General features: G+C 39.8%; 1 long non-coding RNA gene and 1 pseudogene across 1 annotated transcript; both read left to right on the forward strand.

The window, feature by feature from the left end:
* The first annotated feature begins 3,636 nt into the window (after positions 1–3,636).
* Positions 3,637–35,320, forward strand: LOC141548316 (uncharacterized). The gene is made up of 3 exons (XR_012483894.1): positions 3,637–3,905; positions 4,871–5,021; positions 35,149–35,320. It is a non-coding gene; the product is annotated as an uncharacterized LOC141548316 (long non-coding RNA).
* Positions 18,385–20,833, forward strand: LOC141548700 (E3 ubiquitin-protein ligase RNF170 pseudogene; annotated as a pseudogene).
* Positions 35,321–72,089: the final 36,769 nt, after the last annotated feature.

The raw sequence follows: 72,089 nt of genomic DNA on the forward strand, positions 1-72,089 counted from the left end.
GGTATCTAGTCCAACCTCTGCTTGAATAAAAATCTTCTCTAAAACACCTTGGACAAGTAAAGCAGTCATTTGGTCTCTAATTGAAGGCTACCAGTAAGGGCAAACCCATCATTTTCCATAAAAGTCCATTTCACTTTTAGACATCTCTAACTTTTTAGGAGGCAGCTAGATGGTCCAGAGGAAAGAGTGCTAGGCCTGGAGTCAGGAAGACCTGAGTTCAGATCCATTCTCAAGATACTTCCTGCCTGTGTGTCTTGGCTAGTCATTTCACCCTGTTGCCTCAGTTTTCTCATCTGTAAAAATGAGCTGGAGAAGGAAATGACAAACCACTCCTGTATCTTTGCCAAGAAAATCCCATGGACAGTACTGGCATGCAATGGTCCATGAGCTCACACAGTTGAACATGACTGAATGACTGAATAATAACCATTCTTCAATGATTCTTCCTGTTATCAACACACAGTATTTATTAAATGGTGACCATGTACTAGACAGATAGTATTCCCATTTTGCTGAAGGCAGGGAACATAAATACAAGCAAAAAGAAAAGCAGCTCCTGCCTTCAATGAGCTTACATTCTAATGGGGGAAGAAACACAAAAAGGAGCCAAAATTAGGCTAGGAAGGAAAGTCCCTACAAGGGTCATGATAGAGAAGATTATATTAATGTCTGGTGCAAAATAAAGAATTTGCCATCATGCCTCCACGCTGTCCCCCTTTTCAGTTTTCTTGTATGTGTTGCCTTCCTCCATTGACGTTCTTTATATCTGTATCCCCAATGTATTCTTTATATCTTTCTTTGTATTCCCAATACTTAGCATGGTGCCTAGCACATAATAAAGTACATAAACAAACAAATGTTTGTTGACTGACAGACGGTTCGCAACCTTCCATTCAGCTGAAGCTGAAAAAGTGTTCCTATTTCTCCATTAAGCCTTCTCTTGCCCCCACAATCATTTGAAAACAATCCTTTTGGCTTTTTTCTTCATTTATTATAAACCCAAATTCCTTCAGAGTTCCAGCTACCATTTTTACAGGCCCAAGTTTCTCTTTGGCACATCATCTCAGTTACTTGCCCTTGTGTCCATGTGTATCTTCAAAAAAATCCTATTACTTTCTCCATTACTTCCCTACTTTGTTCTCTTTATCTAGTTTTCCATTTTTTCTCTTCAATCAAAATAATTTCTTTTAAAAAATCACTTATTCATTTAAAACTAAATACAAAACAAGAAAAAGCCAAACAGAAAAACAAAAGGAAAACAAAACAAAATATTGTCATGTGCCCAAACAGAACAAACTTCAGGGAGAATTCAAAATATATAAATTTTCATTTCAAGAAAGCATATATAATAATAGAAGGGATTATATTAATGATTGTCCCCTTTTTTTTTGCTCTCTTGCAGGTTATTCTTTTATTTTCTGCTGTGCACTTTTTACTTTATTCTTTTCTTGCTCTTTCATCCCACCACTCCCCACAAGCAGGCTACAGTTAAGTACAGATATATTTATGTGTACATATATGCATACAGAAATATATACACATACATATATCCATATACATACATATATACACTTACATGTATACCTACACACACATAGACATAGATATGCATCTAAAATAATATGGCTGACAATTTTGATTTTTGTTTTGACTGCATCTTTGTTTGACTTTTTCTAACATCAATGATTACTAGCCCTACTCTTTTTTTTCCCTAATTAATTCTACTCCTGATCCTTGTTATAGTACTTATGTATATGTCTTATTTCCTATCTCTGCTAACTCTTCTACTTTAATTCTGCTCTTTAACTTGCTTTGCTATTATTTAACCTCCTTCCACACCTGGATCCCTCACTTACCTTCTCCCCTTGCCCTTTCTCTTCCTATTTAATCTCATTCCCATTAATCTACACACCTTGTCTGTCCCCTCCTTATTTCTCTGTAGATTTTGAAGGGTGCTATATCCTTCGTGTGTGTGTGTGTGTATGTATTGTTCCCTATTAAAGCCATTCCAGATGTGAATAAGTTTCCACACTACTAACCCCCCTTCCTCCTCTAATGCCTCTGTTTTGATTCTTTGCACTTCATTTGTATAGGATAATTACTATTTTTACTTTTTCCTAGGCAGTTTTGCTTTTTAGAATCAGATCATACTCATCTCTATGCCAATCTGTTCTTTTGGACTACCCAGTTACTACTGTCAATGTTAGACATATGGTTTACATTTCCACATATAAAACATGAACAGTTTGTCCTTAAAGTGCCTTGAAGTTAGTCTTTGACCTTGGCTTTTACATGTTAAATTTTCTTTTGAGTTCAGGTTTGAGTGAGACAAAATCCTTAAAATTTGTGATTTCATTGAAAGACCATTTTTTTTTTCCATTCAATATTATGCTTAATTTTGCTGGATATAATATTTTTGCCCACAGGCCTAGTTATTTTGATTGTTAATATATAATATTCCAGGACCTGCAGTCTTTTATTGTAGCTGCTGATAAATCTTGTACAATTCTAATTGTAGCTCCATCATATTTGAATTATTTTTTGTTTCTTGTAAAATTTTTCCTTTGATCTGGAGGTTTTAAAATTATGTGGTTTTTTTTGTTTGTTTTTGTAAAATGTCTTTGAGGTGGTGATTGGAGCAATTTTTTGTTTTTTTTTCCTCTACTTTCTCCTTTTGTTTTATCACATCCAGACAGTTTTTTAAATTATTTCTTATATTACTGTGTCAAGGTTCTTTCTTGACAGGTAGTCATTTAATGATATTCCTTGGGGACAGAAGAAGCTTTTTTTTTTTTTACTTCAGTATCCTCCTCTGAAGACCTTCCCTATTCCCACAGTAAGTTTCTATGGCTGGATTCTTCTTTACCGGCTCATTTGCTTTAATGAGAACTATTAGTTTAAGGTCTCTAATTGGGGAGGGGGGTGCCTCTGACTTCCCTTCAGCTCTCCTCTCTGACCTGTAACAGCAAACCAAGACCTCCCCCTTCCTGCAAGTGCCGTCGGCCAGCAAAGTCCCTGCTCCCTTCCCCTTCACTCCTCATACACTCACCAGCTGGGCCTGCTCCTTCCCGCGCAGGGCCTCAGCTCTGTAGCGGTCGGGGCCTGGCGTTCCTGATCAGTCAAGGCTTCCTCTGTCTGCCATCAGTTTGCCCAGACTCAGACCCAAGCCCCCCACTTTCTGTGGGTCAGACTGAGGCTCTGTGGGACTCAGGCCCAAAGCCCCCACTTCCTGTGGGTCAGAGGATCCATCAGTCTGCCCGGACTGAAAACTCCCCTTCCTGTGGGTCAGACTGAGGCTCCCTCAGTCTGTGCACGACGCAGACTCAACCGCCCACTTCCTGTGGATCAGAGTGAGGCTCCCTCAGTCTGCGCGCGACTCAGACTCAAGCCCCCCACTTCCTGTGGGTCAGAGCGAGGCTCCCTCAGTCTGTGTGCGACTCAGACTCAATCCCCCCACTTCCTGTGGGTCAGACTGAGGCTCCCTCAGTCTGTGCGCGACTCACACTCAACCGCCCACTTCCCGTGGATCAGAGAGAGGCTCCCTCAGTCTGCGCGCGACTCAGACTCAAGCCCCCCACTTCCTGTGTGTCAGAGCGAGGCTCCCTCAATCTGCCCGGGCTCAGACTCAACCCCCCCACTTCCTGTGGGTCAGACTGAGGCTCCCTCAGTCTGCGCGCGACTCAGACTCAATCCCCCCACTTCCTGTGTGTCAGAGCAAGGCTCCCTCAGTCTGCGCGCGACTCAGACTCAACCCCCCCCCTTCCTGTGTGTCAGAGCGAGGCTCCCTCAATCTGCCCGGGCTCAGACTTAAAACCCCCAACTTCCTGTGAGTTAGATTGAGGCTGCCTTAGACCTCAGCTTGCCCCAGGGCTCCCAGCTAGCTGTCTCAGCCCAGCCAGCCGAAGGTATTTACACTTCCCTGTACTAGGGTCTTTTTTTTCCCCCAGGAGGACTCCCATTCTGCCCCAAGTCTTGTTTTCCACTAGTCTCTGTTCACCTTGAGGCTCAGTTTTGTTTTGTTTGTGGGGGAAATGTGGAAAGCTTGAAATTTTTTGACTTACTGCACCATCTTCCCAGAATCCTACCCCAAATAATTTTTCTTTGTGTCTTCTGACTAATTCTTGAGAGCTTTCCATTGTTCCTAGGTTAACTTTTCCCAATGAAAATGTTTCATTTTGGATGATGTTTTTTTTCTGGACACTGAAACTTAGGCTACTTTTAAAAATAAGCTGAAAGAAAATAAATTTATATTATATTTAACTAACTTGCTCCTATGCTCTCTTAATGTCTTCTGTTTTTATATTGCAATTCTCCTAACGTCCCTTCACTTCTCATCCCTATCCTCTAGGGATCTCCCGTATAACAAGGAATATGGTGGTGGTTTTGTTGTTTGTTTTCTTTAGGAATGCTTTTAAAGAAAATATATTAAGTCTCTACTACGCTCTCATTTTAAATCTGGCATTGTCTTCCTGTGTTTCTATAAGCACTATACATTGATGTGAATTGAAAAGGACCCTAATGATCAATCCGATCCCTCATTTATTTTACTTTTTAAAGTTTTTATTTTAATAGTAATTATTTTTCTAATTACATATAAAGATGGTGTTCAACATTCATTTTTGTAAGATTTTGAGTTCCTTTTTTGCTCCCTGCTTCCCTTACTTCCCCCCTCTCCAATACAGCAAGCAACCTGATATGGGTTATACATGCACAATCATGTTCAACATACTTCCATATGAGTCATGTTAGGAAAGAAAACTCAGAACAAAAGGGGAAAACATGAGAAAGAAAAAAAAAGCAGAAACAAAAAAGATGAAACTAGTGTGGTTCAATCCTCATTATGTCTCCATCATTCTTTCTCTGGATACAGATGGCGTTTTCCATCCAAAATCTGTTGGAATTGTCCTGGATCACGACATTCCTGGGAAGAGATAAGTCTGTCAAAGTTGATCATTGCACAGTCTGTGTTACTCTGTATGGTGTACTCCTGATTCTGCTCACTTCATTCAGCATCAATTCATGTAAGTCTTTCCAGGCTTTTTAGCTGCTCATCATTTCTTATAGAACAATAGTATTCCATTACATTCATATACCGTAACTTATTTAGCCATTCCAGAATTGGTGGAATCTTGGTGTGTTGTACTGAGACAGAGCCCTCCAATTGGAAAGGGAAATGGGGCTGATGATCAAGCAGTCATAAATGAATGTGAGGATAGTTGTGGAAAGTCAAAGGAGAAGGGAGCATAATTGAGCAAACCAGTATAGCAATTGATCTTAATTAAAGAAATGTAGTTTTGGCATTCAGGGGAAAATTTTCAGAAAGCTATCAGAGAGAGGAAAGCCAACCACAATGGCTGCAGAGATTAAGAATGTTTTACCAAAATTTTCATCCAGTAAACTATTAGCATTGCTGAATTCTCATAGTCCCTGCCTAGTTTTGAAATTTTGATTTTTTTATGTACTATAATCCACATCATCTAGATTTTGTATCCTATTTCCATAATCAGGCTTGCTTGATAGTTCTAGTTGGGCAGCTCCTAGGAGACCTTTTAAAAACAGCATTTTATTTTTTTCCAATTACATGTAAAGACAGTCTTCAACAGTCATTTTTATAAAATTTTGAGTTCCAAATTCCCTTCTACCTCCCCTCCATACTCTCCTTTCACTTTCCCAAGATGACAAGCAATTTGATATAGGTTGTACGTATATAATTATATAAAATATATTTCTGTATCAATCATGTTATGAAAAAAGAATAAGAACAAAAGGAAAAAAAAACACAGGAAAGAAAAAAAAAGACAACGAAGTGAAAATCACATGCTTGGATCTGCATTCAGTGTCCATAGACCTTTCTTTGGATGTGGATAGCATTTTCCAACATGAGTATTTTGGAATAGGAAACCATTCTGGGCTGCTGTTTTCTGAGCCAACAAGAACTTGTCCTATGGAGGGAGAAAATTTAGCCAAATGATGAACCCCAAAATGCTTTTTGAGCCAAAACCCCATCATTTCTGAAACCAAAGCACAAATTTATTTCTTGATTTTCAAAGGAATTGATCAGTGTGTGTGTGTGTGTGTGTGTGTGTGTGTGTGTGTGTGTGTGTGTGTGTTTGGGGGGGCGAGCATATATAGAGTGGAAGTCCCAAACACATACCGTATTTATTACCCCATGCTGAGCAGGAAACCAAGCTATTTTCTATAGCCATTGTACTTGAGATTTTTACATGGCTTTCAAATAAGGGTAACAAATATAATCTGGATAACAATCCAAAGGGGTTTACAATGATGAAGATGATAGAAGTCTAACATGGTCCTCCTTTGTATCCCTATAATCAAATACAGTGGTTGAGTATGAAATTGGTCACAGATTCCTAGTGTCTTTGTGTCTTTTATTTTTTGGCAGAGAAGACAGAGGACAAAGAATACTTAGTGCTAATTATAGAAGTGACAACCTCAATCATTCTGCAAAGCATACAAAAGACCCTCTCTGAAAGGGTTGTTTCTGATAGCAAGGGTGATATGAATGTCATTCTGATTCGAATCTGAGTGGAAAACCTCTGGTTTTTCAGATACAAACAGGCCATAGGGTTGAAGTAGACCAAGAACGACATCAGAGGCAACCTAACTAGTCAAACCCCCTTCGATGGAGTAATCAGGTTGGCAATGGCAATCATTTCATAAAAATAAATATAAATTTTAAAGATGAAGATTCCTTTTCCTAGGCCACTATGGAAGAAAAAAAGAGCCTGCTGTATGTTTTCCTTTTTCCTTTCAGGAAAGTATATTTTTATGTCACTTATACAATACAATATTGCCATCTAGTGAAAGGGACATAAGTAATTATTAAAAAGCAAAAACAGAGAGAGCCACCAAGAAGTGTTTCTGTGTTTTACATCCATTTTCTGCCATTGCTTAGTGATTTCAGGTATTAGCGTAGCCTACAAGGAAACTCAAGCGCAGTGGAGTTCACGTCAAAAATAAACCATTAGTCTATCTAGAATAACAATATATGGCTTACTCTCCCTTAGGCTTGACAAAGTGCTTTAGACACATACATTATCTCAGTCTCAGAAATCTGTGACAGCATGTGCTCATGCTCCAGATAAGAAAAATGAAGAGGTCAGAGACTTCAAAGAAAGTCTCATCTGCAATCACATGAACATCCCAAAATCCAAAGAACTATTGGCATGCTTAACTATACTGGCAAATTTCTCGAGTTTTGAACAGTGAACTTTCTCTCCCATTTGATGATTGTTGAATTCACAATAAGGAACAATCTAAAGAATTAAAGTTGCTTAAAAGAAAGAAAACAGGGCTCAAAGAGAGGAGAGTGAATGCAATGGCCAGGAACAATCACATGTGTAGTCAGTAAGTCAGCAGCAGAGAGCAAACCCAATTGGACTCTTTTACCACTAACTTGTGGCAGTACTGAGACAAATCAGAGGAGAAACCTTTAAACCCCAGTCCAGTTCTATTTTCTGTGGTGATGGTTACTTTTTTGTCAGAGGAAGAATATTTCTGCCTCTGGTCAGAATCCCTGAGGGTCTTCTCTTCTCAGATTGGACTTTTTTTGGGGGGGCGGGGCGCTAGGTACTAGGTAAAAGAGGCAATTCTCTGCCTCAATTCTTACCTAGCCGTAATAACTGAATGGCAGTTGTCTCAGTCAAAGTGAGGCCTGTTAAAGACCTTAGCTTAAAAAGACCAAGATGTCCCACTGCATCCAGGGCTCTAGTCATCCTGAACTACATATCTGGTACCTGGACCCAGCTGGCTCTGGAGGGGAAAGTGAGGCAGGTGACCTTGCACAGCCTTCCCTCACTTACAATTCACTTACAACTCATGGCATCACCTCCCTGATATTTTGGTCCTCTTTGAGAAGGAAGGACAAACAGCAACAACAACAATAATGATCCTCAGCAGAATTTCCTTGTCATCCAGCCATTGGTCATGATTAGCAGGAGTGGAAAGGAGAGAGGAGGAAGCAGGTCATTGGATGTTGCAGTGTGTGTGTTGTAATCATTACTGGTCCAGAAGAGAAGCAAACTAAGGTGGAGGCCACCTAAATAAAGGGAGGGTGTAATGTTCTGTTGTCTCCAGAAACTGCCGATCACTCTCTGGGAGGAGATCTGCTGTCTCAACTCAATCTCCTGGCCAGACTCTGTCCTAGAGTCCTCTTCCTCCAGATGAGCCATCCCAACTCTGGCCTAGAGTAGACTCTCTCCTTGCTCAATGGTGTCTTCTTTTATCCTCCCAGAGAATGGGCGTGAGAGAACGCAAGGGCTTGTGGGAAAATTACTTCTACCAATGAACTTGCTCCTTTTAAACATGTAAGTTCCTCCCCAGAAGTTCAAAGGGATAAAACTCCCCTTAAAGGCAGGAACCAAAAGGTGTGGACTAGAGAATTGTTAGGTACCGACTTAGCACTTAGTAAGAACCTAACAGGAGGGCAGATCCAAAAGATGGTGATAATAGTAGAATCTGTCTGGGCAATTGGATATGGAGAAGGAGATAAGAGAGATAAGAGGAGATGGAAGATTAATGACTGATGCTACAAATATAAGTTACTAGTGGATAAAGGCTTCAGGAGGGTGCTACTCTCAGAAGGGACTAGACATCCCATATTTAAAAGCCTTTGGCTCTATCAGTGAATCTTGCCAGAAAAAAAGTTGCATAGAGTCCTGGGAATTTTTCTGAACTTAATTCAGATCTTCCCAACATAATAACTGTGTGCTTGAAACAAACATCAGGATGATGCTGATTTGGAGGAAGCTACTCCAGAGAAGGAAATTTAGCATCTTCCTTCTTTGTGCCAAATTACAATATACAGACCTCACTAAATCAGACTAAATGAGAAGAGTTCAGTCACAATGATAGCAGACCAATTTCATATGGCAATTTTATTTTATTCATGTTAGGAAGACAGCCTGAAACGTATTGAAGAAGCATAGTTGTGGCTGAGAGGACTTGAATGCAAATTCCAGTTCTACCTTATGAGCTTTTCTGTGATCTTGGAGGAAAAAAAAAATAAATCAGTCTGAATTCCCTTATTGGAGATAAAATAGCAACTCTATAAAATGAAATTAATCTTTGTAAAGAGCTTTGGAAAAAAAATTTAAGTGAGCTATTTTTATGCTGGTCAATTAGAAAAAACAAGCATTTTTAAACTAGGTCTATAATTTAATAAATAGATAAGAATGATTTGACATTGAGTAACTGAGTTTTAGAAGACTCCAAACTCCAAGTTTTTCTCTCTCGTCAAAAAAAAATCTTGCTTAGTTGCTCTTATTCTGTAGTCCCAATGCTTGGAGCATGTAAGTGAAGAGGAGGAGGAAGAGAAAGAGGAGAGCCAGGAAGCCAACTCCGCCTAATCTTTTGATAATTCTATCAAGAGGTTACCTAATCCCCAAAAGTTGTGGAGGGAAAAGAGAAAAAATGGGGAAAAATCTGAAAAAAGAGAGAGGATGCTATTGATAAGCAGTTTATCAAGCTACTGAGACCCTAAATTTATACCCTCCCTCCATTCAAATCTAGGAAGGCACCAAGGTAATTGTCACCATCAGGGTGAGCCCAGCAGCCCATAGCAAACAGCAGAAAGCACCCAGATCTGTGTAGAACAGAAGGGTTTTCCCCCTACTTCCACCCCCCCACCAAAAATCCCTTGGGAATCCCAGGTCTTCACTAGCAACAAGAGCTATGGCACCAACCTGATTGTGCTCAGTAACCAGCTGACAGAACTGCCTCCTCCACTATTCACATACCTGAATAGAAAAATGAGTCATAAGTTGGGGGCGGCTTTTTTTTAAAACAAATCGTGACACAATAAACATACAAGCTACAAAGGCTAAATCTTCATCAGAAATACAGGGAATCAGTCAGTCTTGCTGGATCCGAGATAGAAAGGTGGAAGAGACCTACAAAGGAGGGGGGAAGACTCTTCAAATCCAGATCAAGAGACAAAATGGAAGAAATATCAAAGGATGAATGAAACTGAACCATAAATATTTAAAATATAATACATATGTTATGAGGATAAAAGACTTCATTCTCCAGTTTTTTAAAAGCATTAAGGAAATACATCATTTGATATTATAATATAATAAATATACCAAAATGATATAAATAAATTTCAGTTTAGTTTTTTTCTATAAAACAGGTTCATCAGGGAGATTATAAAGTGACTAATTATCCAGGAAAATATCACAGCAAAGATGAAGAGATAATAAAAATACAATTGAACAAGTCAGAAGATGACATTTTTGAAAGTACCAAAAAGAATGTTGTTGTTCAGTCATTTGCAGTCATGTCTTATTCTTCAGGACCCCATCTGAGGTTTTCTTTCTAGAGTAGCTTACCATTTCTTTCTTGAGCTCATTTTACAGATGAAGAAAGTGAGGCAGACAGGATGAAGTGGTTTGTCCAGGGTCACACAGCTAGTAATGAATCTGAGAATACTTAGGACCAAACACATTTGAAACATGGAGAAACAATTGATTCTGCTTTCAGAAGACATCCAAAAATGCAAAATCTAGATCTCAGAACATTTGAGGCCCTAGAAAACTTCCCAAATGGACAAAATCAGGCAGTGCTACACAATTAGAGGGCAGGATCCCCGCACTGGAATTTCCTCCTGAGATGGAAAATTAGAGCCTGAGGGTCACTCCCCTGCTCAAGAATCTTCAATGTTCACTTTCTGTTTCTAAAAAAAATAAATTCTTCAGTTAATATTTAGAGTACTTATCAGAACTATTTATACTTATTTTACATTTATCAGAGACAAATTGATAACCCCAAGCATCTAAAAGAGAAAAGGGGGAAGAAAACAAATGAAAGCTACATTAAGACACTAATTAGAAAGGGGACCAATTACCTTCACCCAGTGAGAGCCGAGAAAGCCAAAAAGTACTCAGATATAAAACTAGAGCATCTTTTTGTTGTTGTTGCCATAGTCCCAACCTGAAAAGCTACTGGGAAATGATACAATGGTATTAGAAAGAAAAACAACTTTGAAAGACTTCAGAACTTTGATCAACTCTCTCAGTAGAGAGATGGTAAACTTTAAATATAGAATCAGACGTATGTTTTTAGACTTGGCCCACGTGGGAATTTGTTTTGTAGGACTATGGATATTTGTTTATGAGGGTTTTCATTTTGAAAAATTGCACAATTGGGATGGAGGGACAGTGGAAGGAAAAGATAGTAACTACTTTTAAAAAGTAATTATTTTAAATTTAAAAGGGAACAAAGCTAAAGTGCAACAGATTTAAAATTAAAATTAATTTAAAATTAAAAATTAAAATTTAAAAAGAGAGAGAAATTATAGAACTAAAAGCTAACAGCTTGTGCTAACAAAATTTATACAACAGAAAAATAATGTTTAAAATAAATGATTTGTAGGCCACTCCTCTCTTTTACAGAGGAGAAAGAGAGAGCCAGTAAATTCTTCAAAGTTACAAGAATAACAGAGTTCAGAGGCACAGAGGTCTGAATTCAGGGTGTCTGTACTCCCAAGAGTCATCTGTACTGTATACTTATAGATATGGCAATAATTTATTTTTATAGTGATGCTGTATTCTAGTAGCTGAATTATTTAGGATTTAATTGTCTATGGTTTTTATATTATATCATATTATCTTTATTAAATATTATATTATATTTTCATATATTATTTCTATTACATTATTTTTATCATAAGTATACTATTTGAACTTATGTAAAGATGGTTTTATTTCATATTCCCAGGATTCGATTATATTTGTCTAATAAAAAACAATATACTTAGATAGGAGAAAACTTTAAAGCAGCTTCCCCCAGAAATGCAGAATCTAAAGTCAAGTCAAAATAAAACTCTTAATTAACATAATATAACTATACCATCAACAAAACTTACATGGTGACAAGTTATAATGACCACATGAGCCCAGGGTTAGTGCTGAACTGCTTCACCCACAAGGCTAAGTGGAGCAAGCTGCAGGGGGGTAGGGGGGAGGAAGCACACATCAGTGGGATGTGTGGTGTGTGTAGTGTGTGTATTGTGGGGGTGTGGTATGTATATAAGTATGTGGGGATGGATATGTATGTGTTTTTATGTATCTTGTGTGTATACATGGGGTACTTATATGCATTGTATATCTGTGTATTGGGGGATACTGGGAACCCAGAGGGCCCTCAAGGGCTGTGACACAACCAGGGAAGGAGAGAGAAGCAGTCCAGGATTTCTAGTACAAGTGCACAACACCTCCCATCCAGATCCATGTTCCCACAGTCACAGATTCTGCCCCCAACAAAAACCACCACTCAGACCACAAACAGTACACACCTCACAAATACACACTATATTTCCACACCATACTATGTTCCACATATACACACAATCTAATAACATGCCTAGGGCATACACCTCACAGAAATCCTCATGTAACTACAAACACACTACACACCCAATACATATCACACACTATCCCAGCCTTTCCCATACACCATACACACACAACATCCCCACATACACAAATACAAACCATATACACAGTCCATACACTACAAACCACACATAAACACAAACACAAAACCAGATACACATACATATACCACAGATGTAACACATCCTCCAATACACATATGCTATATGCATACACATATACACACATCCCACAGTACACACTAGACATCCCACATATTTGCACATATCGCATACCACACATCTATACAATACATACATCACACATACTACATATAGACACAGGTCCAAACAATACCCATAGACCATACACAACTAATATCACATAGACACAGATATACAATGTATACAAGTACCCCATGTATACATACAAGCTACACAAAACATACATATCCATCCTTATATCCACACCACATCCATACTTATATACATACCACACCCTCACAATACACACATCCTACAACACAACTCCACATACACACAAAAATACAACTTACACATAACACATAACACAATCTACACAAATACACACACCTCCACATGTAACTCACATACACATGCACGTCACACAAGTTTACATACCACAATACTACAAACCCACATTATACAATATACATAAGTATGAGTAGTATACTCATACACACACTACATAGATATACTTTACAACTCACATATACCATATACACTCCATAAGCACCCCCCACGTACAAAATACTACACAATATACTATATACACGAATACATACCAAACACATATACACATGCACATCCACCACACATGAACATTCAACACCAATACCACCAAACATACATACTACTCCCATATGTAGCATACTCATACATGCATATACCATGTCTTACATATACACACACATATGCTACACTTTCATATATATATACAAACCCCACACATATCCACTACACACAAGTACAAAACCACAATACCATAGATAAATTATATACCTACATACATATATACACTGTATAGTTCCATTTACCCCATACATACACACAACATATGCACATACTAGATACACACATACGATTTCTCCTCATAAACACACTGCACATATGCCCATATATACACACATTCCATAAATACTTCCTAATACATAACATATTCTTCAATACACATAAATATGCAACATAACACATAAAACATACAAATATACTACATACTCTATATATCCATCTCTCTCTCTCTCTCTCTCTCTCTCTCTCTCTCTCTCTCTCTCCCCACACACACATACACACACACACACTGTACACACCATACCAACACACAGCTTTACAAACCACATTACCTACACACACACACACACATCACTCTCCATGCACAGACTGCATATATATATACACATACACATTCCAAAATGCATCCACAATATATTATACACACATACTCACACACAAATGCTAAACCCTATATATACACACAACACACATATACACACACCATACCACACACTCTATAAACACATACCCCTACATACACTACAGAGAAACACACACACACACACACACACACACACACACACACACACACACACACACACATATATATATATATATATATATATATATACACACACACACACACACAAACACTATACACCATATACTCCATAAATACCCTCCTACATATCATATACCATACACATAATATAGACTACACACACCACACACACTATACCAGATATCTCTCCAGATATCTTGAGAACTACTTGAATGTCTACCTCTAATAGTCGGAATTGGCCAGGGGTTAGATCTTGGGTAGGTACTATACATGAATTGAATGAAAGGTCTTCGTAGTCAGTGTACTCATAGCTTCAGTATCATTGATGGCCCATGGCTTTGACTGTGAGGTAGGGCTTATAGATTTCATCTATATATATATAAGATGCATAGGGATGGGAGGGCAGTTAGGACAAGGATAACTTCAGGTATGATTGTTCAAATGGTTTTGACTTTTGTTGTGAGTATAAGAATAAGACCATATAGTACTAATGAGGTAATTAAGAAGACAATTATTAGTGTATGGTCGTGAAAATATATGAGTTCTTCTATGATGGGGGAAGTAGCATCTTGAAAGCCCAGTTGCATAGGATAAGGCATATAAGATATACAGGGTTTAAACCTGTAATTTGACTTTGCCATAGTTTTTTTTTTTTTTACAATTACAATTGTACATGTCACAATACATATAACAGACACACAATAAGACAGACACATACAACTCCACCCTACACATATATGCGTCACACATTTCATATATACACACACTACAACACTACGCTATATACAACATACATATACAGAAAGTATACACACATTTAATATATATACTACATACGTACACCCCCACAACTTCCTTACAGATAATAGATACACACCACACATATACACTCCTACCCACAGACACATAAAATACACATACCATACAATACAGCAAAGATGCAAATAGTTCTCCCACAGCCACCCACAACTAGCACACACATCACAAACACAAACACCACACACAATACTCCTCACACTCAATACCCCACATACAATACATACCACATACATGCACAAACATATATTCCACCCCACAATACAGACATCACATACATACCACAACCCAAAATTATAGATTATACAACACCCAGAGACATACACACACTTGCTATACCACATTCACCCACGCATATACAGACACGTGCCTCATACCACACACATATACAGAACACATTCTTTCTGCACAAAAACACATGCCACACAATACTCTCTTCCACACCATATACATGCAGCACACACAAAAACATATCCCCAAACTCATACTCCCCACAGAGCACAGTACATACACACCATCACACAGTATATACACACCATCACTCCATGATACACAAAACAGTCGATAAATAAACATTTGTTAAGCACCTTCTATGTGTTAGGCACAGTAACTAACACCAGTGAGACAAAAAAAGAAAAAAAGCAAAAGATACACACATAGTATGTGTGTATCTGGTATGTGCATGTGTTGTATGAATGTGTGGGGTATATGGAACTATACAGTGTATATATGTATGTAGGTATATAATTTATCTATGGTATTGTGGTTTTGTACTTGTGTATAGTGGGTATGTGTGGGGTTTGTGTGTGTGTGTGTGTGTATGTGAATGTGTAGTATATGTATGTATATATGTAAGACATGGCATACACATATGTAGGTCTGCTTAAAAAAAACCAATATCTAATAGGAGAGAAAGGTTGTAAACAGATATAAAAAGCAAGCTATGTACAGGATGAATAGGAAATAATTAACAGAGGGAAAGCACCGGAATTAAGAGGGGTCGAAGATGGTGTTCTATAGAAGATTGGGCTTTAGCTGGAATTTAAAGGAAGCCAAGGAAACTGGTATGTGGAACTGAGGAGGAAGAGGCATGGAACACAGCAGGAGAAAGAGTCTTGATAATGCAACAGCCAGGAGGCCAGTGGCACAGGACTGAAGAGTACATGCTGGGGAATAAGGTATAAGAAGACTGGAAAGGAAGGATGGGGCTAGATTAGGAAGGGCTTTGGAGGCCAGAGAATTTTCTATTTGTTTCTGGAATCGATAGGAAGCTACTGGAATTTGAGCTAGGTGCGGGAGGGGGAAATAGTTTGGGGAGCCCAAGAGGCATTTTGTTAAATGATCTGCCCTTTAGAAAAATCACTTTGGTGGCTGAACGAAGAATGGGTTGTAGCTGGGAGAGACTTCAGGCAAGTGGACACACCAGCAGACTACTATAGGTTGGCCCAGTTGTGAAGTGATGAGGGTCTGCACCAGACAGAGGGCAGTGTCAGAGGAAAGAGGGGAGCATAATTGAGAGATTTTACAAAAGTAAAATCGACAAGTCTCAGCAACAGCTTGGATATGGGGGATGAAAGATAGTGAGGAATCCAGGGTGATCCCTAGTTGGGAGCTTGAGGGACTGAGGGGAAAGTGGTTGCCCTCTACAGTAACAGGGGAGATAGGAGATGGGGATGGTTTAGTGGAAAAGATAGAGTTCTGTTTTAGACATATAGAGTTGAAGATGTGAACTAAACATCCAGCTTAAGAAATCTGAAAGATTTGGATATGAGACACTGAAAGTCAGCAGAAAGGTTGAGGCAAGGTATGTAGATCTGAGAATCATCCACATAGAAATGGCAGTTAGGGGGCAGCTAGGTGGTGCAGTGGATAGAGCACCAGCCCTGAATTCAGGAGGACCTGAGTTCAAATCTGGTCTGAGACACTTAACGCTTCCTAGCTATGTGACCCTGGGCAAGTCACTTAACCCCAGCCTCAAAAAAAAAAAAAAAAAAAAAAAATATGGCAGTTGATGAGAGGAAGTAGTATAGAGGAAGAGGAAGACAAAGCCCTGAGGAACACCTACTGTTAGAGTGTGATCTGGATCTGGTGTAATCCAGCAAAGGAGACCATTTGATTGGTAGGAGGAGAACCACAAGAAGGGGGAGGGGGGGTGTCTCAAAAACCTAGAGAAGAGAATGTTGAACAAGCTGCAAAGAGGCTGAAGAAAAGGAGAATTGAGAAAAGGCCATTGGATCTGGCAGCTAAGAGATCATTAGTAAATTGTTGAGAATAGCTTTAGTGGATTGATAATGTGGGAAACCATATCCTAAGGAGTTAAGAGAGGAACAGGAAAGAAAATGAAAGCACCACCTATTGTTGATGTCTTTTTGAAGAGTTCAATCCCTAGAGGCAGAAGTGAAATAGAATGATAGCAGGGAGAGAAGAAGAAAGTGAGGGTTTTTTTTTTTTTTAGGGGAGGGGGAGACATGGACTTTTTGTAGGCAGTAGGAAGTCTGGTAAGCAAATGTGTGTGTGTGCGTGTGTGTGCGCACACGTGTGTGTATGTGTGCACGTGTGTGTGTGTGTGCTGTATCTGTCTGCTGTGGGGAGTGTGTGAGGTGTAGAGAATGCATATGTTTTCTATGTATCTACAGGTGAAAACGAGCTCACAGACAGGAAGAGATTAAACATAAATGAGGGAGCAGGGACAAAAAGGGGACGATGTGTTGAAGGAGGTGGGATTTATCAAAACTGTTTGAACAGGTGAAGGGGTGAGCCTTCCTAAAGACCAAAGTCACTTCATCATGTGAAACAACAGGGGTGAGGAAGGAGAGAGGATCAGAAAGCACCTGACTGATAAGAACTGAGGAAGAGGAGAGAAGAGGGAGCTCACTCAAATCACATACAGATACATACAGCACACGCATTCGCTCCCCAATACACCCCCATATACAATTATCCCTTTCTTTCCTCCTTCCGTCTTTCAAACACACACACACACACACACACACACACACACACACACACACACACACACCCCTAGTTTAAGCATTTTAAGCCTCCTCAGCAGGTGCCAACGCCGTCTGGGCCTCGACTCCCCCAGGGGAGCTCAAGAACGGGTGAAGGGAAGGGGAGAAAGAGAAATGGAGAGAGAAAGAGAGCTACCGAGACAGAAACAAAGGAGACAGAGACAGAAGAGATAGAGAGACAGAAACAGGAGAGACAGAAACAGATAGCGACAGAGAGAAACAGAAGAGACAAAGAGATACCGAGACAGAAACAAAGGAGACAGAGACAGACAGAGAGAGAGAGAGACAGAGACATGAGAGAGAAACAGAAGAGAGACAGACGGAGATACAGAGATGAAGGAGACAGAGAGATGAAGGCAGAAATAGAGAAAGAGACAGAAGAGAGACAGAAACAGGCAGAGGAGACAGGGAGACAGAGTTCACAGAGACACAGAGATAGAGCCAGAACGCGTGCAAGAGAGCGCCGGCGCAAGCCGCGGTTGCCTAGCAACCGGAGGTCGCGGACACTGAAGCCTTTTTCTGTGCGTGCGTGCCTACGTCCGCGCGAACTGCCCAGACTCCTCGCCACTACCGCTGCAACAGCAGCAGCTGGCACTGCAGCAACGGCTGCAGCCACGAGCCGGGGCTCCTCCGTCGCTGCCACCGCCCGCGCCTCAGCAGCAGCGGCCGCTCCGCCCAGCCGGCCTGGCGCGCCCGCTTTCGCCCCGCGCTCCGGGGAAGCCGCGGCGGCCGTTGGCCGAAGCCGGCCCACAGCGACCCCCGCTGGGCCCGGACAGCAGTGACCGACCGTAAGTGGGACCCCCCCCCCCCACGCACATCCCTCCCCCGGCTGCCCCGCCAAGCTCGGGGACCTTGGACAGTGCCTGTCGGTCGCCTCCGGCTAGGGCCGGGCCACGTGGCCCTCCGCCATGGGCAAGCCACCCTCCCAGGCGCCCGGTTTGCAGCCCGAGGACTCTCTCATCGAAGGAGTCAGTGACCAGGTGCTCGTGGCCGTGCTGTTCGGGTGCGCTTTCCTGGTTGTGGTGGGCTACGTCCTTCTCCGAAGCGCCCAGCAGCACATCCATCCCAACAACCGCGAGCTCGTCCGGGTCCTGAGAGAACAGCTCCACCGGGAGCAAGATCCTCCGGCCCCTCGAGCTCAGTTCTACACGGACCTGTCCTGCCCCATCTGTTTACATCACGCCTCTCTTCCCATCGAAACCAACTGTGGCCACCTCTTCTGCGGCAACTGCCTCATTGCCTACTGGCGTTATGGGTCGTGGCTCGGGATGGTCAGTTGTCCCATCTGTCGCCAAACAGTGACTTTGCTGTTTCCTGTGTTTGCTGAAGATGTCCACTCCGTCGAAGCCCGGCGTTTACATCAAGATATCCACGACTACAACCGAAGGTTCTCAGGACAGCCCCGGTCTGTTATGGAGAGACTTTTGGATCTCCCCACTCTGCTAAGACATGCATTCCGAGAACTGTTTTCCGTGGGAGGACTTTTCTGGATGTTTCGCATCAGGATTGTCCTGTGTTTGGTGGGAGCCTTTTTCTACCTGATATCACCTTTGGATTTGGTTCCTGAAGGCTTATTTGGGATTCTGGGCTTTCTGGACGATTTCTTTGTTATCTTTCTCTTGCTTATTTACATCTCTATCATGTATAGGGAAGTAATAACACAGAGGCTGAACAGATGAGATAGAGGTTGGAGAAGGTTCTTTGCTGTTGTCATGTGCCCTTAGAACCACTTGAACATCATTTAACAGGTTCACGATACTAATGTCAGTAGCTGGTATTTGTATAGGTGTTGAATGTCTGGAAAGTGCTTTGTAAATGTCATCTCATTTGATCCTCAAAACAACCTTGAGACATAGGTGCTATTGTTATTGTCCCCATTTTACAGATGAGAAAATTGAGCCAGGCAGAGATGAAGTGACTAGCTGTAAGTTACACAGCTAGAAAGTGTCTGATACCAGGTTTGAACTTAAGACTTCCTGACTCCAGGTCTGGTGCTCACCAAACTGATACTGGGAGCTCTATTACTTTAAGGGTTGCAAAGTGCTATATCTATATATCTATATCTTTTGACCCTGGAGCAACACCCTGGAAAGTCGGTGCTATCATAATTTCCATTTTGCACAAAGCAAACTGAGAGAAAGGTTAAATGACTTGCCTAGAATTCCAGAGCTAGGATGTCTGCAGCTGGGGTTGAAATGAGGTTTGCCTGACTTCAAGTTCAGCATTCTATCCACTCTGCTACCAAATTGGATAACAGTCCAGTAAAACATAGGGGATTATAATTAATATGTTGATGGAGCCAATATTAATTTTAGATTGATAACTACAGCGAAGTGTATTAGTTCACTGATTCCAAAATAGTCTTCTCTGAAATGGTGAGATTTAAAGAAAAAGGAATACTTTGGTGGTATCTTGATTTTACTTATCTCCCCAAACTACTCCCATTAGCAAGACTGTAGGATTATGAGAGGTGGAAAAGGGGACTTGAAACCTCATCTAGTCCAAATGAATCATTTGACAGATGTGGAGACAGACCGGGGCGGGGGGGAGGTCTTGATCAAGGTTGCACAGGTAGACAGTGGCAGAGTCTTAGCCCAGATCCAAATTCAAATCCAGTGTGACTCCAAATCCAACATGATTTCACTGTAAGATTATATCATTTAGCCACTATTGTATTTATGTCTCTTCGGTGGAAAAATATGATATGTAGGTATCATGTAAAATATTGTTAATAAAGTGAAATGTTGCATGAAATATAAAGTCAGTTTGATTTTTGGTATTGGCTAATGTCTGTACACCTGAAGTCATATTTTCCTTCTGTATTGCAGCATCATTTTTTTTTACCACTTGGAGCTAAAAGTAGCAACCTCCACTTAGCACAGAATTCATTTGGTTTACATAAAACATTGTTTAATCAATTCCACATTTCAAAATCTAGCACAGTGTTTAACAAATATTATACATTCAATAAATGCTTGTTGAATTAAAATGAACATATTTCTTCTCAACCAATAGAGGATTCACCTGTATCCTAGAATGACAACCCAGATTACTATACTTGAGATAAATCAGGGGCTAGTAAGTGAGCATCCAGTTGCCTTTGATGAGTTTAAATCAACAGGCGCAAATGAACTACACCCTTGGGTCCGTGAGCTCCAGTCAGTGACATCTGAAAAATGATGGAGAATGAAATACCACAAGGCTAGAGAAGGGCAAATTTAATCCCCCCCTTTTTTTTCAAAAGAAGGCAAGACAACCAAGTCTGCACACTATAGGCCAATAAGTTTTACTGTGCTTTCTGGAGAAATACCAGAATAGATCATTAAAGAGCTAGTTGGCAAACATCTAGAAAGGGAAATACTGATTACACTGAGCCAGGATTATCTTTATCAAGAACAGATCAGGTTAGACCACCTGTATTTTCTATTTCTAAAAGGATTGTTAAATTAGCATATGAGGGAAATGGCTGTAGACACAGTTTACCTAAATGGTAGCAAAGCTTTTGATAAGATATTTTCTAATATTCTCTTGGAGAAATATGGATTAGATAATAATATTTGAAAGACAGATTTGAAACTGGTCAGATAGCCAGATGCAAAATGAAATGAATGTCAATATTTACAGGAGGACTGCAGTAAAGATACCTCAGGGATCTGTCCTTGGCCCTGGATAATTTAATTTTTTTTTATCAATGATATACATAAAGGCAAAGCCTGTCAAATTTTCAGCCAAATCTCATTCAAAGCTGGCAGGACTAGCTAACACATTGGATGAGGGAGTCAGGATTCAAAGCTGTAGCTATAGCTTTGGACTGAATCTAATAAGCTGAAGTTCAGTATGGATATATGTAAAGTCTTCACTTAGGTACAATGAAATCAGCATCCCACGTGTAAGTTGGGAGAGGCATGGATGTTCTGAAAAAGATCTGGGAATTTAGTGGATGACATACAGGCTCAATAAGAATGAGCAGTGGGATGTAGGCTCCAGAGAAGCTAATCTGATTGTGGACAGTATTAACAAACATACAGCTTCTGGAAATTGGGAGGTGATAGTTTAATTGTGCTTTATTCTGGGCAGCACAGTATGACACTGGTATCCTGGATTGGTGCAGAGGAACACAAGCAGGATGATACAGGGTCTTGAGTCAATGACAAATGAAGATAGCTTGAAGAAAGTGGACATATTCAGCCTGGAAAACAGAAGTCTCGGGGAGACATCACGACAACTGTCTTCAAATATATGAAAGACTGTCACATGGGCGACAGCTTGTTGGCCCCAGAAGACAGCACCAGGAGCAGTGGGGGGGTGCAAAAAGGTGAATTTAGGGTTGACATCAGCCATAACTTCCTAACAATTAGAGCTGTTCAGTAACTGAATGGGCTGCCTAGAGAGGTAATGAGTTCTCCATCCTTGGAGGTCTTCAAGAGGAGGAAAGAGAATCTTACTGATTATGATACACTGGGGATTTCTTTTATGGGTGGGTTGTGCTATATGGTTGCTAAGATTCTTTTCCATTCTCAAATGATGCAATTCTGTGACTTCATCTGATTTTAGTTCATCAATAAAATGTGTCAAGATGGTATAGTTGGTTATACACAGTAGCCAGTGATGTCACTTAGCAAGCTGTCTTGTATAGATAGCATTGTCTTTGGTACCAAGGGGACACAGACAGAAAAACACATTTCTCTCTCTTAATTTTCTTCTAATTCAATTAGAGAAGGGTATCAACTAGATCTTCACTTGAAATGTCAATATTATTTAAATGCACAAGTGTATGAGAAGAGTGATTAAGGATTTCTGATGTTCTCTGTGGCAGAACAAGAGAAGTGGTGAAAACCGAAGCCTGTCATACCATATTCCATTTTAGCAGGAAGGATTTCAGAATAGCATAGATTATTAATTGAGAGGGGCAGTCTGGAGTGTCTCCTCTGGAAGTCTTTTATTTCTATGGGATGGTCCAAATGTGTTATGCCCCAACCAGAAAATGGGCTATGTGACATCTTAATATCGTTCCTACATCTTTAATTCTAAGTCCTAGACCCAATCTAATGTGGGGACGAAATACTTTTTTATAGAAACCCTAAAGCTATAGGTACTAATCAGATAAGGAAAATGGAAGCTGTGCCCATACATTCTATGCCTATGTTTACCAAACTGTAAAGGGAAGCTTAAGGAAGCAAAAGTAAGGTGGATTGAATTACATTTTCAATGTCTGGACTATTCCAAATGTCACAACTTAGGTGCAAACAAAGACTATTTTAAGATTTTTGAGATCTCTCTCAATTTCCTGGTTAAGGTAAACCCTTATTGTTTGTTACAAAATTATGGTTTGGCCTAGAGTTAGACTAAAACATACTCAGATGGGAATGCATGGACATGTTAGAATTTCTGGACTTCTTATACAGAGTGCATTAATTTAGAGGAGGCATTCTTAAGATTTGAGGGGTCATGGACCCATTTGGCATTCTGGTGAGAACAGTTTGGACCCCTTCTCAGAAAAATGTTTTTAAATGCAAATATCAAATACAGACGAATATAAACGAATATATAGTTGAATGCAGTTTATAAAATTTAAACCGAACTAGGACAAAAGTTCTGTAGATCTACCATATGTCAGACACCACATAAGTACTTTACAACTGTCATCTCATTTTGTCCTTACGACAACTCTGAGATTATTTCACTCCATTTTATATATGAGAAAACTGAGGCAAACAAAGGTTAAATGACTTGACCAGGATCACATAGCCAGTGAGCATTTGAACTCATGTATTCCTAATTCTCAGGCAGCTAAATGATGCAGTAGATAGTACAGTGTCCAGAATCAGGAAGCCTCATCTTCAAAACTTTAAATCTGGCTTCAGATAGTCCCTAGTTGTGTGACCCTGAGCAAGTCACTTTACCATAATTGCCTCAGTTTCCTCATCTGCAAAATGAACCGGACATGAAAATGACAGAAAATTGAAAAGAAGAAGAAACAAGGAGAGAAAGAGAAGGAATATATAGCAATCAAAATGAAGAATTAATGGGCTAAAACAAAAGTAAATAACAGAGTGAATTAAAAAATAAGAATCTTACAATATATTGTTTACAAGAAACACTTGAAGCAGAATGACACACACAGAGTAAAGGAAAGGGACAGAGTAGAATCTATTATGCTTCAGATGAAGCAAAAAAAAAAAAAAAGCAGAAATAGCAATCATGATCTCAGTCAAAGCCAAAGCCAAAATATATCTAATTAAAATATATTAGCAAACTACATCTTGCTAATAATATATACTATAGATAATGAGGTAATAGAAATACTAAATATATGTATTATATATATATATATATATATATATATATATATATATATATATATATATATATATATATATATATATATATATATATATATATATATATATATATATATATATATATATATATAGTATATGTATATACACACATATGCATACATCCAAATTCTTAGGGGAAGACATTACGGACAAAATAAAGAGATATAAGAGATAGCAGGAATGGTAAATGTGAAATAGAGTTGAGAGAACAGATAGTTAGATTACACAGATAATTAAAACACTGTTACTGGTAGTGTTACTTATTTTTTATTATTACAGCTTTTTATTTACAAGATATATTCATGGGTAATTTTTCAGCACTGACAATTGCAAAACCTTTTGTTTCAATTTTTCCTCTCCATCCTCTCACCCTCTCCCCCAGATGGCAGGTTGACCAATACCTGTTAAATATATGTTAAAGTATAAGGTAAATACAATATATGTATACATGTCCATGCAGTTATTTTACTGTACAAGAAGAATCGGACTTTTAAATAGTGTACACTTAGCCTATGAAGGAAATAAAAAATTCAGGTGGACAAAAATAGGGGGATTGGAAATTCTTTGTAGTGATTCATAGTCATCTCCCAGAGTTCTTTGTCTGGGTGTAGCTGGTTCAGTTCATTACTGCTCTATTGGAACTGATTTGGATTCTCTCATTGTTGGAGAGGGCCACGTCCATCATAATTGATCATCATATAGTATTGCTGTTGAAGTATACAATGATCTGCTGGTCCTGCTCATTTCACTCAGCATCAGTTCTTGTAAGTCTCTCCAGGTCTCTCTGAAATCATCCTGCTGGTCATTTCTTACAGAACAATAATATTCCATAACATTCATGTACCACAATTTATTCAGCCATTCTCCAATGGATGGGCATCCACTCAGTTTCCAGTTTCTGGCCACCACAAAGAAGACTGCCACAAACATTCTTGCACATACAGGTCCCTTTCCCTTCTTTGGGATATATCTTTGAGATATAAGCCCAGTAGTAACACTGCTGGATTAAAGTGTATGCACAGCTTGATAACTTTTTGAGCATAGTTGGTAATCACTCTCCAGAATGGCTGGATGTGTTCACAATTCCACCAACAATGTATCAGTGTCCCAGTTTTCCCACATCCCCTCCAACATTCAGCATTATCTTTCCCCTGTCATTCTAACCAATCTGGCAGGTGTGTAGAAGTATCTCAGAGTTGTCTTAATTATGCATCCAAATTCTTAACAGAAAAGCTAAATGAATTACAGGAGGAAAGAGTCAGTATTAACTATACTAATAGACCTCAACTTTTCCCTCTCAGAACTAGATAAATCTAACCAAAAAATAAACAAGAAAGAAGTTAAAGAGATGAACTGGGCTTTAGAAGAATTATAACTTCTGGAGAAAATTGAATGGGAAAAGAAAGAAATAAAACTAGGAGGTGATTTTATGGGGAAAACTCCAATAAATTACAGAAACCACTTTAATTTGATTTTAAAAATAAAGAAGAAAAGCTAATTACTAGTACCAAAATCAAAAAAGGGTGACTTCACCACCAATGGAGATGAAATTAAAGCTATTATTAGAAGCTACTTTGCTCAATTATATGCTAACAATTCTAGCAATCTAAATGAAATGGATGAATATGTATACAAATATAAATTGCACAGATTAACAGAAGAGGAAATAGAACACTTAATAACCTTATCTTAGAAAGAGAAATTAAACAAGTCATAGATGAAAAAAATCCCCAGGACCAGAGAGATTCACAAGTGAATTCTACCAAATATTTAAAGAGCAATTAATTCCAAAATATATAAACTATTTGGGAAAATAGGCAAAGAAGGAGCTCTACCCAATTCCTTTTATGACACAAATATGATGCTGATACTTAAACCAAGAGCAAAAATAGAGAAAAGAAAACTATAAATCAAGTTCCCTAATGCATATTAATGTAGACATTTTAAATAAACTACTAATAAGGAGATTACAGCAATATATCACAAACATTATACACTGTGACCAAGTAGGATTGTGTAAATGCAGGGCTGCTTCAGTATAATGAAAACTGTCAGGATAATTAACCATATATTTATAACAAAACAACAAAAATTATATGGTCATCTCAAGGGGTGCATAAAAAGATTTTGACAAAATATAAGAATCATTCCTTTAAAAAACAAAACTAGAAAGGACAGGAGTAAATGAAGTTTTCCTTAAAATAATCTGTAGTATTTTCTCTAAAACCATTAGCAGACATTATCTGTAATGGGGATAATAAACTAGAAGCCTTCCCAGGGGTGAAGGAAGAATGCCGATTGTCATTACTGTTTTTCAATATTGTACAAAAATTCCAGGTATAGCAATAAAAAAAGAAAAGGAAATTGAAGGGATTAGAAAAGGCAGTGAGGAAACTATCATTCTATAAATGATATGATGGTATATTTGGAGAATCCCAGGCAATCAACTAAAAAACTAGGTGCAATAATTAACAACTTTAACATAATAAATACAAAATCATCATCATTTTTATATATTGCCAACAAAGTCCAGCAGTAAGAAATAGAAAGAGAATTTTTAAAAAAAAATAAATGTAGATAATATAAAATACTTGAGAGTCTACCAGACAAGAAAAACCCAGGAACTTCAACAGTTACAAAACACTTTTCACACAAATAAATCAGGTGTAAAGAACTAGGAAAATATTCATTACACATGGGACAGGCCAAACCAACATAACAAAAATGACAGTCCTACCTAAATTAGTTTACTTATTCAGCGTCATACCAATTAAACTACCAAAAATTATTTTACAGAACTAAAGAAAATGACAAAATTCATCTGAAAGAGCAAAAGGCCAAGGACATCAAAGCAATCAGTTGAAAAAAAAATGTGAAAGAGGGTGGCCTAACTGTAATAGATCTCTAGCAATATTACAAAGCAAATAATTTGATACTAGCTAACAAATAGAATGGTGAGTCACTGGAATAGATTAGGTATACAAAACACAGCAGTAAATGAACATAGTAATTTAGTATTTGATAAAGATAAAGAAGAACTAAAGCAAAAAGGACTAAGTGACTTGACTTAGTTAATGTGTCTAAACCCAGATTTGAATGAAGAAGACAAAATCCTCCTTACTTCAGACCCAACACTTATAGCCACAGGACCACCTAGCTGCCCCAAAACAAAATTTTAATTAGTTGATGCGAGGGAAAATTTCTTATTTGCTTTGATTTGCAGATCTTTAATTATTACTAAGAGCATTCTTTCATATGATTATTAATAGTTTGCAATTCTTCTAAAAATTGTTGATTGATGAGTTGTCCTTCATTCTTGAAGAGCACCAAAGTGACATCACTATATTAAAGTAAGGTTAGAGTACGTCTGACTGTGGCTGATCAGACCAATATGAGCTTGAAACACTCTGCCACAAGTCGGGCACAAATAGTTTCTATAAACGGGGGGGGGGGGGTTGTCTCTCTGACTGTGCATCTCATGTTTCTTCTGATCTACTTCAATTCTGCTTTGCTCATAGAGCACAATACCTTCTCTGATGAGGGCACACCATGGTGGGTGGTCCTGTGTCAGTGTTTTGCATGTTGTACAATTAATCCTAAAATTCTTGAGAAAATCTGTGAGAGTTTCCTTGTATTGCTTTTTCTGATCACCCTGTGAGTGCTTGCTCTGTGTGAGTTCACCATAGAATATTCTTTTTGGTAAGAGTATATTTGGCATTGAGAATTATATATATCTCCTTGAATCAGTGCTCTACTGAGGAATGATGTGGTATATGTATGTGTCTGTGTCTGTGTTTTAGTTCTTTATATAGCTTAGATAGTAAGCCTTATCTTAGAAATTTGAAAAAATGATTATTCTTTTACTATACGTCTACTTCCTTTCTTACCCTAGGAGCATTAATTTTGTTTGTGTTGAAGCTTTTCAGCTTATGTAGTCAAAATTATGTATTTTTTTCTTTTGTAATGAACATTACCTCTCATTTGGTTAAGAACATATATCCAACACATAGCATGAGAGTTATATGATCTGTCTTTCCTATACTTTTGAAAAATGGTATGATTTTTAGTATTTCAATTACATATCAATTTCTAATTGGCAAAAAAGTTTAAGGTTGTTATCTAAGCCTAATTTCAACCACACTGCTTTCTTACTTTCCTAGCAGTTTTTTTTTAACCAAATAGTTAGTTCTTTTCTAAGTAATTTATGCTTTTTTGGTTTATCAGATACTGGGTCATTTAAAACCAATGTTTTTTTATTCTCCCTTATCTAGATAGTTCCATGGAACTATATCTCTAATTTTTTGCAACCCAATGTATTTGCTAACTATTGAGATATATATATATATGTATGTATGTATAATTGAGACTTGAAAGTGCTATTTTTCCTTCAACCCCTATTCTTTTTCATTATTTTTCTTGAAATTCTAGGACTTTTCTTTCTTTCTCCTAATGAATTCTGTTATTATTTTATCAAATTGTACAGAATATCCCTTCAAACTTTGAACAGAAAGATTTTAAGAAAGAACATCACTAACCTCCCAGAGAGAGGGGTAAACTGCTAAGGATAAGATTGGGTTCTTCATTTAGAGTAGGAAGGGATCTCAAGAGGCACTGAGTCCAGGCCTCTTATTTATCAGATGAGGAAACTGTGGCCCAAGGAGATGAACTGCAGAAGGCTCAGATCTGCAACTTCAAAGAAAATATAGATGATAATAAATATTTTATTTTTACTATCTGTGTAATGCCCTTTAAATAAAAATAATTCAAAGAAGATAATCTAATTTTATTTTTAAATAAAGATTTTCTTCCTCCCATTTCCATTTGAAACTTATGAATAAAAAAAATTCACTGTGTTAATTAACTTAGCTTGATCCATTCAAGACATTTTTAAATTCTGGTTCCTCTTGAAAGATACTTTCTTCCTGAGCCTGAGGAGAGAAGTGACTTTCTTACCCTTGCCTGTGCTCCCAGAGATGTTCAGGAGCTCTGACCCTCCTCTGAAAACCCCGTGTCACACATAGCTCTCTTGGTGGGGCAGCCATGTTTCAGGGAGCCCAAGGATACTGTCAGGCAGCATCCACAAAGGGAGGCTTGCCCACCTACAATTCCACCCCCATTACAAAATATGTGAGAAGGCTCCATTTGGAGGCCCAACCAGGGCACCATCTTGGTCCTCTGCCCTCTACAGCATGTTCAAGGCTCCTCTTCAAGACTTGCCTCAGGAGTCACCTCATCTCTATAGCCTTTCCAAAGCTCCCAGCTCCTCAAAGGGCCCTGGTGCCCCCCCCAACTTCTCTCAGACATTTGTATTTGCACTTATCCCCAGGAAATGTTTCATGGGGCATACCCTGTGCCCAGGACCAAGTAACAGTTCCTCCACCTTCTCAGAAGTTGTCTCAAAGTGGCTCCTGTCCTATTTCTCCCTGTAGTGACCACATTAGTACCCTGGATATCTTAGAATCAGCCAAAGTCAGGATAAACAAAAGTCTTTATTCTTGGTCTTTTGGGGTCGCTGTCAGAGAATTAGATATAAGAATCTCTACACCTGCTGTCTCTCTCTCCACCACCAAAGAATGATCATGCCTGTCCTACTCCACCTTCTGATCTTGTCCACACCCACAGATCGAGCCAGCACAGAGTTGAGTAGGGTCATCCTCCAAGCATGTTAGTAGAGAATTGTCCAATTGGTAATTAGCCTTAAGTGCTAGGTTATCTTGGTTAAGTGCATCTGCTCAGTCCTAGCCTTTTACAGCTCCCTATACTTTGCTATGCCTAATTCAGAAGGATTGCCCAGTAGAAATCAATTCAACTTAACTCAAGTCAGCAAATATTTAATAAGAGCTTACTGTCTGGGAGCTCGGTGGCTATCGGTGGATAGAATACTGCCTCAGATACTCAAAATCCTGCCTCAAATACTTACTAGTTGTGTGACCCTGAACAAGCAAATTAACTTCTATTTGCCTTGATCCACTGGAGAAGCAATTGGCAAACCATTCCAGTATCTTTGCCGAGGAAATTCCATGGATGGAACTGGCATGCTACGGTCCACTGGTTCATGAAGAACTGGGCAAGACTGAAGCACAAAACACCCACATATGTCAGATACTAGGAACTGGGAAGAAGACAACAACAGTCCCTGCTCTCAAAGATCTTAATAAATACTTTTGGGTGGTTGACTTTGACACTGAAAGTTGGAAGGTTTCCAACCCGAGCTAATCCTGAGGTGTCACAGGACCAAAACACTAAATACTTGAAGAAAGCATTGGCAACATCCAAGAAAATACAAAACAGGTATCAAACTGTGCATACCCTTGGAGCCAGCAGTGTTTCTACTAGGCTTGTATCCCAAAGAGATCTTAAAGAATGGGAAAGGACCTGCATGTGCAAGAATGTTTGTGGCAGTCTTCTTTGTGGTGGCCAGAAACTGGAAACTGAGTGGATGCCCATCCATTGGAGAATGGCTGAATAAATTGTGGTATATGAATGTTATGGAATATTATTGTTCTGTAAGAAATGACCAGCAGAGGATGATTTCAGAGAGACCTGGAGAGACTGACATGAACTGATGCTGAGTGAAATGAGCAGAACCAGCAGATCATTATACACTTCAACAGCAATACTATATGATGATCAATTCTGATGGACGTGGCCCTCTTCAACAATGAGATGAACCAAATCAGTTCCAATAGAGCAGTAATGAACTGAACCAGCTACACCCAGTGAAAGAACTCTGGGAGATGACTATGAACCACTACATAGAATTCCCAATCCCTCTATTTTTGTCCACCTACATTTTTTATTTCCTTCACAGGCTAATGGTACACTATTTCAAAGTCTTATTCTTTTTGTACAGCAAAACAACTGTATGGACATGTATACTTATATTGTATTTACCTTATACTTTAACATATTTAACAGGTATTGGTCAACCTGCCATCTGGGGGAGGGAGTGTGGGGGAAAAGAGGGGAAAAATTGGAACAAAAGGTTTTGCAATTATCAATGCTGAAAAATTACTCATGTGTATATCTTGTAAATAAAAAGCTATAATAATAAGAAACAAAAGAAAATACAAAACTGGTCTGCCAAGCCAGGTCCAGATATTCCCTGCCTAAGTGCTCAAAACACAAAGTCTAAAGTCAAGAAGGAAGGCTGGAAGTATGAGTCAGAAGAAAAAAAATCCTACAATAAAGACCCATTATGGTGATAGATATGACCAAGACCTAAATGCTGAAAAAGAGAAAGCCTCTAAAACATCCAAGCAAATCTCAAAGAGAGGTTGGTCATAAATGCAACTAGAATTTCTGGATTAAGTGAAATAAACCATGAGCCTCACAAAAGCATTATAAAATAACTGTGTAAAGGAAATGATAGCACCAGAAGAATGAATTGGAAAAGAATGAGAGAGGTAGAGGAACAATATAGAAGAAATTGAACAGCTTGACACAAAAGGTAAAAATCTTTCCCTAAACAATAGACTCTGTGAACATGAGAATGGACCAAACAAAAGTTAATGATTGCATGAGATAACAAAAAATAGGGAAACAAAGTCCAAAGACTGAAAAGAAGTAGCACAAAATGTTGATTATCTAATATCACCAGCAACTGCCCTGGAAAACAGATGAAGGATAGACCATTTAAGAATCACTGAACTTCATGAAAGTCATACAGAGAGAATCATATTCCTTTCTTGATCATGGTGAATAGTTTTTAAAAATGTCAATAGTAATTTATTCTTCCAAATACATGTAAAGAAAGTTTGCAAGATTAATTTTTGTAAGACTTTCTTACAACTTTTTCTCCCTCCATTCCTTATCTCCTCCCTCCCCAGGACAGCAAACAATCCTATTTAAGTTAATTATGTGAAATTCTGCAAACATGTTTCCATATTTGTCATGTTGTGTGAGAAAAATCAGACCAAAAGGGAAACGCACACACACACACACACACACACACACACACACACACACACACAGCCAAAACAAAACAAAAAAAGGTGAAAATACCATACATCCATCTATATTCAGTCTTCATAGTTCTCTCTAGCTGTGTATGGCTTTTTCTATCAGAAATCAATTGGAATTGGCCTGAATCAAATCACCTCATTATTGAAAAGAGCCAACTCCACCATAGTTAACATCACATAATCTTGCTATTATTACATACAGTGTTGTCCTGGTTCTGCTCACTTCACATAAGGTTTCCCAGGCCTTTCTGAAATGAATCTGCTCATCTTATAGAACAATAATATTCATAACATTCATATACCAAAATTTATTCAGATGGCGATGCCCTCATTTTCTAGTTTCTTGCCAGAGAGAATACTATTTCAAGGAATCTTCAAATGCCTCATTGGGCCACAAGGAGAACTATTTCATGTCTCTTTGAATATTACCATGTAGGAGTGGTAATTAGTGTTTGAGAACGTTATGTGCCATCTTTCATTTGTCCCCTGCCCCAAACTTTATTCCCTAGGGCATTCCGTGCTTTTGTGAATCTTTTTTTAATTTTTAAAATTTTTCTTTTTTATTTTAATATTGCAATTTGAGATAAATTTTTTTATGTGGGGCTCTGGGAAACACCCTCTACTGCGCCCTTGCCTTGAAAATGATTGTGGGAGAGCGCAATTGGGGCGCTATTTCTGGGGATGGTTGCTGTTCCTGCTAGCCTCTGTCCCTCTTGCGTCCCACTACAAGTTTTGTGACGTCAAAATCTTGGCAGAAGGTGATTGGCTGTTAGTCAGCAATGTGCCGTCATAATGTTATCCACAGGAGCCAATCAGGATCGTGGAATTCCTCCCTGGGCAACCAGAAAATAACTTCAACCAGGCAGAGACTGCTGCGCCTCGCTGGGGAAGTTTCACTACTTTACTAAGCACCCTTCGCTCTCTTCTCCTCCAAGGGCTAGGGTGCAGCTGAGGTGGGCGACACTGAGACTGCTGGGAGGGAGGAAGGAGCTGCAGTACCGCCACTTGCTGCAACAGCGTTAAGCTGGGAACAGCAGGAGCACTGCGGGGGGGTGGGGGGGTGGGGAGGGAGGAAAGAGGAGCTGAGGGAAGAGAAGGCGAAGGAGGAGGAGGAGAAGGAGGAAGAGGAGGAGGAGGAGGAAGAGGAGGAAGAAGAGGAAGAGGAGGAGCAAGAGGAGGAGCAAGAGGAGGAGGAAGAGGAGGAGGAGGAGGAGGAAGAGGAGGAGAAGGAGGAGGAGGAGGAGCTGGAGGAGGAGAAGGAGGAGGAGGAGGACCAGGAGGAGGAGGAGGAGGAGGAGGACCAGGAGGAGGAGGAGGAGGACCAGGAGGAGGAGGACCAGGAGGAGCTGGAGGACCAGGAGGACCAGGAGGAGGAAGAGGAGGAGAAGGACCAGGAGGAGGAGGAGGAGGAGGACCAGAAGGAAGAGAAAGGGGAGAACAGATCCCCCACTAAGTGCTGGGCATCCTGGTCAGCTCAAAGGGAGGGGCTTCCTCAGCGGGTGGCCACACAACCTTTCCTTTGCTGGCCCCCTCACCACCAACATAATGGACATACAGCCTCGAGGAAGGCCAAGCAGCCCAGCTCTGGAGGTGAGCAGCCAGGGCCCTTCTCTCCCACCCCATAGGGAATCTGGAGGGGCACCCTTTTCTTCCCTCCCCACCTCCATGGTACCCCCTACTCCTAGGAGGGCGTGTCTGTACTTGCCATCTCCTCCCCTTCCCCTGCCGCAATTGCCCTTGCCCTGAGCCCTAGAATTCTGAAGGGAAGGTGACCTTGACTTTTCCGGAGCAGTAATGATCATCTCCCCTCCTTCTTACCTTCCAGTTTCTCCCCCACCCCGAGACTACCCTCAGGAATCAAAGGCCATGCAGTCATCCTGCAAAGGCCATGCCATCATCCTGCAACGGCCATGTTGTCATCCTGCAAAGGCCATGTTGTCATCCTGCAAAGGTCATGTCGTCATCCTGCAAAAGCTATGCCATCATTCTGGAAAGGCCATGTCATCATCCTGCAAAAGCTATGCCATCATTCTGGAAAGGCCATGTCGTCATCCTGCAAAAGCTATGCCATCATTCTGGAAAGGCCATGTCGTCATCCTGCAAAAGCTATGCCATCATTCTGGAAAGGCCATGTTGTCATCCTGCAAAGGCCATGTTGTCATCCTGGAAAGGCCATGCCTTCACCCTGCAAAGGCCAAGTCACTGGACCTCCTGGAGACAAAGGTTTGGGGTGAGGCTACTAGGTATCTGGCTCTGGGATTGGAAGCGGGTGAGGGGGTCTGTGCTATTGCTGCTGCTTCTTTGGAAGAGGCTCTAGGGACTGGGGGCGTTTGGGGTGGGAGGGACAGAGAGCCCAGCCTGGCCGCCCCCTCCCTCCCCCCCTCCCCCCCTTTATTAACAAAATCATCTTGACCTTGGTGAAGGATGTGGCTAGGGGCCATTTCCTCAGGGTTTTGAGAAAGGGAAAGGCTGGGAGAGCATCTGATTGGTCCATCAGAAAGGGTTCCAAAGCCATTGACTGAGAATAGGCACCTGATTGGCTGATGGGAAGAGCTCAGAATCCTTCCTGGCTCTTGGCTCCGCCCCCACTTCCCCTTCCCAGGGGGTCTGGGGTGACTACTTCTCCCATCCCCACTGCATACTCCTCTGGGCATGGACTGGGGACAAGACAGGAAGTAGGAAGGAAAAAGGAGAACTTCTGTGCTAGGGGGGTAGGAGAGGAGAAGCCCCCCCCATTCTGTGGAAGAAGAAGATGGGGAGGGGGCCCTAGGGAAGGCCTTTTCTGAATGAGGAAGGAGACCCCCTGCAGGGAGTCCTCATTTTGCTAGGATGCCTTTGGGATTTGGGACAAGGTAGGGCTAGCCACCGGTGGCCATCTCTCCAAGGTGGGGATGAGGAAGTCCCTAGGTAGAGAGTAACATTTGAGATTGGGGGGGGGCTTCTGCAGCCCTGAGCAGTCCTGAGCTGAGGAAATGCAATTATTCAGGGGGAATGTGCCCTTGCTACCATGAAATTATGTACCTTAATGATTATTCTTGTCTTTTAGGAAAATTCCCCATAACTGCTGTCTAAGGACTATGACTTCCCAGTGCGTTCCCATCTGCGACTCTCCAGGTTCTGGCAAGAAGCTTTAGAAACACCTTTCCTGTGGACAAGCTCCACAGGATTCTTTCTGAAGGATGACTTTCCTGACCAAGTGAAACAAATTTGACATAAAATATTCCTGGTGAAAGAAAGAGAACTTCTCTTTATTGTGCTGGGCTGGTGCTTGTACCCACAAAAGGACCATGGGTCCCATGGCGTGCACATGGAGAAAGGTATCTAAGTGGTCCATTCAGAGGGGAGGGCCCACTTCTGTTTCCCTGGAGATACCTGGTCAAGTTTCCTTCCTGTCACTGCCCTGATGTAATGTTAGGGAGCACCTTGGGACAGCACCTTCCCCATCCTTCCCCATCCTACCAGACACTACCTATTCTCTCACCATCCCATTTAGAGTGTGTGTACAGGTGAGGAACACAGGTCAGACCTGGTACAACGTATGGCATCTGTGACTTTGACAGACAATGACCTTATCAACCATTTCCTAACAACAGTCCCTGCTTTCTTGATTATCATTGTTATATTTAAATTTTGAAAAATACACATTCAGTAGTTCCTATAGTAGATTCTATGTAACTTGGGCATCTAGAATTACAAAAAAAAGCTGTTGAGGTTATATAAATCTGCACCTTCGGTCAGATATGTAGAAGGCCCCTGCCAAAGCTTTCACCATCTTTGCTGTCTTCCCCATTCTTTGGGACCAATCATTTCAGGACTACTTCTATGATGGCCACAGAGAATGTATGGAGCAGCCTAGGACCCGTTGGAGATAGGGGATCGTAGGATCAAAGATAAAAAGATTCAGAGGGTTCCTAGCCCATTTTTTTCAAAGATGTAGAAGTAGACCTCAAGAGGTCAAGGGACATGCTCAGGATCATTAGTGAGTTTAATGGCAGAGTTGGATTTTTGACTTGGGTCCTGCGGATCCCAATTGAACCTTCTTTCCTCTGCACCCAGCACATGGCAATTCCTCCCTAGAAACCAATGAAGAGGCTTGCTGAAAAAAAATGGTTTTTCACTATTTCCCTTCAAATTCTCCATCTTTCTTTCTTCCATGAAATAACGGGGAGGGGTGGGTCATGCCACCTATGAGAGAGGAGAATTCTGGCTCTAGTGGGGCAGAGGCAGACACCAAAGAGGTCCTTCCTAGACAGACTATAAACCCAGTATCTAAGAAGTCAAGTACAAAATTGGGGAGAGGGAGGTGGTGTCAAAGGAGCAGGAGGCAAGCATGAAAGCAAGAACATCCATACATTCCATCAGTGAACAAGCAGTCCCACAGCATAAGGTTGAGATGAAGATCATAGAATAGGAACTTGGGAGGCTTTGAGTCCAACCTGTTCACTTTACAGATCAAGGAACTGTGCTGTAGAGTCATGAAGCCACTTCCTCAGAGTCATATAATTACTAAGTCAGAAGCAGGAGCTGACTTGAACCCAAATTCTCTGGCCCCAGAGCCAAGCGTCCCGTGCCCAAGACAAAAGATGGTTCCTGCACCTTCTCAAAAGTTTTCTCAAAGTGGCTCCCGTCCCATTTAAATGGTGTATAATGCTTGGAACAGTGATTGGAACATAAAAGGGGCTATCAATGCTAGGTATTGAAGTGGAAAAGCACCCCAAATGGTACCGTGACAAGCATAATCCCGTCCCATTGAGCTCTGATGAACCTGTCATTAGCGTTCTTACATATTTTAATAGACCTTGCAGAAGTCTGTTGTACAATAGCAACTCTCATCCCTTCTAGTTCATCATAGACAATGTTCTATTTCAGTTATCGCATCACTTCAAAGTTTACATTGGAAGATGATTTGTTTTCTCACTGAAATGCAAAGCCAAAACTATTGGCTCTGATTATCTTTCATTCTTTATTTATCTCCTCTATCTGCTTGGCCATAGGAGCAATGAGGGGAAAGGGGCAGAGGCCCATTTACTGCAGGGACTGAAAGGGTCTCAGCAAGGACAGCTGGGCCAAAGCAGATTGACAGCCTCTGGGAAGAGTGGGTTCTTCTTCAGGGGAAATGTTCTGTCCATTGTAAACTTGGACACAAAGCTCCAAACACATTCAATTTATTGTTAAGACCAGCAGTTACCAACAAGTGGTATTTTTAGCTCCTCTGCAAACCAAAAATTCTCAAATGAGGGCAGAAAGATTATTAACATCCAAAAACTAGAAGGCAAAGCCACAGATGGGGACAGCCGCATTTGGTTACAAAATCTGAAGCGTCACATGCATTGGGGGGCAATATGAATGGATGGACATTAGGAAATTGGGGCAACAGCCCCTCTTTCCAATCTGTTGATAGGAAACTGCTGATTGAGACCACCTGCACTTTACAAGAATAACATGTAGATTTCTTTTAATTGTGCAAAGACAGTTGGTGGCAGAGAGGTATCAGATCTTCTGTAATTGTAAAAAGGACAGCTGATAGCATGGACATAGTGGTTTTTTTCAATTAAAAGTGATTTCTAGGACAGCTGAACTTTCAAATTTAACTCAGAGGAAAACTGAGCATTGTAGGAAAACTGAACTTTAAACATACTACAAACTTCTGAATTTAACTTCAAGACAAGGACTGTGACTTTAGATATTTATACAAAATGTTGATGGAGCAACAAAATGAACTCAATTGAAAATGGAGTTGGGATCAATTTGATTTTCTCACATCAAAGGCCCATGGACCGCTTCTCAGGGATGGTGGACAGGGAATCTTTGTTCAGGAAAGAGAAATCTTATGATCACTAAACAGTTTACCAACACTGATGTTCTAGGGTTTTGTGAAATCCACGAGAAGGAGGGACATGATCAGAAAGTACTTGCATGTCTTTGATAAGTTCCAGGTCACTAGGCACTGCTGAGAAAGGAACTTAAGAGGCATGATTACTGAGTTACTCACTGTCAGGAATTGTGAGGGGATAAATGGAGAAAAATAGAGACAACACAGGATTGAAGGCCAAATTGTCCATTTTTTTTTTGAAAAAGCAGAGGGGTTCTAGTCATTAAATTGTAGGCCACTGAGGGTTCAACTTTGTTTCTGGCGAAATTACATATTTTAATAAAGTAGTACTTAGGGAATACTTAGAAAGTAATCAGAAACCAAAAGAAGTTACAGCTTCATTAAGAATAGTTAGTATAAAGTCCAAGCTAGCTCCCTGGAGGCCTCAGGATCAGCCAGAGTCAGGATAAGCAAAAGTCTGTGTTGGTCTTTAGGGGGAGGAGTGAAGGAGATGGACAAAACTGCCAGGAGTTTTGCCGAGGATCCCTTCCTGATTCTAGAGTCCAGAATCTCCACACTTTTCTCCTTGTCCTGTGGACAAGTGCAGTTCTCTGGCCTCCCTCACTGCAGCCCCTAATGCTTCCCAGGATTATCTGTATACACCAAACAATCCAGCCACACAGAACAGTGAGAAAAGCCATTTTTTTCAAATATATGCTAATAGATTTATTGTCCAATAGGTAATTAGCCTTAAGTGCTGGGTTGTCTGATTCAAGCACACCTTTTTAAGAGTTTCAGCCCTTTACAGTGGAATTGGGAACTGATTTAACCATTCTGGAGAGCAATTTGGAACTATGCCCAAAGGGCACACCCTTAGGTCCAGCAGTGTGTCTACTGCTCTTGTAGCCCAAAGAGGTCTTAAGGGAGAAAAAGGGACCCACATGTGGAAAAATGTTTGTGGCAGCCCTCTTTGTAGTGTCAAGAAACTGGAAACTGAGTGGATGTCCATCAGTTGGAGAATAGTTGGGTAAATTGTGGTATTTGAATGTTATGGAATATTATTGTTCTGTAAGAAATGACCAGCAGGAGGATTTTAAAGAGGCCTGGAAAGATGTACATGAACTGATGATGAGTGAAATGAGCAGGATCAGGAGATCATAGTACAAGGCAAAAACAAGATTATGTGATGATCAATTCTGATGGAAGTGGTTCTTTTGCACCTAGAAGTGATTCAGGCCAGTTTCAGTGATCTTGTGGTGGAGAGAGCCATCTGCACCCAGAGAAAGGGCTGAGGGGACTGAGTGTGGATCAGAAGGTTGCCTTATCACTCTTTTTGGTGTTTGCTTGCATTTTGTTTTCTTTCTCATTTTTTTTTTGCCTTTTGGATCTGATTTTCTTGTGTCACAAGATAATTATATTAAGACGTGTACATATATTGTACCTAACATATTTTTAACATCTTTAACATATATTGGATTACATGCTATCTATGGGAGGGGGTGGGGGGAAGCGGAAATTTGGAATTCAAGGTTTTGCAAGGGACCGTGTTGAGAAATTATCCATGCTTTTGTTTTAAAAATAAAAAGCTTTAATAAAAAAGAATAGGTGCTACTTATCTAAACAAAATAGGAAAATATCTTTTGAACAAATGGAAGAATCCAACAGATTGCTTCTCTTAAATTTCTGTTACATGCTGAGTATTGTGCTAAGGACTGGAGATAGAAAGAAAAAAGCCAGCTATTACTATTAATAAGTGTACATTGAGTAGGACAATTATTGGCACATAGTAGATGCCATAAATCTCAGGTATGATCAATAAACGGAAAGTGCTTTGCACAGTGACTTCCTCACAGCGGGTGGTATAAATGCTAACACGTTTTATGAGTTTCTGTGTATTCCCTTCTACAATTACTAGTACATAGTAGGTACCATAAATGGTAGTTATTATTATTAATAAATATCCAGCCTTTAGCATGATGACTGTCACACAGTAGGCAGTATTTAAATGTAAGCCATTATTTATATATGGAAATTCTTTGGAACATTGAAAGGCACATCTTTGGCAGGATATAGGTACTAGGTATGATGAATATATAGAGAGTGTTTCACGTGGTGCCTTTCATATACTAGGTAGTATCAAATTCTAGTTATGATTATTCTTTTCAATATAATGTTTGGCACAATCACTGGAAATAATGGCTACTAATGCTAGATATTTTTATTCATATCTTGAATATTCTTTGCAAAATGATTGGCACATAGTAAGTGCTATAAATGTAAACCGTTAGTATTAATAAATGTCCATTTCCAAGGACAATTGTTGGCACACAGTAGGTGTCATAAGGACCGATCACCACGTTCCAAAGGTCTCAAACAGTGAATGGCTCACAGCAGGTGGTGTAAAGGCAAACTGTTCCTATGAATTTCATTTCTCTAAATTCCCTTCTACACTGACCTTAAATAGTAGGAACCCTAAATGGTAGTATTATTAGTAATCGAGCCCGGAGCACATTGCATGCCACATGGTAGCCAGGATGTCAATGTTAGCTCTTTTTGATCTAGGGAAAGTCTTGATGACAGGGACAGGCACAAAGGTGGCAATATGTAAATACCAGATACTGGAATACTTACTAGTGTTTCACATGCTTCCTGGCACATAGTAGGTAGAATAAATTGCTAGTTGGAGGAGTAAGTTGTGTATAATGAGGTAAAGAGTGACTGGAAAATAATAAAGGGGGTTATTGCTATGGACCACAGCTGGGTGAAAGGGCGGGTCAGTTTGGCAAGAGCCTCAGCAGCTGGGCATTGTGACACTTGAGTGAGCTGTGGGGCGTCCTTTTCTGATGCAGTGTTGCTTATGGACTGGGAATGAAATAAAAAGGAGGCAGGGAGAGGTCAGAAAACGCAGAGGCCTCTCGGAGATGAAGTAAGGGAACACAACTGACCCTCTGTGAAGAGGTGAGAACAGCAGCTGCTGCTCTGTGGAGACTTCAGATAGAGGCAACTGTCTCTCAGTCTCCTTGCATCATCATCATCATCATCTTCTCAAAGGAAGAGATCCATTCTCCAGGCCGGAGTTAGGCCTCCAGCAGCCACTGGTAGGAAGCTCCAGCATCACAACAGCAGTTTGTAAAAGATAGCTATTATTCATCTTCCAGTGAAAAGTGCTTAAAATAGTGACAAGCACACATTGGGCAGTATGTAAAGACTAGCTATTGGAATAGAGAGCGAGTGTTTCACATGGTGACTGGCACACAGTAGGTGGTATCATGTGCTAGGGGTGAGTAGTCATTTCTGGACAATACTTGCAAGAGTAACTGGAAAGTCATAGGGGCTATAGGCTAGCTATTATTAATATGAGGAAAGATGTTATAAAATGAATGGCACATAGGATGTGGTATAATTGGAAACTGTGACTATTACTAAATGTACACTGAGTAGGACAATGACTGGCACATAGTAGGTGCCATCAATCCCAGTTCTGATCAATAAATGTAAAGTGCTTTGCACAGTGCCTGGCTCACAGCAGGTGGTACAAATGCTAACACGGTTTCTGATTTTCTGTGAATTCCCTTCTAAACTCTCAGGTACATAATAAGTACCATAAATGCTGTTGATTATTATTCAGCAATATACAGCGCATAGTATTGAGCCTTTCACACACTAGACAATATGTAAATGTCAGCCCTTATTTGCCTATGGAAAGTGCTTAGAACTGTGACAGGCACATACTTGGCAATGTGTCAATACTCGAAATTACTAATATAGAAAGTGTTTTACATGGTGAGTGGCACATAGTAGGTGGTATAAAATGATATGTATGAATTGTAATGCTTGGAACAGTGATTGGAACATAATAGGGGCTATACATGCTAGATATTGAAGTGGAAAAGCACCCCAAATGGGACCATGAGAAACATGATCTTGAATCTTTGTAGTTTGAACTTTATTACTAGTTCTTCACACTGTAAGGTAGATGGCATTTTTACATCCCCAGATGTGCTGTCCTAAAAAACCTAAGACCTTGACAACTTGATAAACATAGAGAAATACTATCTTATTGCTATCTGGGAATGACACCCTTAGAGTGGATAACCTTTTCCTCCTATGTAGAATAGAAATTCCTTTTATTATGACAAATGTATCAAGAAACATTTTGATGTCTCTTTCTTCTTTCTATAAATATGTGGCCCTGACACCACTCATTATCAACCCCTCCCATCTTGGTGTTGGGAGATCAGTCCTGGCCAGTAATAAACGCTCTTAAAACTTCGTTATTTTGGCTGCCCTGTGTTTTCTCTCTCCTGGGTACTTCATCCCCACTCCTCCCCTAGATGGCAGGTAGACCAATACATGTTAAATATCTTAAACTATATGTTTAATACAATATATGTGTACATATCCATATAGTTAGATAAAATGTAGTTTTGATGACATGAAATTGAAATTTTTTTGCACAAATGAAAGTAATGAATCTAAGATAACAATAGAAGAAGCTTAGTGGAAGAAATCTTTATATGACAAATCTCCAAAAAAGGATTAATATCCAATATATACAGGCAATTAATAAAAGGGAATCTTGTTCCAAAAAGCCTAATTTTTATAGGCTCATTAGTGTTGATCCAATGTTTTTTTTCATGTCCCAATTCTTTATATGTGCTTTATTTTCAGATGTATTAAACAAAAAGTACCTTTACAAAAAATGCTCCCAGATTTATGTTATTACTGTCCCCCAGAGGCGAGGGTGATTTTCTCCATTAAGGGAGTCAGATGTAGACAGACTTTCACTACCAAGGAAGTGGCCAAGTTGAAAGATAACTTCAAAGAGCAATGATTTGTGAATAGATTGTCTAATGGGGCTAATGAGTAGATGCTCTCTCTAGCAGTGTTCCAGGCTGGGGAACTCTCTGAAGACTTACTTTTACAGTCAGCCAAATCACTAAGTTTCCAGATGAGACTTTCAAGGAATACCCTTCTATCTTTTAGTCCACCAGATATTCTGATCCAAGTCCTCACATTTAACAGTTCATGTTGTTGGAATTCATCAATGAGTATGATTTCAAAAATTACTTAAAGAATGAAAAGGTAAGTACTTAAGAATGTTCTTGTATGTAAGGGTTCATTAAAGAGGCCAGGTAAACACAGTTAGGATGTAACACAGGCCTATGGCCTGGAAATCCTGGGACGTGATTGGCTATGAGTACATCGGGACTACCTTTGTGGGTGGGATCTCTAGCCATGGTGGGAACCCTGAACACTCTGAAATTGTGTCAGGAACAGGAAGTGGCTCTATCTCTATTTGGCTGTGCCTGTGACCTCATGGACCCGATATAAGCTCAGTGGGGGAGGAGCCCGACCCCTTTTCACCTGGAGCTCTGCCAAAGATAGAGAACTAAGAGCATGCAGGAGGTCTTACAAGTAAGATGTAAACCATGTGAATTAAGTTCTTAAGCTTGCCTGCCAAAACTCTTGGGTGCTCTGTTGTGCTTAAACAGCATCAATATGAGATAGCAGCCAGAGGATTTCTGAAGGCCTCAGGAAGAGGTAAGACTGATATTAATATTTACCAGAGATTTCTCTGACGCCCTGGGAATTAGGAGAGACTGGCAATAGCAAATGCAATTATAGCATGTTGCACTTGTGTATGGAAGTCATTTCCAGTCTGGATAGAGAGGCCTTCTGATGCATCAGGGAATGTTAGGGAACACAGAACAATGACCAACAATTAAAATTATAATTTCTATTCATGAAACCTTATTTGGGAATATTGTGAATGGGTTGTCACAAGTGGGTTCCTAACAAGAAAAATAGTCTGGGATGAATGAAGCATAATCAGGCCTTTGATTAGACAAAATAAACACTTTTCTATGACAAGATTCTCCAGTTATTTTAGTGGGCAGGGCATGGAGACGCATTTATGATTTAAGATTCATAAGCCCCTTGCAATATTAATAAAATATATAATTATTTATAGAAGAAGGCTTTATTTTGATCTCTTCATGAAATCATCCTGGAATCATTCACCATAAGAAGTCTACTGATACTTTTTTTGTTTCTAGGAGTGAAATCTGCAATAATTGAGGAGAACAAAGATTCAAGCTTCCAAGCATAATGATTTATTGGCAAGGTATGCAACTGACAACAAATGTGGACCAGGCCCCTCAGCAGGCCCTGGACCCCAAATAAAGATTTTGCACATATTTGTACATATTATATGAAAACAATAAGAAGGAAATAAACTAGGATTCAAAAATAGGTTAAATGGCTTCTTATTGGAGAAAAAAGTAGGGACTTTCCAAGTTGGGAGGGGGACAGTGAATTTCAGGACTTTCCCAGATGTCAAACAGGATATCACTCACTTCCAATAGTTGGGAGAGGGAGAGTGGATAATGAAAACCAAGTCTCAAAATGGAGTCAGTTTTACAAGACGGAATCAATGTGCTTCACACAAATCCCCTCTTTGATCCTTGGGGAGGAACCAGCTGACCCCCACAATGGATCATTGATCTATTGGCCAGATTTAGAAAAGTTTTCCTATATTCATTATCTGAATTATGTACTAAGAAAAGACCACTGGGGATCACCCTCTCACAAAGCATAGTACAACTGTTATGATAATGATCATCAATATTAAATAAAATTAAATCCCTTTGTGTCCTCAAAACTCAGTCTCAATGTCCATTTAATCAGCACGTTTCATCTTGAGTCCCAGATGTTCAATGTAGCCATTTTCAGGACAGTACTGAAGAGGGGAGGGTAGGAATCTCCTTCTTTGGTTCCATGTCACATGTAGAGATTCCTAGATAAGACAATTAAATACAATTATGTAAGACAATTAAGATTATACAATTATATAATTATTACAATAATGATCATCAATATTAAAATTAATCTCTTTGTGTCCTCAGAACTTACTCTCAATGTCCATTTAACCAGCACGTTTCATCTTGAGTCCCAGATGTCCGATGTAGTTATTCTCTTAGACATTCTGAAATAGGCCTCATTTTCAGGATAGCGCTGAAGGCAGGGGGGAAGGGGAGCGGTAAAAGTCTGCTTCTCTGGTTCCAAATTACAGATTCCAAGATAATATAATTTAGTACAACTTCCTAAATTTGGTGGAAACCAGTTCAAGTCTTACAGTTCTGACCCTATTATTAAGAGAAGCATAAGAAAGTCAAATCAGCAACCCATAATTTAGCTAAAAATTTAGAAAATTTCAGCTTTTACATACTCCTTGCTGTTTCCACATTGACCTAAATCCTGTATCTTTTATGGGCAATGCTATCAAGTTGAAGGAAGAATCTCAAAAACAATTCATGAGAGCATGATTTTGAAAATGATTAAAAAAAAGAGATCTTCTATCTCTTAAAACAGATGCTTCAAAATAGGAAAATGATTCTACTTTCTTTACAATTATCAGGCCAATTTTACGTGTAAAGTCCTTAATCCAATTCTGAGAACTTATTACTAAAACAAATTCAAAGTCTAAATTTCCCATCAGCAATATTGGAAGCCAATCACAAGCACACACACACACACACACACACACACACACACACACACACACACACATCCTAGTTTTTGGAGAGAACAGTCTGATCCTATTGCTTTTTCAAAATCTACTACTCCATTTAATTAAAACAACTTTCACATTACATCTTTGCCTTCTTACTTTGCCTAATTCCCCCTCAGAAGTATATAATACCTTTATTTCGGCATCATCACTACAAAACCTATATGTTATAATACTATATCTATGAATCAAACAAATTTCTACAGTTCACCTGTCTGATTATAGAAATCTGCTGTGAAAGTAAAAAAGAGTAACATGATTATGACAATATCAAGACTTATCCCCTCAAGGGCATAGACTGAACTGAAATAAGCCATGACAGAGGAAAAACTCCCTTGATATATATATATATATATATATATATATATATATATATATATGTCATTCATGTGACAGAGTTCTCCATTATTAATAGTATATCAAAACCCTGACTCAGGACTGACTGGATGGAAAATTTCCTGTTCAAAAGGGAATGAGCAACATGGGGAAACTAATTCAAGAGAATACTATTTGAGCGTGCTGAGGCCATCTTCTCAACTTTCCCCAGAAATATCCACTTGTAGCAGTTCTCAGTCGGCAACACATACCATTTTCTCCTTTAAGGGTAGACCACTGGTTTAATGGGCACTAAAGACAATCATATCTGAAATCAAACTCATAACAATATTAAATTATAGCCCCCAAGAGGTTTTACCTCAAAAAGCAGAATTCCATCACAGCTTAGAGCTGGGCTATTGTTTTTAGCTCAAATGTTCAAACAGTAGTTAACAAGCAACAACAATATAAGGTTACTTCATTTATCCTTCATTTGGAAATTAAGAATAATCACATTCTAGAGTTCCACACATACAGTGAATATACAATGTTGTTGACTCAAAACCAGCTAGAAGATTACTGCCTACAGGAAGCCTTCAACCTGTATTCACTCTTAAGGCAAGAGTGAAATCTTTGAATCTGTGGTCTAAGTTGATTCAAAGATGCAACCTCAATACATACTATTTATCAATGTATTCAAATTACATCTTTAAACCACCTTAAACATTTTCATAATTTTTAATAAATGATAGCCAAATATCTCTATGTAAAAATTCAATTATTATTATAGCAAACTTACAAATTCCTTAGAATTTTAAAACATGAGGTGAGCATAGTTCCTAGGGGTAATCCTCTTGGAAGAGGGAATAAACTCATCTTCCTCACCTCTGGAGCCTCTACATGTCATTGATTTCTTTTAGACAAAATGACCCTCTCTCCACAATGACACCATTTGATCTCAAATATGTGCATTTTCTTAACTAGAAGCAAAAGCAATAATAACACATCACAGGGCCTCAACAGAAGCAAATGCTAAAATGGTAAGTGCATTTCACAGTCCACAAATAGAATTAATCCATTTCCAAAAGACGAGCTCCATATCTGTTTATAATGTTGACCTCAGCAGGAAAGATGTCCATACTTCTGTTAGTCTTAGAAGGTAAGATAAGTTCCTGCTTAGAAAAGTTGCATTTTATATTGTACATGTATAACCTATATAGACTGCCTATTGTCTTAGAGAGAAGGGAGTGAATGGAGAGACAAATTGGGTCCGGAGTGGGACCTCTGCGCTTGCACTGCTCCCTGGGCGCCACCTCCCCTCCTGCTACTTGCTTACCCTGACAGTGCCCCTTCTACCCATCCTGCCGAAGACACCCAGGAAAAGGAGTCAAAGCTGCAGAGGTCCCGCCCCATCCAAGGAGGTAGGGAATGTCTCCTCTGTCTCCAGAAGCACCTGCTGTAGCTTGAGGACTGCTTCTGTAACACAGCTCCTCTCCTTTCTGATTTTATGCCCCTTCCCAGAAGCCTCAGGGCCTTGGTTCTCCTCCCAGCATCCTAATCCCACCCCCTAAACTCTTTCCCTACAAATGCCCTCCCACCTTTGCCAGCTTTCCTTTTTAGATGCAGGCAACTTGGCCCTGCCCTGCTCCAATCTTGGGGAAAAACTGCCCAATAAATCACCCTGGGAAGGAGGGGCTCTTCCTTTGATCAGGGAACCCCTTCCCACCCTCACTTTCTTTTCACCTTCCCTTTTGTTTCGAACCCTGTGCATTGTAGTTGTAGACTCTGGAAGGCACCTGTCTGATCCCTGAATCTGACTGAACCTCAGTTTGCTCATCTACAAAATGGGAATCATATTCCAGTTTTGGCTCCTGCCTTCACAAGGTTCTTGGCAGGCTCAAATATGAGGATTTGCTTGGCAATTATTACCCCTGAGAAGAGGAGCCTGGAGTTTTCTCCCTCACAAGGTAACCCCCTCCTCCAGACCCTCATGCTCCCTCTGGCCTGGTCACCTTCTCTTCCAACCTGCTTCTTCCCCAGCAGATCTAGAATTCAGGAAAAGTAAGGCTTCACTCAAACTCTTAGATTCCTGGGTGGGGGTAACTAACCCTTTGGTGGAGGGACAGTAACTACCTTCTCCCTCATCACTACAGCTCTAGAGTTTCTATCGTCCCTTTAATTCCATTTATACAAAACCAGCCTCTCACCATGACAACACCATCAGAAATTAATTATACTTCACTAGAAAGCAAACATGGTAATTATCCAAACTGATGGAGAGTCTTCATAAAAAGCAAATGTAACAATAGCCAATACATCTCAGTACTAGAATAAACCTCATCCACACCCTTCACAAGATACCTTTGTTAGGCTGATGGATGGTATTGCCTTCAACATAAAGCTAGTTTGTCAAAAGATTTGTTTAATCCCTTTTGGACAAGCTGTGTTTAAGGTGCTGACAGGATTTCCAAATAGACTTGTTCAACAGGCAATTCTAAAAAGAAATACTGACTAGATATAACAATTGTGAATAATCTGCTTGATAATTGAACGCATGGGAACTGCGGATATCACTGAAAGAGCATAAGAATATAAAGTAGAGGACACTGGACAGGCCACTGGGTGGTCCCTATGGTTAAATCATCATTGACGTATGATCTGTCAAAAAGATGTAAGAAAGGAGCAGACTGAAAGGAGCAGAAGTACTTGCCACAAAATAAGTACTGTTGCCTTGCCTTGCCTTTTCTTGGAAGCCAAGTCACAAAAGAGCATTTAGGAAAACCCACTTTTGTACACTGTAATGCCCTATGGAGAATTCAAGTAGTATAAAGAACTAAGAATTGACTTTAAAGTTAGCAGATAAACGATTGTGTAGTTTTTCCCAAAGTGAAAATGGAAGAAGACGAAATAAATAAATGCTCTATTAGTGGGAGGCGGGAACTTTTTTGCCTTAAAAAAATAGCTTTTGGTAGCTTTGGAGAGAGGTTTCACTCAAGTGGTGGATCTGCAAACCAGATTGTATGGAAGTGGGAGGTCCCCTTAGCAGATGATGCTGTCTTCATACTTCAACGAAACAAAATGGAGCTCATCTCTCTTGAGTTCTACACTTCAGTGCACCTCAACATTATCCTCTCTAACTCTCTCTTTCATTGCTCCAATCTCAGAGGAAGAGAAGGTGGCACTTCCCTCTATATCCACAAATTTCTTCTCAATTGTTTAAAAACATCCTTCCATCTCCCTTTCCCCAAAACAAACAAAAAAATCCTTCGCTTAACCTTACCATTTCCTTAAGATCTGATCCTCAATCTCTTCTAACTTGCACAGAAAAAAACTATAAAAACTTTTCTAAATTGATCAGGTCCGTGTTTTTACATCCTATTCTTAGCTTAATCCCTTGAAATCTTGCCTTTTGGCTTCTGTCATCTTCACTCCTCAACTTCTTCTTTGTAAGGTTGTCAGTGACCTTTTTTTTTTTAATTGCCATGTCTTTGTCTCAGACTTCATCTTTCTTGATCTCTCTGTAGCATTTGAAACTATTGGGCTTTCTGAAATTTTTATGTGACCCCAGATAGATTGGTACATAAAATAGATATACAAATCAAACATTTACTAATAACTCATAATATTGTGACTCCCACCTTCAGTCATATGATCCCATATGGGATTGAGAATATACGGTACTTGTTATTAGCCAGTAGAAAAGTAAATATTTCATACTGTAACTAGCCATTCATTTTTGTCTATTTAGGTAGCTTTAAAAAATTTCCATCTCTCTCTGGATGATAGATTGCAAAATTCTATCATTCTCTTAAGTAAGCAAACATTTTTCCGTTATTCTTTTTTAACTCAAAATACAGAAGTAAACTTAATGTGGATGCAAATTAAAGACTGTATCTTGTATTGAATCAAATATTGCAAACCTTTGTTCAAATGAAAACACTCAACATCAAAATTTTACACACAGACACATACACATACTTACATGTGTGTATGTGTTTAATGTGCATGTGTATATTGAAATACTTCCAAGGTGTAATTTATTTCACTTAAATATTATATATATTTAATAAACTTTATAAAAATAAAGACATTTAATATCTATTCTTGCATATAATAGTGAGCATATAAGATCTTGCTAGATTACTCCTTTAAATTCTAACAGAATTTAAATATAAAATATACAAACAATAAAAATATAAAATGTAAACATAAAATGACAACAGATATAGCTATAATAAAATATATAAACTCATAAATATTTTATAATTAGAGTTTTATCATTTTATATATGGAGTTTTCATAATTGTAAGCCGAATAAACTTTATATCTTATATTTGTAATTATGTAACATACTTTTTAGGGACAAATTTTATTACTGTAGTTATCATAAACAATTGATGAGTAAATATAAACAGATATTATGAATAGTATATTAAATTATCCTGGGTATTTGCCATTCATTTTTTGTTGAAAGGGGTTAGTAGAACAACTGAGTTGGAATCACTGCTGTTAGAAAGATACTCCTCTGTTTGGCTTTAAATGTCTTTCATAACCAGGTCCCAACCTACTTGTTCAATCTTCTTCTACATTCTTGTCCTTTCTGAACTATACAGTCCAGTCAAACTGCCCTTTGTACAGTTCCTCAAACACAACCATCTAGTGCCTCTATACCTTTGTACAGTCCCCTGTGTCTGGAATGCTCTTTTTCTTCACTGCAGCCTCTTAGATTCACTTATTTCCCTGAAGACTTAACTCAAGGGTTGCCTTCTGCAGAAATGCTTGCCTAATTCTCCCAAATGCTGGCACACATCGTCATTACTTAGCCAAAGCTTTGTAAGAGGGAAGGAAATAAACTTTATGGTCCAGGTGTGGAGTGAGGTACTTTTTACAAATATTATCTCATTTAATCCTCTTAACAACCCAAGGAGATGGGTGCTGTTATTACCCCATTTCACAGATGAGGAAACTAAGGAAGACAGATTTTAAGTGATTTGCTCAGGGCCACACTGCTAATAAGTGTCTGAGGTAGCAGGTGGGTGATGTCTACCACATTACTGAATTACCTAAAACTTTATTGACAAGATCTATGTTTCCCTAGATGCTTGCTTTGTATATATTCTTTATAGCTCAGTAGCTGCTGTACTTACCCCACTCTTTAGCTAGCAGTGTGAACCTCCTAAACTGCCAGAACACTTGTCAAATCTGAGATATGGAGAGACCTTTGGGGATTTCTGTTTGTTTTTCAATACACTAGTCAATGCTAGTGAATGTATCCTTCTTTAAATTGGCATTGAATTGTATTGATTGAATTCACTGAAACTTGGAGTTCAAAGAATCAAAAGACAGGTTCAAAGCCAATGACTTCAAACTAGAAAAAGCAGTATTTGAAATACTTAACAAAACCAATTTAAATCCTGTGATCACTTAACCTTTTTCTCAGGTATCCATCATGATTCCAAGTAATTCTACATAATCTGGTTCCCTCTGGAAGGACAAATGAGAGGGTCACTTTGGTAAATATGCTTTAAAAACAGTGAGGAATTGAAATTCCTCTCAACATTGTTTTAAGAGTGATACCTACTCATCTGCAAAATCTGCACATACTCCCCAGCTATTATGGCAACAGTTCATATAGAATTATATTTATTTTCATCTAGTAAGGCAAAAAAAAGCACAACTGGTTGCAAATATCCTACTGCCTAATCAATTTGGTTCTCCAAACAGTGGCTCACTGCCAGGCTGTTATAAAATTGAGAAAAGATGTCAGAAGCTTCATTTAATCAGAGACAGAGGGGAAGAAGAGAATAGAGTAATGTAAAATAGATGCAAATGTCAACTGTATCTACTAGTTCCCACTCCATCCTTCCCAGGAATATTGTAAGCAGTGGTGTGTTATGCCTGAAGGCTCCCTGTAAATACATGGCATTGTGATTCCATAATCATAGAACTAAAATATTGGAATTATGATCAAACATTCAAAGCTGAAAGGGACCTTGGAGATCATATAGCCTAGGGGTGTACTGGTCAGCATTTAAGAACAGGATAGAGAGAGGGAAGGGGGAATAAATATATATAAAGCCATACTTTTTGGTTCAATCAGCATTACCAACATTTTCTTTATCACTTTCTTAAAACTAGACATTCAACAAAATAAATCATATACTGATCTTAGGCTATGCAATTTTGGAGGTTTGAGTGCTCATAATGAAAATTAAACAATTGGCTGGAGGGGTATAAGCTGGCTCCAACACACTCCTGGCCAACCATTTCATTTCACATTGAAGGAACTAAGGACAAAGAGGTGAGAATCCAATGAAAAGAAAAGTGACGGGAGAAAACTCAGAGTCACAGAATTTTAGAATTTGGAAGGAACTCAGTGTCTAGTCCAAGTTATATTCAAAAGGAACTCCCACTAGAGCATACCTAGTAAGTAGAAGGGAGAGGGACTACCTAGCCATAAAATGAAGTATCCCTGAGATACAAGGTAGGAAAAATAGCAATCAATTCTATAGAGCTCACAGGAGGCAAAACCTAACAAGGAAGTTAATAACAAATTCCAGGACTCATATCCATACACAAAGGTACAAAATATAGTTGACAAGAAAAATAAAGTAGAAACTCTTAATGTACAAGACAAATTTGATCTCAATAAAGTCACTGAGATGTGGTGAAACGAGGCCTATTCTGGAATATAACTCTGGGAAGTAGTCCTTATTCACAAGAAACGATACTAGTAACGGGGGACAGAGGGACCAGGGCAGAGGTGTACTAAGTATTATGAGTCCTGACCCCATTATCCTATCACTTGATAATCCTACCCCTCCACTGCCTTCCTCAAGCATATGAAAACTTCCTTCAGTTGGAATTTATAGATGAGAACAAATTGTTCCAACAGCCATGAAGATAGCTAAAATGGGCACTGTGGAATACTTAGCTTGCTCAGGCATCAAGAACATCGAGGTCTTCTGCTAAATCCTGGGCGGTTGCCAGTCATCTTGCCTTTTATCTTGCCACTGGACTTCAATGAATTTGAAAGAGAGAGTGAGACTGACTGTTTTGTGCAACTCGTCCTCACTTAAATCCAGTTCCTACATGAGTCAAGACATCACCCCCTGATATCATTGGTTCTCTTCCAAAGGAAGGACAAATAATAACAATCCCCTCACACATCTCATTATGCCTTCTCACGTACTTCCTGCTTGAAACTGCAAGTAGCCCAAGTAATTTTGCACCCTGATTTCCGGAACTAGCATAATCACAATATCCTGGGTTCAAAGGACAAATAAGTATGAAATATGAAGCCCTACAAGTGGGAGACACATCCTCACTAGTGAACCCAATAAACAGTGCTTTGGTTTACTAATTTCTGATCTGGTTACTTAGCTACTTAGTTATTCCCCACCCTATAGTGCAAAGAGGATAACTAAATGGGGAAATCCAGGAATTAATTTCTATGCTGAGGATATCCCTACTTATTTATATTGTCCTTCTCTCTGGTAAAAACAGCTAGATGGCACAGTGGATAGAGCACCAGGCTTGGACTCAGGAAGACCTGAATTCAAAATCTGGCTTCAGATACTTACTGGCTGTGTAACCGTGGGCAAGTCACTTCACCCTGTTTGCCTCAGCTTCCTCATCTATAAAATAAGCTGGAGAAGGAAATGTCAAAGCACTCCACAAATGGGAGCACAAAGAGTTGATCACATTCGAACAGCAACAAAAATGTCTGTGGTAAGGGGTGGGATTCTATTGATTATCCTGACCATCTAAAAATAATTGCCTCCAAAAGGTAAGAACACCTTTAGATTGAATTAAACAATGAGAATCCAGTGTAAACAGGGCTTTTATACCTCCTTGAATCAGTCAAAGCCACTGTAAAAGAAACCTGGTAATCATGCCTTAAGAATGTGTACCTCACTGGTAGTTGACTGGGGTTTTGACCACCTTAAAGGGCTTCACCTCTTTGGAATATGTTGCAGGACTTGCTTCTTGGAGTATCTAGTACTGGAGCATGTGTAAAAATTCTGCTTTTTGTGTGGTTGGGAACAGCCTGTTCTCTTTGGTTGAATGGCTTGAACTATTTGAATCTTTAAATCTGATAAGCGGGGAAGGCCCAGGGAGTAAAGATCTGAAGACATGGGACTCACCAAACAAATAATGAACTTAAAATGCAAAGGGGCAAACATTATTAAGTGAAGTCAAAGCAGGAATTTGTTTGCCTGGTTCAAGCATATAAATGAGGGGCATTTCCTTTTTTTGGTTGTAGGTTAGGTTTTCTGGAAGGGGGTGAGGGACTGAAGGTTTTAAAATTGGATGGGGCAGTGAGAGGAAGACATTATAAAGGCATGTCAAAATAAAGAAAACTTATTTGACATACAAGTGACATTGATTAGAGCCATTCCATAGGGAAAGAGAATCCCTATGCTCCTCTTGGAGATTACCTTTCACCCTCACTCCTGTACCCACATCAAACCATATTTCAACAGGTCTGTGGACTTGGTTATTGGGAGGGAGCCAGCAACTGATTTGGAAGTAAAGGAAGCAAAGTGAAAATCTTTCTTTGCCACTTCACTCTCTATGTAATTTTGGGCAAAGTAAACTCTGTGTTTCTTCCTTAATCCTCGGAATCTAGGATCTCCTATCTAAAGCTAGTTCTGGGTCCATATCATAATGTTCAAAAGTGTGACTCTGTACATGAACACCAAACAGGGTACATGGCAAGAAAGTCTACTATCCCTTATCCTCAGTTAAATGTTTCACCTGACACTAGCATACCTGTAACATCCTGAAGAGTGGATTATTGAAGTTGCCATTCACTATTCCTGCTCATTTTGCTTGCATTTCAGGGTTCATTTTCCAAGGCCCCAAATAGGAAGGAGAGCTTTTATGATGCCCAGCTTCCTTTGCTATATTCTTTCTTCAAGGAATGATATACAGCAAACAGCCTGTTTGTCTCAGTTGAATGGCCTGAACTATTTGAATCTCTAAAACTGCCTGGTGGGGAAGGCCCAGTGATCAAAGATCTGAAGACATGGGATTCATCAAACAAGTAATGGATTTAAAATACAAAGGGGCAAACATTATTAAGTGAAGTCAAAGCAGTAATTTGTTTGGCTGATTCAAGCATGTAAATGAAGGACATTTCCTTTTTTTGGTTGTGGATTAAGTTCAAGCCATTAGTTCTGATTAATCTGAGCCATCTTGTAGTTTTTATGTGTTGTGAGCTCATTTAAGACTTTCATTTTCTAAATGTCCAAATCAAGACATTAATTACAGCAATGCACTGGGCACTAGATATGGATTAAAAAAATGCAAAAACCCCAACCCCCCCAAAAAAAACCCCCAAAACCCTGCACCAATCTGTGTCCACTGCTAATGTGGATCACTAATGACTATGCAGTCATTACGATTAATGACTATGTAGCATTTTCTTCATGTGAGAGGATGATGATGATGATGATACAAGGAGACTAAGAGTCGGTTCTGTTCCCTTACTTCATCTCCGAGAGGCCTTTGCGTTTTCTGACCTCTCCCTGCCTCCTTTTTATTTCATTTCCAGTCCATAAGCAACACTGCATCAGAAAAGGCCACTCCCCAGCTCACTCAACTGTCACAATGCCCAGCTGCTGAGGCTCTTGCAACACTGACCTGGCCTTCCACCCAGCTGTGGTCCATAACATTTTTAGCCTTTATCATTTTCCATCACTCTTCAGCTCATTATACACAATTTACTCCTCATACCTAGCACTTTATCCTACCTACTATATGCCAATAAGCATGTGAAACAATATTCATGTATTCCAATATCTAGGATTTACATACTTCCATGTAATCCAATATATGTTAAACATGTTAAAATATATGTTAGATACAATATATGTACAAATATTTATGTACTTATCTTGTGGCACAAGAAAATCAGATCCAAAAGGCAAAAAAAAAAAATGAGAAAGAAAACAAAATGCAAGCAAACACCAAAAAGAGTGATAAGGCAACCTTCTGATCCACACTCAGTCCCCTCAGCCCTTTCTCTGGGTGCAGATGGCTCTCTCCACCACAAGATCACTGAAACTGGCCTGAATCACTTCTAGGTGCAAAAGAACCACTTCCATCAGAATTGATCATCACATAATCTTGTTTTTGCCTTGTACTATGATCTCCTGATCCTGCTCATTTCACTCAGCATCAGTTCATGTACATCTTTCTAGGCCTCTTTAAAATCCTCCTGCTGGTCATTTCTTACAGAACAATAATATTCCATAACATTCAAATACCACAATTTACCCAACCATTCTCCAATTGATGGGCATCCACTCAGTTTCCAGTTTCTTGACACTACAAAGAGGGCTGCCACAAACATTTTTCCACATGTGGGTCCCTTTTTCTCCCTTAAGACCTCTTTGGGCTACAAGAGCAGTAGACACACTGCTGGACCTAAGGGTGTGCCCTTTGGGCATAGTTCCAAATTGCTCTCCAGAATGGTTAAATCAGTTCCCAATTCCACTGTAAAGGGCTGAAACTCTTAAAAAGGTGTGCTTGAATCAGACAACCCAGCACTTAAGGCTAATTACCTATTGGACAATAAATCTATTAGCATATATTTGAAAAAAATGGCTCTTCTCACTGTTCTGTGTGGCTGGATTGTTTGGTGTATACAGATAATCCTGGGAAGCATTAGGGGCTGCAGTGAGGGAGGCCAGAGAACTGCACTTGTCCACAGGACAAGGAGAAAAGTGTGGAGATTCTGGACTCTAGAATCAGGAAGGGATCCTCGGCAAAACTCCTGGCAGTTTTGTCCATCTCCTTCACTCCTCCCCCTAAAGACCAACACAGACTTTTGCTTATCCTGACTCTGGCTGATCCTGAGGCCTCCAGGGAGCTAGCTTGGACTTTATACTAACTATTCTTAATGAAGCTGTAACTTCTTTTGGTTTCTGATTACTTTCTAAGTATTCCCTAAGTACTACTTTATTAAAATATGTAATTTCGCCACCCTCAGTGGCCTACAATTTAATGACTAGAACCCCTCTGCTTTTTCAAAAAAAAAATGGACAATTTGGCCTTCAATCCTGTGTTGTCTCTATTTTTCTCCATTTATCCCCTCACAATTCCTGACAGTGAGTAACTCAGTAATCATGCCTCTTAAGTTCCTTTCTCAGCAGTGCCTAGTGACCTGGAACTTATCAAAGACATGCAAGTACTTTCTGATCATGTCCCTCCTTCTCGTGGATTTCACAAAACCCTAGAACATCAGTGTTGGTAAACTGTTTAGTGATCATAAGATTTCTCTTTCCTGAACAAAGATTCCCTGTCCACCATCCCTGAGAAGCGGTCCATGGGCCTTTGATGTGAGAAAATCAAATTGATCCCAACTCCATTTTCAATTGAGTTCATTTTGTTTCTCCACCAACATTTTGTATAAATATCTAAAGTCACAGTCCTTGTCTTGAAGTTAAATTCAAAAGTCTGTAGTATGTTTAAAGTTCAGTTTTCCTACAATGCTCAGTTTTCCTCTGAGTTAAATTTGAAAGTTCAGCTGTCCTAGAAATCACTTTTAATTGAAAAAATACCACTATGTCCATGCTATCAGCTGTCCTTTTTACAATTACAGAAGATCTGATACCTCTCTGCCACCAACTGTCTTTGCACAATTAAAAGAAATCTACATGTTATTCTTGTAAAGTGCAGGTGGTCTCAATCAGCAGTTTCCTATCAACAGACTGGAAAGAGGGGCTGTTGCCCCAATTTCCTAATGTCCATCCATTCATATTGCCCCCCAATGCATGTGATGCTTCAGATTTTGTAACCAAATGCGGCTGTCCCCATCTGTGGCTTTGCCTTCTAGTTTTTGGATGTTAATAATCTTTCTGCCCTCATTTGAGAATTTTTGGTTTGCAGAGGAGCTAAAAATACCACTTGTTGGTAACTGCTAGTCTTAACAATAAATTGAATGTGTTTGGAGCTTTGTGTCCAAGTTTACAATGGACAGAACATTTCCCATGAAGAAGAACCCACTCTTCCCAAAGGCTGTCAATCTGCTTTGGCCCAGCTGTCCTTGCTGAGACCCTTTCAGTCCCTGCAGTAAATGGGCCTCTGCCCCTTTCCCCTCATTGCTCCTATGGCCAAGCAGATAGAGGAGATAAATAAAGAATGAAAGATAATCAGAGCCAATAGTTTTGGCTTTGCATTTCAGTGAGAAAACAAATCATCTTCCAATGTAAACTTTGAAGTGATGCGATAACTGAAATAGAACATTGTCTATGATGAACTAGAAGGGATGAGAGTTGCTATTGTACAACAGACTTCTGCAAGGTCTATTAAAATATGTAAGAACGCTAATGACAGGTTCATCAGAGCTCAATGGGATGGGATTATGCTTGTCACGGTACCATTTGGGGTGCTTTTCCACTTCAATACCTAGCATTGATAGCCCCTTTTATGTTCCAATCACTGTTCCAAGCATTATACACCATTTAAATGGGACGGGAGCCACTTTGAGAAAACTTTTGAGAAGGTGCAGGAACCATCTTTTGTCTTGGGCACGGGACCCTTGGCTCTGGGGCCAGAGAATTTGGGTTCAAGTCAGCTCCTGCTTCTGACTTAGTAATTATATGACTCTGAGGAAGTGGCTTCATGACTCTACAGCACAGTTCCTTGATCTGTAAAGTGAACAGGTTGGACTCAAAGCCTCCCAAGTTCCTATTCTATGATCTTCATCTCAACCTTATGCTGTGGGACTGTTTGTTCACTGATTGAATGTATGGATGTTCTTGCTCATAATCTGTGTCATCATTTACCTCCTGCTCCTTTGCCCCCCTACCTAGCTGTGGGGCAGTAATTTCTATTGAACTCTTTATATATAGGATTTAGTGTCTGTTGAGGTAGGACCTCTTTGGAGTCTGTCTCTGCCCCTTTGGAGCCAGAATTTCTTCTCCCATGGGTGGCGTGACCCACCGCTCCCCTTTGCTCCATAGGGCAACATCACAGTGGTAATCTGTCAACGTATCTACAATGCTGATACTGAAGCTAAAATATGGAAAGCAGTAACATCTAACTTACCTCTTAGATTTCCCAACAATCCCATGAGTTAGAGACGATGGCTTCTTTTATTTGGATTTTATGAGTGAATAAAAGGAGGCTTAGAGCGCTGTAATGATGTGCCATATGACTTTAATAGCATCCTTGTAGCCTAAGAGCAAAATGATGGGGAAAATTCCAGTGGCTCCCACTCCTGCAAGTTATGCTGTGGCCTTGAAGTCCCTTTTCCTTTTTATCTTCCTCAGGGCAGCAGTCTGTTGTGCAGAAGCCATACTCTGGAGGGACTATGAACAGGTTAAGAACATGGCAAGAGCAACTTTTGGGGGCAGAATTCTCTGGCTGTGGATACACACGGATGTAGCAATAGATTCGTATGGTCTTTCAACCTCATTACCACCATTTCGGCTGCCTACAAGGACTCTCTCCACATGGATAGTAGGGGTTCTTAGCAATCATTTTCTTTGTGGACCCCTTCCCCCAGCCTAGTTTCCAAATAAAATAATAAAAAGCTAAGGGTATGATTCCTTTCACATCAGTGTAAATGACTCCTGAAATTATCATTCATTGGCTTTTAAATCCACAATGTCCAAGTTCACTGGAAAGAAGATGAAAAATAAGGACATTCTTTCCTTTCATTGAAGGACCTCATCTTACCTTTGCCTAGCCAGTTTGGCTCAGTATCTGCTTGAGCTAAATAGGGCCTTCTCCTGGCATTTTCTGTGTTTTATGAAGATGAGCACCAAGTCACAACTCTGACAGAAAAGTTGCTAGATAAATTAGATGGCTAACCTGTGCATAGAATAGTGTTTTTAAGCAAATGTAAAATACCTGTGTATGCACATCGAATAGATGCATGTCCATAAAGATTATGTAAATGTGGGTCACGGGCAGCAATGCCCATTTTATCTGTGCTCTGCCTCCAACTCCAGATTTTGCTCATCTGAGGGGACATCTGTTTACAACAGTACTCCATCCTGTCCCTTAAATGGGGAAAGACTCTGTCATAGTTTACATTTGAGTAGTTTGTTTACTTTCTTCAAATTCTGGTTATACCACAAATGACCATTACAAATAGTGAATAGTGAGCAAAGCCATTTATTCCAACAAAATGCAGAAAGCAGAATTTTACAGGTTCCAATATGTTAGAAAATATATGGGAATGATGTCAGCTCCCACTCTCGGGCAAAGAGAAATCCCCATAAGTCATCAGAAAGGAAGACTGAGAGGCAGGGAGAATGTTGGGGAGATTCTTCAGCCACTTGGGTGCATCATCTTCAGCCACGAGAGTTCCACTGTCTTTTGAGACGGGTCAGCTTGCTAGCCTTTCCCTGGCAAAGGGGCCTACTGGAAAACAACCATCTGGAAAATGGGCTCAGAACTTACCTGATATTACCTCCCTGGTAGCTGACATGAGGGGTCCATTATGGCAGGGGACCCAGGTTGCGACTGTGTATTGAGGGGGAAGAAAGAGGGAAGATTTGTTTCTCAATTCCATCAGCAAGGAGGCTGCAGAAGCACCTTGCTCCAAAAAGTCTTCTCAAGAGTATCCAGCAAGTGCTGTGCTCACCCCTTTCAACAGAAGGAAAAACTCATTATTTCAGGCCCCTTCCATCCTGACTTGGAACTGATGATGCTGGGGTGGCACAGAGGTGGGGCTGTGATCATTAAATAAGGAGCGCCTGAGACGAAGCAACTTTCTCGCCTTCTGTTTCCTGCCCCTCCAATCTCCTTAAAGAGATGGCCATTGCTTCCCTCTCATTTCACAACCCTTAAAATGACCTTGTGAAGAGGACCTCAGAAGATGGAACTCAGAATGAGTTCAGCTCCTATCTCCCCCACCCCTTTCCTCTATCTTCATGTCCCTCACCCCTTTCTCAGAGCTGGACTGTGCTTTTCCTCCTCCAGAGGCTTGTCCTTTTTTGTCATTCAAGGTCAAGGGCTTGCCCTCTTCTTGCATCTTCAAAGACCCAGGCCAAGGGGACCTGGGAGGAAGGGATGGACAGTTCTAGTATTCCCCTCCTCCCTTACTAGACAAAGATATGAGGAGTTGGAGTAAGGAGGAAGCAGGAGGTAGGGTGGGGGTGAGGGGATGGAGGACCAATCTGACCTCTTAATGCTAGACTCCTGTCCATCATCCTCCTCAGTTTGGTATGTTGGACAGGGCTCTACTACAGCCATGTCCCTTACATGTCCCTTGAGGGGTTGAGTATAGAGGAGAGATGGCCCAAGGAAGAAGTTCAGGCTGGGACCTCTGGGCCTAGGCTCCTCCTTGGCTCTCCCACCCTCCTTGCTGCCCTAGCAGTCCAACCCCTCTGCTTACCCTACAAGATGACAACTGGGAGAAAAAGGCGAGGTTCTAGAGAGTCTGCCCCCACTAAAAGAGAAAGGTCTCCCCTCTACCTCTGCTTTCAATAGTGCCCCCTGCTACCTAGAGTATGATCCTATAGCACTGCTCCTCCTTGCTACTGCTTCAGATCTGCAATAATAAAAAAAAAATCAGTTGAAATATGGTGTAATCATGCTGGAGAAGACACCTTGAAAAAAGAGGAAGGAAAAAATATGAACAGGATATCACCACATTCTAAAAAAATTAAAGGAAACCCTAAGGTGGATTAAAAGGGAGGAAGTACGAAAGCAGAGATGAGAGAGAAAAAGGGGTGGAAAAAGAAAACAAGAAAGAAGACGAAGTTGACAAGGATGAATATAATAAGGGCGATGACTGAGTTCATTCTAGAGCAATTTTTTCTTGCCTATAAACCATTTTTCCCTCTATGTATAAAACTCATTTTAAAGAAAAAAATCAAAATGTAAGGCTAAGATTTGTTTTTAAACTGCACGGTCTTTTTAAATGTATAATTAATACACTAGTGAAGGTGTCTTTGGATAGCCCTGTCCTTCAGTGGTATTTTTAATATCCTACAATCTTACTTGGTACAGTGGAGGGTTATTCTTAATTGGAATAGAACTTGAAAGTAGGTACACAGCACATGGTTATGTTAAGTGGATGCCCTTCATTTACTCTTCAATGATCTCTGAGGGCAACATCTGAAGTCATTATGGTTCTGTAACTCTGTACCGCACTCTGTAACTGCAAAAATGAAAAAAAATCTTGGAAGTGTTTTGTTAACATCCTGAATGCTTCTAAGTAAATACATTTTTTATTCATTAGTATTGTACTTTTCATAGGTGCTCTTTTAAATCATAAATGTTTTTCTTGAGGGACACTCATCTTTGCTTTCATAATTCTCAATTATTACAGATTTCATCTTTTCAAATAGCCAATAAAATGCTTTGATCAGCACATCCTACCTAATTGTAAGGGGGTAAAACAGAATATTTTATGTGGGGAATAAATAAATAAACAAACAAACAAACAAATAAATATACATTAATAACTTTATCAGTATGAAGTTATATTTTTTTTACTTCAAAAGAGCTGAGAATATACCCCAAAAGCATGAGTAGAAAGTACAAGACTATCCTCCATTAATCTCTGGCAGCAGACTTACTGAAGGTCAAATAGGCTTATAATCTAGTACCAAGAGCTGGCAATGAATAGCCATTGGCACACTTGACATTGTATATGGTACCATTTGTAACTCTGTAAATCCAGATCTAATTTTAGTTGATTCTAAACAAAGTTACAATGCATTAACTCTTTTTTAAACTGGTATGTTTTTACTGTGAGAGATTATATGACATTTGTGACATTTGATCCTTCAAATAAAACAGAGCTTGATGGAAAATAGCCTTAAAATTTGACAGAAAAGGGAAAATATCTAAAGACCAATTGATGAATCAAATTTGATTAAATATTTTTTCCTTCCAAAATCAAAGCTAACAGTGTTTTCATTAAAAGTTTTTTAAACAAATGTTAAAAATGGTGTTTACATGTAGCTGGGAAAAACAAAATACTCAATAATTAAAAAAGAAAAAGAAAAAACCCAACCATGTGTATGTTCATCAGCTTACCATCTGGGGGGCATAATTGGCAATTTTGAAATTATGTTTCTCTCAAGGGCAAATGTTCTTGTCATTTTCTATGTTTTCGTGATAGAGTATTATTCTGTTATATGATTTTGACTTTCAGGTTCTTATTTCAGTTTGGCATTTGTTTATGTATAATTTCAGGAGCAATATTGAACATTTGAGTCCTAGATGGTACTAACAAACTTATGATTGCAGAAATGGGAAAAAGACATAAGAAAATGGACTTTTATCTTAGAGAGAAAATTATACTTCTGCAAGGGCACATTTCCCTGGAGCTCTGGCATCATTTTCCTCATCCAGGGCAGCTCATTGATGGATCATTCCCTCCATGAGATGGCTTCATTTCTTATACTCTGAGAGAATTAGGGAGCTTTTTGCTCAGAGAAGGATGCTAATTACTTTCCAAACTGTGCTTTGCATAGCTTCCTCCAGCACTTCACTTCCTACCCTCCATGCCAGGATCCTCTAAGAAGAGGCCCCATCAGGCAGGGGATGGCACTTTAGTCTTCCACAGGCTGGACTCATCCCATACCTGAACCAGGAATTTACAAATACTAATAACACCTGAGCTAATGAAAACGCCCCTGGGTCATCAGAATTGGGTCTTAAAAGTCACAAAAGAAATCACTCCTTTAAATGCATCAACTTCAAGGAATGAGATCCACATCCAGACAGGAATGTAAGTGGGACCCATGTCTACAGCTTCTGCCCAGCACCATCTGGGCAAAGAAGTGGAAGGAGGAGCAAGTTCATGCCTATCAGATTCTGGCCTTTCCATTCTATGGCCCAATCTCAACCACTGGGCCCCTGTGACCATGTTCAATGGGACAACCAACAACTTTTCTTCCCTCCTTCCTGCTCTTTAACTCCTCTTAGCAAGATGGTTCCACAGAGTGTCCTTTCATAACTGTTAAGGAGACTATGTGAAGATGGTCCTGGGCTAGAGTCATCATGTTCAGCAAACATTCCCCTTAAACCCCCATGCCTCCTCACTCACCTTCAGTATCTTCCCCTTCAGAGGGCTAGGATGTTTTCATTCCAGGAACCTGAAGGAAAGCATCAGTCTCACCCAAAATGTCCCCAAAGGTCCCGCGCCATGGAATAGGTCCTGTGAAAGCAGTCAAAAGAGAGGAGGCAAGCTTTTAGTACTGGCCACTAAAGGCCAAGAGTCACATTTTCTTCATGGATGCTGGACTGTAGGCCAAAGTTGATGCTGATACCATGGGGACATGAGAGAACAGTTCACGTTCCAGCTGAGGAGCAACCATTGTCCTGGAGAGCCCAGTGTCAACACCATCAATTCTGAGCTATAAATGGAGAAGGTGATGGGGCCCTCCACTGGCCTTCTCTTGCCAGAGCTGGATCCATTCCAGAAATGACATACTGCAGAGATCACAAGGACAAGTCATGAAGTGATGTGATAGTAATTTATATTTGATTTTTTTAAAATTACTTTTAGTGGCCAGAAACTGTAAACTGAGTGGATGCCCATCAATTGGAGATTGGCTGAATAAATTGTGGTATATAAATGTTATGGAATATTATTGTTCTGTGAGAAATGACCAGCAAGATGATTTCAGAGAGACCTGGAGAGACTGACATGAACTGATGCTGAGTGAAATGAGCAGGACCAGGAGATCACTATATAGTTCAACAACAATACTATATGATGATCAATTCTGATGGACGTGGCCCTCTTCAACAATGAGAGAATCCAAATCAGTTGCAATAGAGCAATAATGAACTGAACCAGCTACACCCAGGGAAAGAACTCTGGGAGATGACTATGAACCACTACATAGAATTCCCAATCCCTCTATTTTTGGCTGCCTACATTTTGGATTTCCTTCACAGGCTAATTGTATAGTATTTCAAAGTCCGATTCTTTTTGTACAGCAAAACAACTGTTTGGACATGTATACGTATATTGTATTTAACTTATACTTTAACATATTTAACATGTATTGGTCAACCTGACATCTGGGGAGGGGGTGGGGGGAAGGAGGGGAAAAATTGGAACAAAAGATTTTGTATCTGTCAATGCTGAAAAATTACCTATGCATGTATCTTGTAAATAAAAAACTATAATAAGAAAATTACTTTTTAGGAATCAGAGATTATGAAGCTCATTGAGCTTTGAGATGTGGAGAATTTACTTAAGGCCTCAAATATTCCTCACATAAAAAGCCAGAGGAAGAAACTCATATGTCCTCAACTCCTTGGGTATCTTAGTGACATGGAAATCTACCCTTTTAATCATCCCATTGTGAACTCTCTAAATGTAGTTTATCTGGAACCTGACACAGTTACTTTCTGTTTATGTTTTCTTGCCTTGGGGATGTATGAGATTATGATTCTATTTGGGTTTGTTCAACTTTTATGACTCTGAAGGAATAGTGTGGGATTAGGAATCCATCCTTTTTATTTAACTTTTCTAACCTAAAAGAATATAGAAGAATGTAATTCATAAAAGTGTTATTCCTCTGTCATTCTGAAATCAATTTATCTATATAGAGCCTCTATGGAATCCTAACTCTTTAATTGAGGTTGATGGGTTTTTCCCCCAGTTACCTATAACAAAGACTAAAAAAAAAGACAATTTTCCCATACCCAATGGAAACATCTTTAAGCAGCAGATTAGAAGAATTCACAATAAAAATACCAGAGATTAATACTTTGTATGTGTCATGGATGACAAAAGTCATGTTGGTAAACATTTAATCCCCTAGCCTGCTCAGAATTCTTTTGGCACAGCTCTCCAGGGGCACAGAGGGCCCTCTCTTGGCTGACTTAGTGTTTACCTTATTCTCAGGGAGGCAGGGACCAAAGATTGCCACCAAGAGCCATATAGGTTTTTTCTTTTGGGAGGTAGGGTAAGGAGCTGGAGGATCTGGTATTTAAACTGGTTCGTGCATGGTTTTCTCTCTGGCACGTGACACTCACCTTGGACCACTCTCCAAATAACTACACCTACAAGGCCCATCAGCAGCCCCAAGAGAGAAGGGTCGGGCCCTCAGGCTTCCCCAGAAAGGTCTCATTGCACTCTAGAACCTGGAGTTTGTCAAATGTGGTCACAAGGACCTGGCTGAGATCTGAGGCATGAAATGTGACCCCTGTTACTCAAGGCAGAGTGGACCTGTGCCAGCAGGGGCGTCATCCTGAAGCATCATGCATGGGCCCAGGATCTCCAACCTTTCTGTAGGCCCTACCTGGGAGACAAGGTGGGGGGGTGTAGTACATTCCCATCCACCAATCAAAGCCTTCTGCCTAAGTCCATCACATATCCCACTCTCAGCCAATGGGCTTCCAGAGTTGTTTCAAAGGGGTCAATGGGCCACTTTCTCTCCCACTGTTGCCTTTGCCTTCCCTTTCCTTCCCCTTAACAAGATGGCCACTTTGTGATGAAGGGGAGAGCAAGGCAGACCCCAGAAGATGGAGCTGAGACTGAGTTCTCCTTCTGTACAACCTCCTACCCCTTTTCCTGCAGTCTCCTGTCCCCCCACCCCTTCTTCAGGGTCAAACTCCCTACTCCCATCCATGGAGGCGTGTCTTCATCATTCAAGTTCCAGGCCCTGGCCAACAGTGATGAGGGAAAGGAAGTGAGAATTATGCATGTTCTCTGGACACAAATATGGGTGGGGCTGGGAAGGGTTCTTGGCTTCTTGCCTTCAGGTGGAAGGGCTATTGCTGTCCTGGGGCCTCCCTGTCCAATTACTGTTATGCTGGGCAGGAGAGGAAGTAAGAGGGGGTGTCTAATCAGGCCATGTTTGCTGAGGGGCTAGTGGAGACGAGGCAGGAGAAGAGGAAGAAGAGGCTAGTGGAGAAGCAGCTCTTGAGGGGATGCCCTGGGAGGGGCCTCTAAATAGGCTTGTCCCCTCAACCCCACCCTCACTCCCACTTCCACCCCTTCTGCTACTGTCCTGGCAGCATTCTCTCTGCTGCCTGTTATGTAGCAAGCCAATCCTGAGAACGAGACTGAAGTTGTGGAGGCCCAGCCCCTAGAAGGAAACTATGAACCAGCTAATCCTCTTGTCTCCTACGTCTCCTGTAGTGCCCCTGGCTGTCTAGGGGCTGCTCCTTCTGGTTAGTTCTTCCTCCCTCCTTTCTTCTCTCTCACTTCCAGCACTCCAACATATCCTTCAAACAGTTTCTTCACATTCTCAGTTTTCCTTTTAGACGGAGGCTGCTTGTCCCTGTCTGGTTCCCAACTGTGAAAACAATAAGAAACCTACTGGGAAGGGGGATGGTGATGTCTGCCCATGTTTAAGGACCCCCGTCATCTACCCATATACACCTATAGGCTCTCACTTTCCTTCTTTTTATCTGATCCTTTCCTGAACTCCTGTGTACTGTAGGTATAGACTCTAGAAGACATTTGGCTTGGACCTGAATTGGACTGAGCCACAGCTTGCTGTTCTACAAAATAGGAATTCTAATTTTATTTTTACTTCTGTCCTCCCAGGATTGTTGAAAGGGTCCAGTGGGGGCAGTCCCCATTGGCAAGTAAGCCTTATAGAGACAGCAGCACATGGGAAAAAAAAAAACATGAGAGGGAAGGATGAACATTCACTATCTTTCTTACTAATCCATTCCTGAAGTCCATCTTATCAGCACATCAACACTTGGGGTTCGGATATCTCACATTTTTCTGGTGTTGTTTTTGTTTTGTTTTGTTTTTTAACATCTCCTCTTAAGCAGTCCACAATGGGTCTATTCCCAGAGCAGCTCTGAAGGAAAGGGCTTCTCCTAGAAGATCCACTTCTCTAGTTCAGATTCTTAGAGGTTTCTGCTAAAATCTTTTACAAAACACATTTTGGTACAGCTTCATAAATTTTACTTTTTCAATGATTAAGTCATGTGGTGGAAACCAGTTCAAACTTCATGGTTCTAATCCTATTCACAACAGAGCTATAAAATGAACCCATAGTTCATTTGAATCTTCAAATACTTTAGATTTTTACATGGTCCTTACAATTTCTACCTTTATTAAGCCCTCTACCTGACATAAACATTTCTACCAACAACATGAAAGAAATCTCTTACAAAGATTCTATGGGTATCTGACTTGAAAAAAATCTATCCTTTTGAGTAAAGATTTAATATTTACCAAAGTATACACATAAGCTAAGGTTAAATTTTTTTTTTCAAAATTGGCATTAGCTCTACTATCATTAAGCTTCTCATTCATCCATTTCATTCTCTCCTCTCTTCACTCTTCCTCTTCCTTCCCCTTTCCTCAGACATAAATTTCACAAAAGGAAAAAAATTGCAGTTTTACTACTTATAAGTGTACTGAGATATAAATTAGCAAATTATCATGTTGATATATTCAAGAAATTCAAATAACTACTGAGAAACCAGAACCAAAACATGTTTAAATGCTTGGTTTATGCAGAGGGTAAACAATACAATTTTATATATAAAATCCTGAATACCATTTTTGGAACTAATTTTTGAACATATTCAAGATCTACATATCCCATTAGAATCATTTATGATATATATGTATAGCCACAGGTTCAATGGCTACACAAATGTATTTACTTAGAAGATGCTAGTTTTACTCTAATTATAACAGAAGACTTGGGATGGGAGTATACATATACTATGTAATTAATTCCAAATTATATACAGATAGCAAATGAGTAAAACATGTTTGGTTGTTAAACATGTTCAAATGTAATAGATATTATATAAACATACAGCAGGGTTCTTAAATACTCTCTAAACAATGGGGACAAATTTAAGGTAACTCTTGTGTAATAGGCCTGCATTTTAGAGCATGTGCTACATACATGACCTAAGCTCACACACAAATATATAATTATTAATAGGCAGATAACAAGCCCAAGTCTCATCTACTTAGATGTTTAGGATATGGAAATGATTAAAATTTCAGATTTAAAATTCTCACATACTTGTTTCCTATTATAGTAACTTAGAAGATGTATTTCAGTATCAATCTGTTAAATAATGGAATGAGTATTATGCTCATATCTTCTACTGACAACCTGCCCTGATTGTAGAAATTTGTTAATAAAAGAAAAAGAGGGACATAATTATAGTGAGGAAAAGTTGTTCCCCTACCTTTCTCTGTTAATTCCAGACAAGATCAATTAGGCAACCAATTGTATGAGAGGTTATCACAACTTGACTCAGAATTACAGATGAGAAGATATTCTTTTTTGAGAACTTGAGTCAAGAAAGTCATACATTAGTCTTCCCATGGTCACTCCCCCTACAGCGATTTCCCAGGGACAGATAGCCACCAGGAGCAGTTCATAGATTTCACTCCCATTGAACTGTTGGCATTTTTCTTGAAGCAGTAGCTTAATGACACAAACATAAATGAAAACTAAAGCTCCAAAAGAACTTCCACAGTTACCAAAGATGTACCCTTAAACAGCAAAGTTTCATTAATCATATAGCTCAGGGCTGGATGCAGTTTTTATTGCTCTTATGTTACTGCAACAGAACAGTCCCTAATAAAAGTTTAGCACATCTCAAATACACATGCAAAATTTCACTTAACTTCCTTTACTTCTCTTTTTTCTTCTCTATTTTAAACTCATCCTGATATAAAAATTAATCATTACAAATTAAGAAAATAATTACATTCTGCAATTCCACATAGATAATGGATATGCGATCATTCATTCGACACTTTCTTCTGCAGAAAAACACTGGCTAATCACTGCAAGTCTCCAGACAAACAGATATCCATCTTTTAAGGTACTATATCCTAACCACTTAAGCAAAATCAAATCCCTAAGATGGGAGTCGGTTAAAACTGAGTCTGTTCAAGATGTAATTTCCACATGTGTATGTGTATGCATATGTGTGCATACATCCTTATGTATATGTATTATTCCAAGTACAATTTAGTAATTTTCATGAAAAACAAACTCCTAAAATCTCTTCCTTTATCAAGGACTGTTTGTAACACAAAAGGAGATCCTATTTTCTCAACAAACCAATTTACAAGTTCTTTTAATAGGGCTGATAAGATTTTGTGACCTTCCTCAAGCAGATGGTCCCAAAAGACCTGGCGACTTTTACAAAGGAGATTTTTTTTATTTAGAATTTTTTTCCACAGTATATATGCATGAGTAATTTTTTTCTATAATATTATCCCTTGTATTCATTTTTCCAAATTATCCCCCCTCCCTCCATTCCCTCCCCCCGATGACAGGTAATCCCATACATTTTACATGTGTTACAATATAACCTAGATACAATATATGTGTGTAAATACCATTTTCTTGTTGCACATTAAGTATTAGATTCCGAAGGTATAAGTAACCTGGGTAGATAGACAGTAATGCTAACAGTTTACATTCGCTTCCCAGTGTTCCTTCTCTGGGTGTAGTTGTTTCTGTCCATCATTGATCAACTGGAAGTGAGTTGGGTCTTCTTTATGTTGAAGATATCCACTTCCATCAGAATACATCTTCATACAGCATTGAAGTGTACAGCGATCTCCTGGTCCTGCTCGTTTCACTCAGCATCAGTTGATGTAAGTCTCTCCAAGCCTCTCTGTATTCCTCCTGCTGGTCATTTCTTACAGAGCAATAATATTCCATAACCTTCATATACCATAGTTTACCCAACCATTCTCCAATGGATGGGCATCCATTCAACTTCCAGTTTCTGGCCACTATGAAAAGAGCTGCCACAAACATTTTGGCACATACAGGTCCCTTTCCCTTCTTTAGTATTTCTTTGGGATATAAGCCCAATAGCAGCAATGCTGGGTCAAAGGGTATGCACAGTTTGACAACTTTTTGGGCATAGTTCCAAACTGCTCTCCAGAATGGCTGGATTCTTTCACAACTCCACCAACAATGTATGTATCCCAGTTTTCCCACATCCCACAGAGGAGATTTTTACAAAGTTTTTCTGCCTCTCTTTTTCCCTTTCCATAAGGTAAGCACTTATTATTCTTTCCTTTTAAAATATATCCAGTTAAATGCTTCATAGGTTTTAACATTAAAACAATAGCCTCTAATAACTTCAATAATAATTTCACAGTAGCTGAATCAAAAGGAGCTTAAGTTCTTCAAAGGCCCAATCTTATTCCCTCAATAGCTTTTGTACAACCAGGTAGTGCAGTGGAGAGAGTGCTAGATTCAAGTCAGGAAAACTCATTCATCTTCCTCAGTTCGAAATCAACCTCAGATACTTCTGCCTATGTGACCCTGGACAACTAGGTTACACCTACTTGCCTCAGTTTCCTCATCTATAATGTGACCTGGAGAAGGAAATGGCAAACCACTCCAGGATCTTTGCTGAGAAAACCCCAAATGAGTTCACAGACAAAAAGGACTGAACAATAACTTGAAATCTTCCTCTTCTCAAACCCTGCCTTCATCCTTGTAACTATTCAGACAATGCACCTCCTCAGTAGCAGCAACAGGAAAGGGCACCCCCCCATGGTCCAGGACCAGCTTTTCTCCTCTTGGTCACAGGAGAGAATTTGAACAGCATCTGTAGCAGCTTCATGAGTGGGAGATGGAAGTGATTTTCATTACCTTTCTCTCTATCTATACCTCCACTCTTTGAAACCCCCTGGGACCACCCACAAGACCCAGAGTCTACTGAAGTCCAGAGCCAGGGAAACCTAACATCAAAAGTTCTCTCTGAGATGCATCTGCCATTGTATGAACCTTAAAGGTGGCCAAAGTCAATAGTCAGAGTAGCAGGAGGCTTGGAGGAGGCTCAGGGGGGGTAGTGACCTCTCATCTCTAGAGCTGCCTGAATTCACTGATCTTTTTGAATAATCTCTGGATGGCCAGCACCATGCGCTCAGTCAGTGGGGTACCTGGAGAGTAGCAGCAATATCTGGAGCCCATAATCCACTAATGGAAATAAATCAGCAGCTGTCGTCCCCGGCATCAGAACTTCTACGCCAGGGTCTTAGCGATGGCATGTCAGCAGTAATAGGAGCATGATGGGAAATGTGTAGAGAGACCTGCATCCTCAGTCCCCTACTCTTTCATCCCTTCCATTTCCAATCTTTTACAAAGGCCTATTGAATATACTTTCATCACATCACTTCTATTAAGTCTCATTCTCTGACAATGTCAGTTGCCCCTCAGTACTGGCCCTAATAACCTCACTCTGGTCCTATTACAATAATCTCCTAGTTGGTCTCCTTCCCTCAAGTCTTCTCCCACTTCAGGCCTTCCTCAACTTTACTATTAAATTGACCTTAAAGTGCTCATGTGCCCATTTCACAGCAGTATTCAGTAAACAAAAG

The sequence above is a fragment of the Sminthopsis crassicaudata genome, chromosome X, assembly GCF_048593235.1.
Source record: "Sminthopsis crassicaudata isolate SCR6 chromosome X, ASM4859323v1, whole genome shotgun sequence".
NCBI lineage: Eukaryota > Metazoa > Chordata > Mammalia > Dasyuromorphia > Dasyuridae > Sminthopsis > Sminthopsis crassicaudata.